At 48.3% G+C, this 71,879-nt stretch overlaps 1 protein-coding gene across 1 annotated transcript; it reads right to left on the bottom strand.

The window, feature by feature from the left end:
* Positions 1–5,792: 5,792 nt before the first annotated feature.
* Positions 5,793–49,807, bottom strand: ZNRF3 (zinc and ring finger 3). The gene is made up of 9 exons (XM_060249191.1): positions 49,751–49,807; positions 48,890–49,015; positions 37,055–37,315; positions 25,506–25,580; positions 14,714–14,845; positions 11,368–11,478; positions 8,836–9,003; positions 8,230–8,332; positions 5,793–7,468 (listed from the first exon to the last, which is right to left on the bottom strand). The coding sequence occupies exons 1-9, from the start codon at positions 49,805–49,807 to the stop codon at positions 5,793–5,795; spliced, it is 2,709 nt and encodes a 902-aa protein (XP_060105174.1).
* Positions 49,808–71,879: the final 22,072 nt, after the last annotated feature.

Raw genomic sequence — 71,879 nt, forward strand, 5'->3', positions numbered from 1 at the left:
GTAATCCTCCTTATTTGCCACTAACTTGCGTTTTGTATTCTGTGTAAACCCTCTTATTGTTACTGACTGTTATTGTTACTTATTGTAATCCCTTTTATTGTTACTGATTGGCGTTTTGTATTTTGTGTAATCTCCCTTACATTTACTGAATGGTGTTTTGTACTTTGTGTGATCGCCCTTATTCCTGCTGACTGGCATTTTGTATAATCCCCGTTATTGTTACTGACATTTCTTATTTGGTGTTATTCCCTTTATTGTTGCTGACTGGTCTTTTGTATTTTGTGTTATCTTCCATCCCCAAGTCTGGTGATGCAGAGACCACCAAGGCATACCGGATTTGGTGGCTAATGTTAGCCTGTCATTGGAGGATAAACTGACAAACTACATCACAGTGTTTTGCAGAAGGAAAATCCCTCATGGCTAGCTGTTTGGAGATTTTTAATTTACAAAAAACTGGGAGAGGGGGCTGAAGTCCCTATCCAGAAAGGAAAAGGTGTTGGGGAAAGAGGTGCGATGAACGGGTTCTTGCTAATTAGAATGACCAGGAGACGTGTACTGAAAGGAAGAGTGCATTAGGGTCACTTGTAGCAATGAATTCTGAAGCTCCATAATGGTCCAAGCAGCTCCAGGTAAGCACAGGAGTCCCTTAACACAGGTAATTAGGATTGTACAGTAACACATAAAAGAAACCATGTAGGGTCAGGCCAGTGGCCCATCCAGTCCAACATTAATTGTTGCACAGTGGCCAGAACTCAGGTGCTTTCAGGAGATCCACCAGCAGAGCCAGAACTCCAGAAGCTCCCCCACTCTTGCCCCAAAAGCACCAAGAAGAGAGAGCATCGCTGCTCCAGCCTTGACCCATCCAGCCTGACACTGTGTGTAACCCAGAGGATAACAGGAGGTCCACAAGTGGGGCCAGAAGCCTGCTGTCCATTACTGCCTATGCAGCAGCTGGCTCCCACCCAGCTAACGGCTGATGGCAATAGCCAGGGACGCAATGCAGCGGCCGGCCCCCGCCAGGTGGGTGGTGACAAAAGCCGGGGGATCCAGGGCAGCTTTTCTTACCTTTAGTTTCTTGTCCTGCGATGGCAGCTGCTGCCAAAGCAGCATTTTAAGAAATCTGCACTGCCAATCAAATCTCTAATGGCCAATTAAAAGCCTGACCGTGCCCACTTTCTGCAAACACTTGGGGGGCACCAGGAAGCGTGTTTTGTTTGTGTGTGTGTGTACCTGGAAGTCATGGCGACCTCTAACCCTACTGGGAGCCCAGGAGGATATTCAGAGAGGTGGCTGAATGAAGCCTGCTCTTACCTCCTGACTGCTGGTATTCCAAGGAGGTCTCCCGTCCAAGTACTTGGCAGACTTGGACCCTGCTGAGCTTCCAGTGAGGGCTACCAGGTAAGTTGTTGGTGGGCATCCACGGGCAACACATGAGGAATTCCTACCTTAACCATTGTGAAAACTAGATGCGTGCAAAACACATGATTGTGCCAAAAATGCACAAGTACAGTGCAAATGTTTTCAGTCTGAAAGAATGTGTTATTTTAGTAGTTTCCCAGCCACTTCGTAGACCTAAAATTCCCTGCCTTGGTTCTCTCACAGCAGCTGCCCTTTCAAGGACAACCTCTGCCAGAGCTAATGGCTGCCCCAAGGCCATTCCAGCAACTGCAAGTGGAGGAGTGGGGAATCAAGCCCTGTTCTCCCAGATAAGAGTCTACACACTTAACCACTACACCAAACTGGCTCTCTTGAAATTCCTGCATTAACCAGCTGTACACATCTGGGGGAAAAGCCTGTTATGTGGAGGTGTAAGGGCTTCTTCCTCCTCCACTGTTTCCCATCTTTGTTCTCTGACGACTGAGAAGAATAGTCTGAAACCTCATCCTCATCTGAAAACAGGTCAGTGAACCCCTGGCGAGACTGGTTTGACTTCCTTCCCTGCTTGGGGGTTGGCGACCAATCCTCCCTTCCCTTTCCTTTGGGGCCTTGTCTGGGATGCCTCTTGGGGGCGGCAGGGTGTTCTATGTCCTCTGAGGCCATTTTCCTAACCTTCCTTCTCACTAACTGCTGTATCCAGGAGCAGAGGTTGGATTTAGCATCATTCCCAGGTAAGTCCAGGGGCTGCCTACCTGAGTCTTCCTGTAGCAGGGACAAATCAGGCAGTTCCAAGTCCCCGGTGGCCTCCTCCATCTCCTTTCCCTTGGGGAAGTCTGCAGGAGAAGCTATTTTAGTATGCGAATGGAGCGCTGTGGGGGGGAAAGGAAGGGTAAGATGGCTGTCTTTCCCGCCCTTTCCCTCCTTGAATTTCTCTACTGAAGCACTGGTCTGGTAGGGGCCCTTAGGAAGCCATTGGACTCTCCCTTTTGGTCTCCCCACCCCGTTGAAAATGTCCCCGGAAGAAGGGTAGTCGCACTCTTTCTTCACCTCCCCTGCCTGCCTTGGTGGTTTTGAACCGTTCGGTTGGGGCGGGGGGCGACGTAAGAGACTGGCAGGGAAGGGCACGGGGTAGACCCTGCTCCAACCCACCAACTGCGTTGTTCTCTGTGCCGTTTAATCCCCTCCAAGGGGTCTTACCAGCAAGAAATCTGTCTTTGGTTCCACAGGGCTTCTTGGAGGTCTGCCTCCTCCACACCTCACTGCTGCTCCCCGAGGGAAACACGCGGGAGACCGATGTGGGAAGAGCATGTTTCCTCCCGGCACGTGTAGCCTCCGCCACTTGTCCTTGGCCCGGGGTGTGCGTGGAACCCGCTGCTTCTTTGCTGGGCACTGCTTGGGCCTGCCTGAGGAGGACTCTGCTTCCCACGCACCTGGTGAACCCTGCTGACATCTGAACCCTTTTTTCCCTTCCCCCAAACCCCCAAAGGAGGACAGCTGCCAGATTAGACAATAAAACTGTATTTGTTTTTGTTTTTTTAAACAGACATTTGTACACTTTGTTACAAAACTGTAGAGCTACAACTTATTTTAAAAAATCACTTTTTGGTCGGCAAACATTGTAAAATCTTTGTGTGCAATTACTGTGTATTTACAGGTCTTCCTGTTAGTGATTTTCAATTATTATTTCGACAATATCACACAGTCAACATAGGGCATGGCTTAAGATAAATATATTAGTAAATAAATATTCTGAGAACATCTTTCCATAAATGAAATGTGCTGCTATACATATACAGAATATACATCAAGTTGTTTTCTAGCCTTAGAAACGTTAAAAAGGGTAATGGAGAAAGAGCCCTTTAGCCATATTACAAGTCTTTACAGTAAACTTTATACAAAATGGTTTAAGTGCTACAGAATAGTTTCATTTTTTCAAAAAAAATTCTTTTAAAATAGTGCCTCATGAACCCAACAAAATGGCAATTGTTACTTGAATAGAAAGGCCTTCGGGCTTAAAAACAGCCAATCTACTGTACTGACCGTTACAGACACTTTTGCCCTGAAGGAGTGGCAGACATGGAAACATCAGACACACCAAGGTTGGGAAGGCAACAAAGATACAGCGCAAGAAATTACAACGGAGGAGGGAAAAGAAAAAGAAAAGAGACACACAGAGAGATTCCGCTATCGAGCTGCTGGAGCCTACCGTGCTCCCTGGTCATCTCCCAGGCAGGTGGTTTCTGTTCTTGGAGGGGAGGAACTGAGCTGAGCAGGTGCTCCCCCCCCCCACCCCCACCTGCTCCCCCCAGCCTGCTTTCATGGAGCCAGCAGTGGCAAGGTGGCCTTCTGTCTCCTCTGCTGAGAAAGCAACAGGTAACAAACGAGAGAGTCTTCCCATTCTGCTGCCTCACCCTTCCTATGCCCCTCTCAAAGAGGAAAGAGGCTGGCCAATCTGACCTTCTCTAGGTGTAATCAAGTAAATGCAGAATGAGGTGAACATAACAGGGTCTTTTCAATTTAATCACTGAAACGCTCAGTTTTTCCCATTGGCTGGGCACAAAATGAAGTTAATGCTGTAAACAGCCACACTGGGCCGTGCAAAACCCAGGAGCAGAACCAGAATCCTCTAATACCACCTTTTACTGAGGCCAATCCCAGCGATGCAGAACTCTGTGCAAGCTTTCAGGTCCGACAGAACCCTCTGGGCCAGGCTGCTGCTCAACCCTCACCACAAGGCCACAGTTGCACTACATTAATACTGGGGAGGGGGGATAAAACAGACCCTTCCCACTATGTAGATACTTCCGCAGTCCTGAACGACACTGATGACACATGAGGAGATGTCTAGAAACAGTGCCTGCGCACGTGCAGCTACATGCACCAAACAGCACCATTTGTCAAAGTCCCGACTACACAGAATGGGCACCATCTGGGATCACGTGGCAGTCCCCTGTACTAGCCATAAGCTATTGTTTCCATAGGAAACGATTAACAGCTGGCAGCAAGTGATAACAAGCATGCACGTGATAAAGCTCGACCAGGGAGGGAAGGAGAGGTGAAGGGTGCCTCCCTCCCTCCCTCCCAGGAGCACAGGGCAAAGGCGCCTCGGAGCCCCTAGCAACAAGTGTTCCAGTAGCAGGCCAAGGGCAGGTCCCTACCTACACACACACACACACACACACACACGGGAGACATCCGGCACACTTCCCATCCAATCCCAAACCTTGTTTGTTTCTCAACAGCATCACTTCCCACAGAAACAGGCCTTTGTGTCCAGTGACTGGAGCCCCGGGCTGGGGGGTGAGGAATCAGAGCCATCCCCCTCCATTGGCAGCAGGTCACCCCTTCCCCCCATAAAAAAAAATAAACAGGCTTCAGGGGAGCAGCTATTTCCCCAGTCCCTACCACTGGGGCTGGATTTGCCATGACGAGGGGAAGGGAAGACACTAAGGACTCAGCAAACTCGTACCCTTTGGACAAATTCTGCTTCAAAGTGCTCTTTTTTCCCCGTAAGGCAGCCCAGATTTCCCCCCTCCCTCCCTCCCTCCCCCCCTCCAAAAAAAGGACAGCAATCTCACTACACAGCGTGGCTTAGCCACCCTCCTGGGTGCTGGGGGGTCTTGTCCTACAGCCATGGGTGGAGCTGTGGTCTCTCAAGAACACCAGGCGGCACGGTCTGTCCCAGTGCCCCGGCTCCCGCTGGCGAGATGGCACACAGCCTTCTCCAGTGACGACTGCCCTGCATTAGCCAAGGCTAAGAACAGTCTGGAAGTCCAGCAGGGATGGAGATTCCTCCAAATTGGTTCCTCCCCAGGTTAGTCTCCAGCGGGACATTTCCCTATGGAAGAGCCATCTGGAAAGACAAAGCAGGGTCAGAAGATGGGTCAGCCACAGCCAACTGACTGCATCAGGCTTCTGCCACTACAAATTAACAGATCTGCTCACAGGCAGTTGCAATCCTTGCTAAAACCTGCCTCTGTCCTCTGCTCAACACACTGAGCTGCTCACAAATGCCCACCCCGAGGGATGGATGGTTTCCCACCACTGGCTTGATAATGCCAACAGGACATTCCTGCACAAGTCCTGGAGACCAGAATGGCCTTGGGTAGCCCCCTTCCCCTTGCAGGGCTCTGGCCTCCTGCGCCTTGCGGCTCTTCATCTCTGCCACCCCCAGACATACGCTGCATTTGCACAGAGACAATCTGAACACCATGCCCCACCCACCACTGCCACACCCACCCAAATGAGAGCAAGGCTAACACTCAGAGCAGTCAGTTCTAGAGGTCTGAAGAGCCCAGACTTCCGAGCTCCCCAGCACCCCACCTGCCCCTCCCCCGCCCCCAGCAGCGCCTGCTACAATCAGGACAGACACAGGACAAGCACTCCCCTCCCCAGCCACATGCCAGGTCTGCCCCTTACTTGCCTGATATCTGGGTGCTTCCTGCCAACACTGGGGCAGCCTCAGGACAACTCAGGACAGGGCTCAGAAAACGCCCCCGGGCCTCCTTCTGCAGAGAGTCTATTGATGGGTAGCACAACTCCTCTTCCAGCTTGCTGTGCCCCTCCCCTGGAGCTGGCCGGAGCCCACAAGAGTCCATCTCGCACGGCCCTTCCCAAAGACTGCTGCTGTCTCCTCGGCACTCCATGGGCACTGCCGGCAGCTCACAATCTCTGTCTTCGGGAATGATGGTGATCCGCTGGCCCAGGTCGCACCCCGCTGTGTAGCAGCTGGGCAAGGAGTCCTCCGCATACACGTACTGCACGTTCACGGAACAGTCCTCTGCATAGCAGGCAGCTTGGCTGGGGCTGCTGCTGCTGGTCACCTGCTTCTCTTCATAGAAGCAACACGGCAAGGCCTCGCATTCCCCCCCCCCTTCCGTCCGAATACTGTACAAGCCCCGGCTTCTCCCTCCAGGAGGCTCTGGCCCAGGGCCACATCCTGTCCAAAATGGCGGCCCCAGGAGAAGTGTGCTGCATTCAGCCCCCCTGCCTGTGGCCTCCTGGTGGCAGTCACAGGCTTGCTCCTGAGTCCCTCTGCAGGTCTGGCTTGAGTCTCCAGCTGCTGCCCCAGAGAGGGCTTCGAGGCCTCCCTCCGAGACGACAGCGGTGGCGAGCTCCCTGTGCTCCAGCGAGGAGCTGCTGCTGCTGCTGTAATTCATCTCTAGGCTGCAGTCTGAAAGCTGGTCCCCTGCAGAGGCAGCCGACACAGGGAAGCATTCCCCCCCAGCGGGGCGGGAGGAATGGAGTCCTTCCACGAGAACCACGGTCCCTCTGCTCACCCCACCCCCTTCGCTCCCCCGGCAGGGGCTTTTGCTGCGATAGATGTACGGGTCATAGTCACTGCTCAGAGAGCTCCGGAAGGTGGAGCAGCTCCCATAGACGCCTTGGTTGCTCACCTCCGTGCAGTCCACCACGGAGTCACTGGAGGAGCAACGGCACTGGGCAGAGCCACTGCTGCTGCTGCTGCTGTCACTGCCCGGACAATCCGCCAGGTAGCCACTGCATACTGAGCGATGGCCGTGGTAACAGCTGAAGCTCGAAGTGCTGCTGCTCTCCAGGTGGGATGGGGGGGCAATGTGGACCACTGGAGGGAAAAGCCTGCTGCCCACAGGCTGGAAGGCACGAGCAGGGCCCTTGGCAGCCATGCCCAGGGGAAGCTGCCCATTCTGCTCTGGGTAGCTCAGGCCTTGGAAATAGTAGTGCTGAAACATGGTTCCATACTGTGAAAAACAAGCAGGTTTGGAAAAGTTATGGCCACTGAACTTGGGCCTCCGGAAAGGGGGTGCAGCGGGATAGGCCCTATGCTCCACCCCACACGGATGGGCACTCAAAGTGTGATCCAAGTGGAGAGGCTGGTAGCTCCGGATGAAGGCAGGGGTCTCCCCATGCCGGTCCACCGTCAGGACTGTGATAGGGTTCCCATGGTGGTCCATACTAGTCCGGGTTGGGTATGCAGTGACCTGACTGGCTCTGTGAACTCTGCCAGGATAATGAACCGGAAGGATCATAGGCCGCTGCTGCTGCTGCTGCCGGCTACGCATCTGGCTAGCAAATTCTTCACACATCTGTCCTGGGGATCCTTTCTTTTGCTCTGTATAAAAAGACACTGTTGAGCTCGAGAGGTCCACAAGAAAGCACAGACTCTAAAATAATTTCATACACACCCAGGGAAATGCTGATGGCCACTTTGGGGTCAGTCAGCAATTTTCTTCCAGGCCAGATTGGCCAGGGATCCTGGAGGGTTTTGCCACCTTTTGGGCATGGAGCCTGCAGGGCTCACTGGGGATGTATGCCTGGGTGAGACACATTTGTGAATTCCCTGCATTGTGCAGGGGGTTGGACTTGATGACCCTGGAGATCCCTTCCAACTCTAGGATTCTAATGACTCCCCCCCCACACACAGACACACACCCCAACCCATTGGGAAGACACCACACTACTGGAAAAGAAGCAACAGAGATTCCATAAAGAATTCTCTCACTATTCGTTTTGATCTGTCTCTTGGTTTTGTGTTTTGAAAGCCACGCTGAACATTTATTTAATTTAACTATAGTGTATAAGCTCGACTACATAAGCTGATTTTAGAAGCATTTCCCAGACAAGTCCTCTCCCTCTTGGGAGCAGCCATCGCTCTTCCCACCTGCCCAGCTCTGCAAGTGCACACGACACACACTTGACAGCCGTGGAAGAACAGGCAGTTTCCCCCTCTGCCCACGACTGGGCTGCTCCTGCTCCAACTCCTGGCTCACGTTTCTCTAGACGAGGAACACAGGCAGCTGGGAGCACAGCCGCAGCCTCTGCCATTACGTTACCAAAGATTTCCCAGAGAGCCATTCCAAGCTGTGGACTCACCTATGATGTTATGGCGACAATGCGGGCATGTGTGATGCTGCAGAAGCCATGGGTCCACACACTTCCGGTGGAACCGGTGAGCACAAGGAATCACACGCAGCTCCTGTCAAGGCAAAAGGGGGCATCAGCGGAAGGAGCTGCGGAGGGACCCTATGCTAAGCCCTCTCCAGCGTCACTCCCTGCCCCCCCCCCGCCCGCCAGTCAGAGAGAGAACAGGGCTTGTGTCTGCCTGGGCGGTGCTGAGGCTACCTGGCTGGCGGCTGCTTCCTCCCTTGCCAGTTCAGCCCTCGGCTAGCAAGGATTCCAGTCTGACATGCCAGTGAGCTTTGCTCAGCGAGGAGCTCCCTGGAGGACTGCAAATGGGATGGGGAAGGCGGACACCTCTCTCCTCGCCAGGAAAACCAAAGCAGCAAGAGACAACCCACCCTCTCCACAGCAAGCCTTCTGCTGTCCTCCACCAGAGTGGAGAAGGGTGATAGTGCGGAATGCCAGCTCCTCCCACTGGCAAAAGGCACATTTCGCCCTCTGCTCCTCGTTTCCAAGATGGCCCTGGAGGAGGCACCCCTTCCTCCAACAACAAGGACAGCCACGAAAAAGCCTTCGCACCTCCCCATCAACGTATTTCTCCAGGCAAATAGCACAGTCAGAGGTGGAACTGCTGCTGAGCGTATCCAGAGCACCACAGCTCTCTTCAGAGCGCCCTTTCAGCTTGGATCTGAACTTCCGTGTCTCCATCTTTTCCAGCGCCTGCACAGCCAGCCTGTTCATGGAACTCTGTGACAGACAAAACAAGGGATTTACTCCAAGGTAGCAGAATGTCATCTTCCAGAATGTCCATGTCACCTTCCAAGTTCTGCATCAACAGTCAAGTGGCAGAGGCCCAAGGACCACAGATGTGTCCAGTGACAGCTGAGTCCACCACCAGGGGTGAGGAGAGGAACTGGAGAGTACACCAGATGCAACACACAACCCCAAAGAGTGACTGACTGGGTGGTTCCTCATCCTCTTGAAGAGGAGTGACAAGTGAAGTGCCTGAAGGATCTGTCCTGGGACCTGTTTTGTTCAACATCTTCATAAATGATTTTGATGAAGGAATAGAGGGAATGCTTATTAAATTTGCAGATGAGGCTAAATTGGGAGTAGAAAAAGGCAAGACACCACATGATCCTGACAGACTGGAAAACTGGGTAAAACAAACAAAATGATTTTTAATAGGGATAAATGTAAAGTTCTGCATTTAGGTGGGAAAAATCTCACACATAATTATAGCATGGGGAAGACTTGTCTTGCAAGTAGGATGTGTGAAACGGATCTAGGGGTCTTAGTAGACGATACAGTGAACATGAGCCAGTAGTGTGATGCAGTGACTAAAAAGGCAAATGCAATGTTGGGCTGTATCAACAGAAATACAGGGTGATAACAGATGTGTGGTTTAAGCTGCCCTGGGGCGGGAGGCAGGCGGACCAAAAAGGCGCGTCCACACATGCACATCTGCCTCCCATCCCCATCTTGTCCGCAGTCTGCCTGGGGCCGGGTCAAAGCCCCCTCAGAAAGCGGTGCCTAAATTCCAAGGTGGCTTGGAGGTGCTTTCTGGCCATCTGCACAGCTGAGAAGTGCTTGGGGAGCGGCCAGGAGGCACACAAGCACTCTGGAAGCTGCTCCAGAGTGCATACAGCCCATCCCTGTTCCAGGAGTGGGACGTGTGCCATCTGGAGGCTTCCGGTCTACCCCGTTCCCTGCCGGCTCTCTTTGGGGCAGCTTCATGCCGCCCCGAGCTGGCTGGCTGTAATCACCCATTGTGTCCAGATCATGTGAAGCCTTACTCTGCCCTGGCAAGACCTCACCTAGAGAGTACTGTGCTCAGTTTTGGGCACCACAATTTAAGAAAGATGTAGACAAGCAGGAATGTGTCCAGAGGAGGGCAACAAAGATGGTGAGGGGTCTGGAGACCAAGTCCTATGAGGAGTGGCTGAAAGAGCTGGGTATGTTTAGCCTGGAGAGGAGGCGGCTGAGAGGTGATAGGATCACCATCTTCGAAGGGCTGTCATAGAGGATGGTGCAAAATTGTTTTCTGTTGTCCCAGAAGGTAGGACCAGAACCAATGGGTTGAAATTAAGTCAGAAGAGTTTCCAGCTAAATATTCCAAGAACCTCCTGAGCGTTAGAGCGATTCCTCAGTGGAACAGGCTTCCTCGGGAGGTGGTGGGCTCTCCATCCTTGGAGGCTTTTAAGCAGAGGCTAGACGGCCACCTGACAGCAAGGCTGATTGTGTGAATTGGGCAGATCATGAGGAGGAGGGCAAGAAGAGTAGCATCAGTGCTTAGTTCTCCTGGCCCTTTCTTGCACAGCCAGGGAAATGCTGATTGCAACACTGGGGTCCAGCAGCAATCTTTCTCCAGGCCAGTGAGCCTCTCCTCAGCCACCTGCTCATCCTGCACAGTAGAAGCAACATGGGGGCAGACTCATTCAACAGTTTTTAGCCCATGGGAAGGGCGAGCTAAAAATCAAATCATTCAATCAATCAACCAAGCTCCATCAATCCACCACCCCTCCCCACAGTTTACAACCTGAACCCTGTGAAACGTGGGCAGGCACATCTTGGGTGCTCTCCCCACCAGGCAGGTTAAGATTCAGTCAGCACACTGAAAACTAGTTATGCTGACAGCACCACTGGTGGAGAGAATGAAGGAGCCAAGGAGGCCTCTTCTCTTCAGTAAGTTGGCTAGGCCTAGACATCCCAGATTCTGCAGATTGTATACAGACTCAGGATGCCCCTCTGAAGGCAAGAACAGGTGTAGGTCAGGCTCTCTTAGAAGACATCTCAGCCCAAGAACATCAACTGTAGGCTTGCTGAGCTTTGCCTTCAGTTGCCAAGGACACGGGCCACTCTTGGAGGGAGGCGCTTGTGAATTTCCTGAATTGTGCAGGGGGTTGGTACCTTCCAACTCCATGATTCGATGACTCTTCCCAAAAGGACTCTGAGAACAGAGCAGCCCAGACAGAAGTCTGCTCCTCCTGTTTGCAAGAGCCTCATGCAGGCTGAAAACTTGCAGAGCATTCCTTCCCAAAGCTGCCCACTCTTAAGAGGAAGTCCCACCCGATGATGATAACACCTCGCAAGCCCTAACGTGGCACTTACCTGGCTGCGGCGCTGCTTCAGTTTGATCTTGACAAGAAGAACAAGGCAAACAAGAGACACCACGACAAAAAAGGCTAAGAAAATCCCCATGTCGAAGTATTCCGTAGGTTGCTTTGAATCAAAAGGGATGGGGTGGGGGAGAGAGAGACAGGTGTTAGCTCCTTTCTGCTCAAAGCAAGATACGCTCTCAACAGGCAGACAGTGTTAAGGAGACAGGATGTAGCAATTAACCAGAACAAAAACTGAAAGTGCAGCAAGATGGCTGTGATATAGGAATCAAACCAACCAAAGGGACCCAACCACTTAGACAGATGTGTACTCAAAGGTTGAGTTTAGCAATTTCAAAGTATCACAGGTATTTATTACACTCCATGACAATCGAAACTATAGAAAACACATTTTAAAAAGATGCAATTGTTCAACAATAGTATTAGCTTATCAAAACTTAGGTACAGATCAGAAGGATTTTGTGCATGAAACAGACAGGCCAAATGCATTCCGGCTTGAAGGGCCTTCTTCAGTGGCCTATTGTCATAGCCAAAGAGCAACTTGAAAACGTATAAAAATATAAACACCTGTAAAAGGGGGGAGGCAGGTTCATAATATTCCAAATTGAAGCTGACTTCTCATAAAAAGCTATTGTATGGTTTTGAGTCAACTCTCAAAAAGCGCAGTCGCTCTCAACCATTGTTCTGCCTCTATCCCAGTATTCAGCACACACAGAGGCTTTTACAGATGTTTATATTTTCAAGTGTGCTCTTTGACTACGACTTCAGGCCACTGAAGAAGGCACACCAAGCCAAAGTGCATTTGGCCTGTTAGTTTTATGTACAAAATCCTCTTGGTCTGTAGCTAAGTTCTGATGAGCTAATATTATTGTTGAACAACTGCATCTTGTTTTTTATGTATTTTCTATACTTTCAGTTGTCACAGAGTGCAATAAATATCTGTAATACTTTTAAATTGCTAAATCTTTGAGTACACACCTGTGATATAGGAATGCCATATAGATCACTGGACACCTGCAGGTGTAGCAGACCTATAAAACTCTCTGGGTTTTCATATGCACAGTGCCTCCATTTCCTCTGGCCAGTACTGAAATAGTTCAAGGAGGCTGGCTACTGGTACTGGGTCCCATCAAAAACGGTGAATGTGATCTTGGGCTGTATCAACAGAAGTATAGCGTCCAGATCACACGATGGTATCACTTTACTCTGCTCTGGTTAGACCTCACCTAAAATATTGTGTTCAGTTCTGGGCAACACAATTCAAGAAGGATATATCCAAGCTAGAACGTGTCCCGAGGAGGGCAATGAAGATGGTGAGGGGTCTGGAGACCAAGTCCTACGAGGAAAGACTGCAGGAGCTGCGGATGTTTAGCCTGGAGAGGACACAACTGAGACGTGATATGATCACCATCTTCCAGTACTTGAAGGGCTGAAGAGGATGGTGCGGTTGTTTTCTGTTGCCCTGGAAGGTTGGACCAGAACCAATGGGTTGAAGTTAAATCAAAAGATTAGGATGAACTTCCTGACAGAGCAGTTCCTAAATGGAACAGGCTTCCTCAGGAGGTGGTGGGCTTTTCTTCCTTGGAGGTTTTTAAACAGAGGCCTGACAGCAATGCTGATCCTGTGAACTGGGCAGATCATGGGAAGGAGGGCAGGAAGGGCTGAATCAGTGCTTAGTTCTAGTGGTCCCTTCTTATACATCCAGGGAGATGCTGTTTGTCACTTTAGGGTCAGTCAGCAATGTTTCTCCAGACCAGTTTGGCCAGGGGTCCTGGAGGTTTTCTGCCATCTTCTGGTGTGTTTGGGGGGGGAGGAATTTGTGAATGTCTCGGATCATGCAGGGGGTTGGACTAGATGACCCTGGAGATTCCTCCCAACTCTATGATTCTATGAGCACTGAATGGAAAGTGAAATTCAGCATCAGCAACACGGCAACAATAACAGCTAGTGCAGGGCCCCCCCCCCTCCCCAGCGGTGCTTGTTCCCCACTGTGGAAAAGGGCAGGGTACAAATGAAGTACATAAAGAATAAATACAGCTGCAGATGGGAGGCAAATAAAAGGTATGTTGGTGAATGGCTGAGGGGGAAATGCAGCAGGGAAAGGGGAGAGCAGGCGGAGGTTGCCAGGAGGAGTGGAAGTGGAAATACGCAGGGAGAAGCAAGGGGACTGACCCACAAGTCGATGAGATTTCCAGCCATGCAAGCAGGCCTGCCCAGTGGCTGCACCCCATGACTGAGCCACAGTTTCCCTAACAGTGGCTGCCTGGGGAGGAGGAGGGGGGGGGTGTTGGTGGGAAGCACAGAAGGAAGCAAGAAAAGGGGAGGGGGTATGGGGGCTTTTGGAGAAGAGGAAATAGTGAGGGAAGGGAAAATAAAATGCCTTCTGCAAGTTCTTGTGGGTTCCTGCTTGTATAGAATTTAAGTTTCACTGAAGGCAACTTTCCGCTAATCTCTCCCCAAGTAACATCTGTAGGGATACTTAGAGTTGGATCATCCAGCCATCTTTTCCACCAAGTCTCACATGATCCCCCTGCTTACTACAGCCCCCACCTCAGATGTCTTTTGCCTTTGCAGGTCTCACGATGCACAGCCGAGTGCCTGGAGAGGAGGGAATGAGAGGGTGCCCCCCTCCCTTTTGCATCAGCTGCACAGCTGGTTGGAACTAATCCATATGCTGCAAGAGGGTTTTACCACTTCAATTAAGCACATTTGTATTAGTGGATTAATGACTGTCTTAGGTACCTGGTGGCTCGTCAGCCCTACGGACTCTTCACTTGGAACTCAACACTGACTCAGACCTGGGTCAGAATGTGCAGTTCGACTGATGGATCAGCACTGATGGATCAGTCGATCAGCACTGAAAAGGTTGCCTCCTCCTTCCACTACAGCCTTGCTTTCGGGGCTTCTGTAACTAGTCATAGTCCTTGTTTATAACTAACAATCTTGAGGCCTCAAAGATAGAAGAAAAAAAAGGCTTATTCTCCTCCACTGTCAAAAGGAGCGATGCTGAGCCCTTCCACAGCAGCTGGCTTGATTTTATTAAGTTCTTATGACTTGGCAAAATCCCACCTTCTCCTCCTCCAGACCATGTAATACTGGCAAGAGGCCACCCCTTGGCCATTGCTGTCAAACTCAACAAGACTTCAGGTGGGGGAACCCCCTGTTTTACAACAGCAGCAGAGTTGTCTACAGCGCAGTTCAACAGGCATGCATGACGGGAGCTTGACTCCAAGCCCTGCTAACTGACCAAGTGCTCAGCTTCCAGCCCCTTTTGGCGAAAAGGTCCTGGGGCCCAAGCTCTGCCTGCTAAAAGAGCCAGCATTGCCTTGGTGTCTTACCGGGGGAGGCCGGTGCTGTATTCTGGCCCGGGCAACCTTCTGCTTGTTGACAATGTTCATCAGTTTGATGGCATCAGCCCCTTTCACATACACGACTGGTCTCTTCAGAGGGTCTTCCAAGCCTTGGTTCAACTAAAAGGAAAGGAGCAGAGTTCAATCCCCCTCAAATTGTTTCACTTCAGCTGGGCAGCCATGTTGGTCTGAAACAGCAAAACAAAGTCTGAGTCCAGCTGGGCACCTTTAAAGCCAACGAAGTGTTACGCCAAGCATGAGGTTTTGTCAGCATGCGCTGCCTCTGCAGAAGGGGGCCTGCACACGGCAGCTTGTACACCTTGAATAAAACCTCCTTGGCCTTAAAGGTGCCTGCCCGGACTCAAACGTTGTTCTGCTTCTTCCAGGGAGAACACGAGGCGATGAACTGGTTCACAATATAAATGAAGCATATCAATATTTTTATACAAAGTTATCTTTACTAAATCCCACACCACAAAAGGAAGGTAATAACCTCAAACCAATCACATCAATTACTGCAGAGAGAATAAAACCCCCTGACTCAGCACTACAGTCCCTTCTAGAACACTTCTGTTTCTGTTGTGGAAGTCCACAGAGGCAGGGAGCCCAACTGTTTGTAGAGCTGAAGTTGGTCCAAGCAACTGGCTCAAGACAAGGATGGGCTTGCTAGCTTCAATAAAGCCACGTTTCCCTGGGAGCATAATCACTGAACCGAACGCCTCATATCATGTCTGTTATTTTGCCAACTTGAATAAAAAATTCAAAACACAGACAATACGTCTCCTCTCATTTTCACCATCACTCTTGCAGCTACTCTGGAATTTTTTTACCTTCCCCCTCCTCCCCTGCAGAGTCCACTAGAGGCCGAGCTCCCCTTTTCCCTCAGCGGTTCTTCTGAGCCACAGTGTCATGAATGAAACTGTGTCTTATGGACTCACAGCGGGGTAGGAGGGAGGGCATGTGTGCCTCCACAGTAGACATCTCGATGAACAACAATTACAGGTAAGTGCAATACTGTTTTCATCTTCAGTCTTCTGTGCAGTCCCACACTGGGAGACTACAGAGTCCCTTACCTTGGAGGTGGGATGAGTTTTAATGGACCAAGGTGTGCAGCACGGCTCTGCCAGCTGCTGAATCCCTCCTCGCATTCACATCCACAGAGCAGTGCTTGACGAAAGTGTCCCTTGACGACCATGCTGCTGCTCAGCAGATGTCTCTCCAAAATGCCACCGACGCTGCCCACGCCTTGGTAGAATGCGCCTGCAGCTCCAGAGGACACTGCAGAGCCCAATCAATTGGCCAAGACTGCCCACCTAGAAGTGGTTTCTGCTGAGCCTGGCCTCCCACTTCGGCTACCACAGGGACTGATGAAAACCCCCCGTCCTTTCTAAGCAAAACAATAACAGTGCAATCCTAAGGGGGGGAGTCCTTTGGGAGCAAACTAAGAAGTCAGAGTTACGGTGCTGCAAGTCCTCTTACGTTTGAGCAGAGGCGACTTACACGGTGGGGCCCTGCTCGAGCAGGCCCCGCTCCAGGGCAGCGGCACCTCAGCCCTGCGCCCGAGCACAGGTGTAAGCCCGGCAGAGAGGCCTACGCCAGCTTGAGGGGGGGGGGAGTCAGGATCATGCCCCAACTTAGTTGGCTCCCTAAGATCTTCGGGCCCTGACATGCCCCTCCCCCAAGAGGCGTAAAGTTGGGCCAAGGAAAATGCTGGTATATCCCATAGACACCTGTTGCAACAGAAAACAAAGTTCACCGTCGTCGCTGCATGAGCTTGCAAACCCCTTAGGGAGCCGTGTAATTGCCTCACCAATCCCCTCGTGCCCTGGGCAGGGCAAGCCTTCCCCCCAACACCCAATAGCTGCTCCCGTCTCCTAGAAAAGCTTCCACTCTGGCCTCGCACCACTCCTTAGGTAGCGTAAGGTGCACAGCACAGGGCTTTGTCACGGAGCTCCATGCCATGTGCTTGGAGTGAAGGCCAGGGCACTTTGGTGGTGGGAGCTGCATGGAGAAGGCACTTAGACGATACTGAGCGAGCTCTTTGGCTTGCAAGGAGGAGAGCAAAGTCTCTAATCTGTGGCTAACCTCTCCTGCTTCCAAGTCCCAACAGGTCCCCGACCTCCAGAGGCTCACTGCTCAAGGGGGGTCACACGTGGCAAAGTAAATATGACTGCCTCCCCCTCTCCTCGCTCAAAACTGGGCAGAGTGACTGTCTCCAGCATTTGCCCTGGGCAGCGAGTTCACGCAGGGAGTCGTTGCTGCAGCCCCTACACGCCACTGGAGGGCCCCCCCCCGGTCTGTCTTCTGCCTCGGTTCCTCCCCTGGCAGGGCACCGGGTGGAGGGGGGGTCTGGCAGCTGCTGTGGTGCCTGGGGGGAGTGGTCAGAGACTGTCCCTTTAAGAGAGCCCCTCACCAAAACAAAGCCTCATGCTGCAGCTGCTGATAAATTGCAAGCACTCCAGGAACCTCCTTGGGTGCTCTTGGTCTCTGTCTCTGTTTCGCAGGTGGGGGCTCAACAGAGAGGCTTCAATACACCCCCCCCCCACTCGGTCAGCTGTTTCTGCCCTCCTCTCTGAGTGGAGCCTCGTGCCCTGCAAGACTTTCCAAGTTGCACCAGGAATGCTGTTCCAGCACAGCAGTCTTACATGGGCCCTACTTTGCCGCTCCTGCTTGGTGTCTGCCCCATGTTCCCTGTGCCCCTCACTCCCCAGCCCCTCTGCCGCTCTGCTTGTGGGCTCCCCGAGGGAATGTCTTGGAGGGCAAGCTCACTTGCTTCCGGGGCGGGGGGGGGGGGACCGATGAGCTGGCTTGGCACGAGGCTGGACAGGGGAAGCCGGGGGTCTTCCCCCCACTCATACCATGGTGCGTCATCACAGCCAGCCGGCCCTCAGCCTGCCTGACCCCACAGGGCTGTTGTGCTCATAGCACGGAGAAGAAGGGAGGGGAGGTCGCAGGTGGAATGGGCGCCTGGCTGGTGCTCTGCACTGTGTTCTGCTGCCACAAGTAGTGGGGGGTGTCAGGGAGAGTCTCTGCCAGGGAGGGCTTCCCTGTGGGACTTGCTGGCATACTGGAACTCTGTTTGCTCATTCCAATACCCACATTTTGCCTGGCTTCTCTGAGTGCAGACTCCTGCACTATGCTTTTCCTGTTTGTTTATGGCTCGCGGGACGGGCACATGACTCCGCTCGTCTGCTTGCCATTAGCACGAGTCTCCGACAGTGGGTGGGCACAGCTGCAGGACTGGCAAATCCTGCAGCTCTGCACTTCCCCTTTCCGCCCCCCACCCAAGCGGCAAGACAGGCTTCTTTTTCGTATGCGCACACACCCAGCCTCACTCCTTTCCCCTCCCCACATTGCCGGGACTTCTCTCCTTTGACTTGGGGCGGGGAGGGACAGGCGATCAGCCTCTCCGGGGCTGCATCCCTGACTGCCATGTGCCAGGACTGGTCAATCCAGAGGGCCTGTGAGGCCCCTCCCCTCCTGCCACCTCAGCCATGCGTCCGCACTCCGACAGAGTTGCCATGAGGATGGTATCGAATGCAGAGAGCTACGCCCCCCCCACACCTGGGCGTAACTTAGCCCTTAGGGAGTCAACCAGCGGCGCCCCGGTTACACCAACGCTGCAACGGCCAACCTCCACCTAAGTCAGGATTGGGCTGCCCACATCTCTTCACATCTAAATAATGGAGGGGGGATTTTCTCTGAAGTAGGGGATGGAAAAAAGTACTGGAAGGACAATATCCTGAGCAAGGTGGAAACTAGAAACTACTTTAGGTAAGAGATGTAAACTAGGTCTCAGGGTTACCTGGCTAGCCTAGAACTTAACAAAAGGATGGTCAGCCTTAAAAGCTGCCGCTCCCCCAACTCTCCAGGCTGATCTGATCTTACAAGAAAGAGTCGCAAGCTGCAGGGTCCCGGGGGTTCGAAGGGGGCTAACTTGGGCTGGGAGAGAACCAGTGCCAGGGCCCACTGCGGCACTATCAGTGGTCAGGGGGGAAACAAATTAACCCCTTCAAAAAATTCTTGGGTGCCGCATGAGAAAACAACGTCCTGTCCTTCATTTTGGTGTGATAGGCAGATATAGCGGTTATATGTACTTCAAGGGAAGCAACCGCCACACCAAATTCTTTGAGAGACACCAGATATTCAGATACTAAGGCAACAGGGCAATTTTCTGTGTGAACGCCCCAGTGCTCTAGCCCAATGAGAAAAGTGGGCCCATTTACCCCTATAAGATTTCCTAGTAGAGGGCCTACAGGCATTAAGGAGGTCACTGGCTGCTTGGTCCGAGAACCCAAACTGGAATTGTTCTGCTCATCTGGTGCTGCTCACCAGACCCTATGAAGTAGGTCTGTAGCTGAAGCGAGATGTATGTAGATTCCCTTGGATAAAGCTAGGAGGACCTGGAACCAGAACTGTTTGGGTCAAAGATAAGGATATTCCACATGTGCTTCTCTCAGATCTTAGACGAAGAAGATTTTGGATTTATATTCCACCCCACACTCTGAATTTCAGAGTCCCAGAGCGGCTCACAATCTCCTTTACCTTCCTTCCCTACAACAGACACCCTGTGAGGTGAGTGGGGCTGAGAGGGCTCTCACAGCAGCTGCCCTTTCAAGGACAACCTCTGCCAGAGCTCTGGCTGACCCAAGGCCATTCCAGCAGCTACAAGTGGAGGAGTGGGGAATCAAACCTGGTTCTCCCGGATAAGAGTCCGCACACTTAACCACTACACCAAACTGGCTCTCTTGGTCAACACATTGTGAACGAGTGGGAATGGTGAGAAGGCATAAAATAGGGAATGCATCCCCTAGAGAGAAATGATCTGTTCCCACCCTGTAATAGAATGTTGGGGATTTTTCATTGGTGCAGATGGCAAAATGGTCCCAGAACACCCGACTGCTAGAAAATTGGGAGAATATACCCAGATACCATTCATGTTCTGATTGTCCCATTCTGCTGAGGATCATAGAATCAAAGAGTTAGAAGGGACCTCCAGGGTCATCTAGTCCAACTCCCTGCACAATGCAGGAAACTCACAAACCCCTCCCCCTAAATTCATAGGATCTTCAATGTTGTCAGATGGCCATCTAGCCTCTGTTGAAAAACCTCCAAGGAAGGAGAGCCCACCACCTCCTGAGGAGGAAGCCTGTTCCACTGAGGAATCACTCCAACGGTCAGGAAGTTCTTCCTAATGTTGAGCTGGAAACTCTTTTGATTTAATTTCAACCCGTTGGTTCTGGTCCTACCTTCTGGGGCCACAGAAAAGAATTCCACACCATCCTCTAGATGACAGCCCTTCGAGTACTTGAAGATGGTGATCCTATCACCTCTCAGCCGCCTCCTCTCCAGGCTACACATCCCCAGCTCCTTCAGCCTTTCCTCATAGGACTTGGTCTCCAGACCTCCCACCATCTTCGTCGCCCTCCTCTGGACCCCTTCCAGCTTGTCTATATCCTTCATAAAACGTGGTGCCCAAAACTGAACACAAGACTCCAGGTGAGGTTTCACCAGAGCAGAGTAAAGGATATCCACCTTTGTGTTGGCAGCACCTGATACATGGACTGTTTGCAGGGAGGGTCCCTGTCCTATGAGAGCCAGTTTGGTGTCGTGGTTAAGTGTGCGGACTCTTATCTGGGAGAACTGGGTTTGATTCCCCACTCCTCCACTTGCACCTGCTGGAATGGCCTTGGGTCAGCCAGAGCTCTGGCAGAGGTTGTCCTTGAACAGGCAGCTGTTGTGAGAGCCCTCTCCAGCCCCACCCACCTCACAGGGTGTCTGTTGTGGGGGGAGAAGGTATAGGAGACTGTAGGCCGCTCTGAGTCTCTGATTCAGAGAGAAGAGCGGGGTATAAATCTGCAGTCTTCTTCTCCTCCACTTGCACCTGCTGGCATGGCCTTGGGTAAGCCACAGCTCTGGCAGAGGTTGTCCTTGAAAGGGCAGCTGCTGTGAGAGCCCTCTCAGCCCCACCCACCTCACAGGGTGTCTGTTGGGGGGGGGAAGGTAAAGGAGATTGTGAGCCGCTCTGAGACTCTTTGGAGTGGAGGGCGGGATATAAATCCAATATCTTCTTCTTCTATGACCAAGTCCCACATGGAAGTGGCTTCCCTGTGTAGGGAAGGCAGGTGACTGGTCTATCACAGGTCCTAGTCAGAAGGAAACTTTGGAGCCTGCTGTGGCTCTTTGGGGTGTGGCTGGTGTTGTGAGCCCAAATTCCTAGCTTCATGATTGGACCTGCCCCTGCCCTGAGCCATGTGCCCTGAAAAGGGGAACTGTGCAGAAGATTGTGATGATGAAATGATGATGACGACGACATTGGATTTATATAGAAACACAGAATCATAGAGTTGGAAGGGACATCCAGTCCAACCCCCTGCACAATACAGGAAACTCACAAACACCTCCCCCTCAATTCACAGGATCTTCACCGCTGTCACATGGCCATCTAGTCTTTGTTTAAAAACCTCCAAGGAAGGAGAGCCCAACACCTCCCGAGAAGGAAGCCTGTTCCACTGAGGAATCACTCTAACGGTCAGGAAGTTCTTCCTAATGTTGAGCCGGAAACTCTTCTGATTTAATTTTAACCCATTGGTTCTGGTCCTACCTTCTGGGGCCACACTTCAAATCTCAGAGTGGCTCACAATCTCCTTTAACCTTCCTCCCCCACAACAGACACCCTGTGAGGTGGGTGAGGCTGAGAGAACTCTCCCAGAAGCTGCCCTTTCAAGGACAGCTCTGAGATAGCTATGGCTGACCCAAGGCCATTCCAGCAGCTGCTGTGCTGAGAGCATGGTGACCAAGATTGGTGGCATCTATACGTTTGTCAAGGTCTGTATGGTGTGGTGGGATCTGCTGGGATGCCAAATTAATAAACTGCTTACTTGTTCCTTTTAATTCGGGATAAAAGATCATCCGTTGATGAAGCAAATAGTGTTGTTCCCTCAAATGGGAGGTCTTCCACCTTCGGCCAGGTGTCAGGAGGAAAATTCAAGCATGTCTTCTCAATATGAGTGATGAAGCTGTGGCCCTGGAGGAGGACTCAGTGGAATATCTGTCTGCATTCATCTGTTGTTTGGAAAGGTGCAAAGCTTCCAACTTGGAGGAGCTTAGCCAGAGGCTTCTTGTCTTCAGGCAGAAGCCCTATATAAGCAGCCATCTTCACCCAGAGGAGGAACTGGTATCCTCCCATAATTGCACCAGGTTGAGAGTGGCAGAAGAGAAGACTTTTCTATTATTTTCAGTCTTTCGTTCCTCTCTATCAGATGGTGAGGAATGCACCGAGCACAGGATTGCTCTAGGGCCATCCTTCTTGAGTTAAGGAAAATGTGTGAGCTGGAGGCTGAAAAACCTTTGAGTTCGCTCATGCCAACTCAGCTTAGAGGGAACCCTTCTTGAAGTGAAGCCTCCAGAACGACACACAATAATTCAGATGCGGTGTGAGCAATGCAGTGTACAGTGAGAATAGGGCAACTTGCCATTTGGATGCGATGCCTCTGTTGATACACCCCAAGATCATGTTAGCCTTTTTCATCATTGCATCACACTGGCTGCTCATATCTAACTCACAGTCCATCTGTACCCCAATATGTTGTTCACACACACTACCACCTGGAAGTGTACGCCCCACCCAGTATGCTTGCTCCTCAGTTTTGTTACCCAGATGCAGAAATCAGAACTTATCCTTGTTAAATTGTTCACTTCTGCCCACTTTTCCAATGTGTTCAGATCTCATAGAATTCTGTCTCTATCTTCTGGTGTCTGCTGCCCCTTCCAATTTGGTGTCATCCAAGAATTTAATAAGTAGCTCCTCCACGCCCTCATCCAGATTATTGATAAAAATACTGGGCCCAGAACCGAACCTTATGGCAACCCACTGGACACTGCCTTCCATTCAGATGAAATGCCATTGCAACTGCTTTTTGAGTGCAGTCCTCCAACTAGTTCCCTATCAACCTAACTATCCTAGAATCCAGTCCACAGTCCTCTGGTTTACCCATCAGAACATCATGGGGAACCCCTGCCAAAAGTTTTAATGAAAATCCAGATAAACATCAACAGGAGTTGGACTAGATGACCCTGGAGGTCCCTTCCAACTCTAGAGGATTCTAACACCATTCCCTAAATCCAGTAAGCTTGCCACTCAATCAAAGAAGGAAATGAGTCTGGTCTACCAGGACCTGTTGGGGACAAAATGGGGACAGACTGAGTTAAATTCTCCACTTCTTTGGATGTGGCAGCCGTGCTAGCTGGTTTCTGCCGAAGGTCCTTAGATATGTCAGCAATACCTTCCAGAGTAGGGAAAGCGAATATACCTGGCATTTGAAGACTATTTTGCCTGAAATCTTGTCTTGAGGCTTTGGGTTGCTGGAGGTCACCTCTGTCTCCAAATATTCAGCCATCTGCCTCATTTTGCTCTGCACAGAGCTTTAAATCTTCATTAGGTGACACTGGACCACCGTCCCCTACAGTGTCATCAAGGGCCATTTACTCTAAACTGCAGATATGGGCTTCTCTTTAGCATTTGTTTTACAAATGGGTTATGATCAAGCAAAATCAATGATCAAGCAAAGATTGCTTGACATAGAGCGCAAAAGTGATATCAATAATACCCCAAATTTCCTAATTCCAGAGAAGCTAAAATATGTTACTGCCCCAGCATCTTACCTCTCCATTCTGGAGGTACTCAGTCAACAGAGGGTGAGATGGAGAGCCCTCCCGTCTACAGTTTTAGAAGAGAGATTTTAAATAACTTCCATCAAGGAGAGAACCTGTCCATGCGGCATTGAAGAGGTAGAATCTGTAGAACACGTACTGTTTTGTTGTTGTTTCTCTCAGGAAGTCCGGCCTAATGTAATTTCCCCTCTGCTAGGTTGTTCTGATATCGATATTTTAAGGAAGCTTTTGATGGGTGTGATCCCACAGGTCACTAACAGCTGTGCTAAATTTTTCTCAGCAGCCTGTAGAATTCGGCGTGAAATTTTATACATAGATTCTAAATTTTAGAGATATCTAACCAGTTCAGATCCTAAGTTCTTATGTATGGATTTTAAATGTTAAATTTTAGAGATATTTCTGTTATTTTTAGACCAATTCTGTTCTTAAACGTTTTATTGACTAGTTCTTGCTTTTGACTTGTTCTGGTCATTGGCGGAATACCTGGGTTGAGTGTCATCCAGGGACGAGCCCAGGCCAGCAGCAGAGTGCAGCCCTCAAAGCTTGCTCTTCCTTGGAATCTGACTGCCCCATGAAGGGGTGAGGAGAAATTGCAGGAGACCCACAGCAGCAGCATCCCACTTCCATGAAGTGGGGAGCAGCCTCAGTTCCAGAAGTGCTTTTCAAGACTGCCAGTCACCCCATTCCTGAGGTCTAGGAGATGGAAAACAAGAAGGGTAGCCTTGCCACGGAGGCAAAGGCATAGAACTCTGCCACAGAGCTGGGGAGGATGGATCCAATGGACAACTAGCTGCTGAAACTGCCATAGCACCCTTGCCTGGTTCCAATTCTGCTTCAGAGAATGAATGAGCCAGGGAGGCATGTAGGAAAGGCATATACAGTGGGGAGACGTCTTTCCATTCCATCGGAACTGACTCTGGCTTGACTGGGACTGGAGTTGAGAGCGTCTTGGAACTGGAAAGTTGTTTCTCCTTGTATTTGGACTGGGAATGTGCCTTTTTCAAGTGGGGTCCTGACATGCAGCATTCACATGAGCGAACGGGTGACTGGACCCGATGCTTTGGTTCTGCCCCTGGACCTGAAGGAACTAAGACACTCAATGGCAGACACGCCAGTTGGCCAGTTCTGTTTTCTGATTCCAAAGGCAACGACTGGCTGTGCTCTGCTGGGGCAGAGGTTTTCACTTCTGGACTCCAGGAGCAAGAGAGCACCTTCTTCCATTCACTAGTCTTCTGAGTCAGCTTTCGGGGTAAACTGGAGGCAGATCTTGCATGTGGCTGTATTATGGGCCTCACCCAAGCAGAGAAGCCTGAGGAGGTGTTCATCTGAGCATCTCATTTTTGTACCCCACTGAATACATTTTTAAAATAACGCCTTCTGCGACATTTCTCAAGCAAGGAGACCGCCTAGAAGAAGAGAAACTTAGCAGCTGAAGAGAACGCGTCCTCACAACACAGCAGAGAAGAAAGGACCAAGGCAAAGGGAAAGCACCTCCCTGCAGAGCATGTGACAGCAAGAAAGTGGCTCCAGCGGGCTCTGCAGGGGAGGGACTCCCCTTGGAAGGTTTTAAAAAACCCAGAATAGCTGTGAGGACACCTCTGACAACTGGCTTGCACAAGCCCTGTCCCAGTGTGGCCCTGCACAGAAGACACCTGGATGAACAGCCATCGAGGGACCCCACTGCCCCCCATTGATCTATCTAGTGCCCCCTGCAGCAGAAGAGGTCTAATCTGGTGGCTACCACTCTATCTGGGGACAGGGAGTTCCACAAGTTAATCATATGTTGTGTGAAGAGCTAAGTTCCGCCCCCCTCCATGCCCTGAATCTACTGCTCATCAACTTCACTGGGTGTCCCATGTTTTTGTATAATGGGAGAGGAAGAAAAAGTTCTCTCCACACCACACATAATCATATGAACCTCCATCCAAGTGGTTTTCTTTACTAAACAGAAGAAAGAGGGCAGGTTGGCAAAGAACAAACCCCACAGCTTTCATTATTCACATCCCCCCATCATGATGCGGTGTTTCCTCGATCCCGTTTCGCTGCCCCCAGGAAAAGAACAGTCACACAAACACCATGGCCCACGTCCACCCTCTAAGGCGCATACCTGATCAATGGCATCTGGATTCTCAGACACATCGAAAATGACCGCTGTGGCCCCTCTTTGCACTGCCCGCTTGGCCTGTAAGAAGAGAGGAAAGGAAGACATCACCTCATTGCAGAGCCACCCTCCTAGCCACGTAGCCCCACCCAGGCTGGGCTGGTATGCCTGACTCCCTGGCGTGGGCTCCAGCAGGCTCCTTCCGGAACTAGAGGAGGGAGAACAGCGGGGTGGGTGGCTCAGGGAGAAGGGGAAGGTGCATGGCGTGTGCCATTCCACTGCGGACGTAAGCTTGCATTTGCTCTTCTTCTGCTCAGCAGCAGCTGCATCCAAACATGGAGGAAGGAGAGCCCTCGCACCCCCTCCTCCGGGGGCTGCTGCTGCTGGGGTGGCCACCAGAGGTCAGCCTTGGTCCAGGAGAGAGTGGAAGAGACCCTTTTTTCACACAAGACCCTCCTTGGACTTTGGCGCCAAATTCTGTTATCCCTCCTCATTTGTCAAAGACTTGTAACTGCCAGTCACAGGGGCTGACCCAGGGCCTGCAGACCTACCGGGACCCCCTAACTCTGCTCCCACACACCTACCCTTAGCCCAGGGCAGCCAAGTCACTTTCACTCAAAAAAGTATTATAGATTCAGGTGGGTGGGTAGTCTTAAAAACTCTGTCCCGAAAAAAATATTGTGGCCTTCTCCAAAAAGCATCACAGTCGCAGCCAATCCTCCGCCCCCCCCCCCAACAAACATGCACTAGGTGGACACACCCAACTACTGCCCAGGGGGGAAAGTTAAGAAACCTCAAAGCTCATTCCAACCCTGCCCCCCCCCACTGCATAGGTAGTTGAAAAGTACCTTCAATTAAAGAAATATGACCCTTTTGAGCCTTTTGCTTCGTCATCAGCAGTTGTCACAAGGCCATGAATGGGAGTACAGACAAGCGCCCCCCCGCCCCCCCCCCCCCAGGCTCCCTTTCCTTCCAGGGCCTTGCAAGATGCAGAGCCCCAACCTGAGGAAGCAGCCGCCTCACTGGCTGGGGACTCCCAGAAGCCAAAGTCAGGCACATGCTGCAGCGGCTCCGCTCCCTCGCATTCCGCAGGGCTCTGCTCTCCGTAGCTTAGCTGCAACTTGGCCTGACCTTCCAGGTTTCCTTGGCAGGAGATCAAAGTGAAGAAGCCACAAACACGCCACAGAATGCAGAGTCCCCGGCTGCCCCCCCCTTCTGTTCCATTTCCTCCTCCCTCCTCCACCCTCCTCTCAGACAAGCTTTGAAGCCGCAGCTCTCTGTTGAGCAGGCTGGGACCTGAGCCCAGGAGGCAGGCGGGCGGGTGGGTCGGCAGCAGGCACCCCCACCCCCTCCCTCCTGCACCTTCTCTCTTGTGCAACTGGCAGGCAGGCAGGGATCTCCAACAACTCCGCAACAGCAGCGGAGGGGGCTGCACAGGTGGCGGCCTGCCCACCCCACCACAAGAGCAGCAGAGGGAAGCTCCCTCATTTCCTCCAGCCCTCTTCACAGGAGGATGCGACTTGCCCAGCATTCAAAAGCTGGTTTCCTCCCTCCCCCGCCCCCCAACTACTGGCTCAGAGCCTTGCTGAAGATGCTCCAGAGCTCAAACCGTGGCAGAAAGAGAACACACGTGTGGAGTGAGCAGTGGAGCCCTGGACTCTTGCAGGCAGAGCACAGAGAGAGAGGGAGAGAGCAGCAGGGCTCTGGGCAGGCCAGAGAGGCAGACGGAGGCATTTCCCCCAAGCCACTTAGCTACACCACCCCTCTGGCTTTGAGGCTCCTCTCTTGCCTAGGCTCTTCTCCTAGATGTCAGGGCAGGGAGAGGGAAAAGCTGCTGGCACTCTCTTCTTCAGCCTTTTCCGGCATGGCCCTGTCTCTAGGAAGGGTGGGACAGGTTGGCTGAGCTGGGGCAGAACGAAGCAGCAGCAGTAGCTGCCCGTGATGAGGCCTGCTGCCTCCAGCTCCACACCAGGCAGAGCTGCCTCTTTCCCATGCCCCCCCTCCCCGCCACAGTGGCCCACTCCCCGGCTTCCACGTCTCTTCTCTGGGGGGCCCTGGAACAACAACAGTGTTCGACTCTGATGAGGGGACGCAGCTTTAAAATGTTGGTTTAAATGCTGGGGGCAATGTGGAACCATGTCTCCTGGCTGACCAAGACCTCTGCTGGACAGAAAGGCCGCCGCATTCCTGCCCGCAGGACACAGTCCCAGGAGGGGGGGAGGGGGGAGAGAGCCACCTGAGCAGCTTCACTTCCCTTGAAAGCAATGCACGCCTCCCTCAGCAGCAAGTGCCACCCTCACACGCACGAATGGCACAAGGGGAACTGTCCAGATGGCAGCCTCACCTCTGTTCAGTTATGTGCTTCTTTTACGTGACAGAAAGGGGTGGGCAAAAGTGGGCAAACTGATCCTGCACTTGTCAGCTGTCTATCAATTGTCTCCCAGCAAACACCACAATGCTTGAAGAGGGCCCAGAGCAGCAAATGCAGCAGAAGACGCCTCTCTCCTTCATGGCACTCTGGTGCAGCAGCCCACAGGGAGAGGCCTATCACCAGCACAGCTTTCCATACACCGCTCAGGCCCGACTTCTGTGATGCCCTCCTGCACAACTTCAGCAACACAAGACGGGACGAGGACCACACTTTGTGCAGATTTAGCCTTGCCCATGCGGCTTTTGCTTTGCTTTGCTCATGCATGCCCCATGTGCACTCTCTCGCACACACACACCCCTGACAGCAAGAGCAGAAGCAGCCAGCACCACCCTCAAAGCAAGGTGCCGCACACAGGACAAGTGCCCCCCTCCCCTGGCATCGGAGGAGCTAGACTTCGCTTCTTTGCTTACAGAGCCTGTATGCCCCCTCTCCAAACCTGCTCATGGTGGCTCACCACAATAAAGCACAACAAGCCCACAGGGAAACAATACACACAAATCATACCAATCAAAAACAGTAATCTAAGTCAGTACAAAAAGACACAAATAAAAGAAACCAGGGCATAAAAGCACACAAAACCGCAGTCCAAAATGATATTGATTAAATAGGCCAGGAGCAGACTGCAAAATACCTAAAAATGATAAAACTTTTTAGGTGAAAGCCTGGGTAAAGATGAATGCTTTGGCCTGGTGTCCAAAAGAAAAGAAACAGAAGAAGGTGCCAGGCGAGCCTCAAGGGGGAGGCCCTTCCAAGGGGGAGGTGCCACCACTAAGAAGCCCCTTGCCTCTGCACATGACAGCAGGGTTTAAGACAATCTCAACTGGTGGGCTGGACAATATAGGAGGAAGTGGACCTTCAACTTCCCGGCCCCAGGGCTTTATTTATGGGCTTACAGGTAAGAACCAGCACTTCAAATTGTGCCCTGGAAGACACCGAAAGCCAGTGCAGATCTTTCAGCACAGGGGTGACACAATCCCGGCCTCTAGGCGCTGACAACAACCTGACTACCATATTCTGCCCCAACTGAAATTTTAGAGTGGTTTTCAAAGGCATCCCCACACACAGCACATGGATGGGATCAGACCAAGGGTCACTGTGGCCAAATCATGCTTGGCTCCATCAATGAGACTGGTTCTTAAGGTCCCCAACGGGAAGTTCTGTACCAGGGGATGACATAAAAACACCAGTGATCCGCAGATGTAACTCAAGCATGCACACATGCAACCCAGTATGCAATAGTGGTTGGGTCAGTCACAGTACTTTCAGAACTCTCTCAATAGAGGAAAATAATAGATTGGGAAGGACAAGAGATCTCTTCAAGAAAGTTGGAGAAATCAAGGGAACGTTTCGTGCAAAGATGGCCATGATAAAGGACAAAAATGGTAGGGACCTAACAGAAGCAGAAGAGATCAGGAAGAGGTGGCAAGAATACACAGAAGAATTATACAAGAAGGATCTCAATGTCCTGGACAACCATGACAGTGAAATCGATGACCTTGAGCCAGACATCCTGGAGTGTGAAGTCAAATGGGCTTTAGAAAGCATTACTAACAACAAAGCGAGCGGAGATGATGGTATCCCAGTTGAGCTATTCAAAGTCCTAAAAGATGATGCTGTTAAAGTGATGCACACATTATGTCAACAAATTTGGAAAACACATCAGTGGCCACAGGATTGGAAAAGATCAGTTTATATCCCAATCCCAAAGAAGGGTAATGCCAAGGAATGTTCAAACTATCGCACCATTGCACTCATTTCACATGCCAGCAAGGTCATGTTAAAGATCCTACAAGCTAGGCTTCAGCAGTATGTTGATCGGGAACTACCAGAAGTTCAAGCTGGGTTTCAGAGAGGTAGAGGCACTACAGAGGTAGAGGAACTAGAGATCAAATTGCCAACATTTGATGGATTATGGAGAAAGCACGAAAGTATCAGAAAAACATCTATTTCTGTTTCATTGACTACGCTAAAACCTTTGATTGTGTGGATCACAACAAACTGTGGCAAGTCCTTAAAGAGATGGGAGTACCAAACCACTACACATGTCTCCTGAGAAACCTGTATAAGGGTCAAGAAGCAACTGTCAGAACAGGATACGGAACAACTGGTTGGTTTAGAATAGGAAAAGGAGTTCAACAAGGATGTATATTGTCACCCTGTTTATTTAATTTATATGCAGAGTACATCATGCGGGATGCTGGCCTGGATGAAGCAGAAGCCGGAATTAAGATTGCTGGGAAAAACATCAACAACAGGAAAGAGGCAGCTGCCATGGCCTCTGAGGAAACACTCCTGGCAGGGCCAGGCCTTGCTGCCTAGTTGCGGAGACTCCCTGGCTATTTCAGTGGTCTTCAAGGCTGCGTGTGCTGGAAGGCCATCTTTGTGAGCCACTGATGGGGCAGCTGCAGCAGCGCCTTCTGTGAAGCTGCAATAGAGCGGCAGCCCTTTCTGAAACTGGTTGACAAAGATGACATTAAAAAGCATTGGAGATATGTCTGTTGGTGAGGTAGAATATGCCACTGTATCGCAGAAGTTGGAAGGGGCCACACAGGTCATCTAGTCCAACCCTTGCTCAATGCAGGATTAGCCTAGAGCATCCGTGACCAGTGTTCATCCAGCTGCTGCTGAGAAGACTGCCAGTGAGGGGGAGCTCACAACCTCCCTCAGTAGCCGATTCCACTGTCAAACAACTCTTACTGTAAAAAGGTTTTTCCTAATATCCAGTCTATACCTTCCCACCCTTAATTTAAACCGATTATTATGAGCCCTCTCCTCCGCTGCCAACAGGAACAGCTCCCTGCCCTCCTCTAAGTGGCAGCCCTTCAAATACTTAAAGAGAGCGATTATGTCCCCCCTCAACCTCCTCTTCTCCAGACTGTATATTTCCTCACAGGGCTTGGTCTCCAGGCCCCGGATCGTCCTTGTCGCTCTCCTCTGCACCTGCTCCATTCTGTCCACACCCTTCTTGAAGTGAGGCCTCCAGATCTGCACACAAGACTCCAGGTGTGGCCTGACCAGCGCAGTGTACAGCAGAACTATGACACCTTGTGATCTGGGAGTTATGCCCCTGTTGATACACCCCAAGATGGAATTTGCCTTTTTTGTCACTGCATCACACTGACTGCTCACATTTAACTTATGATCCATCCAAGATCTTTTTCACACACACTGCTACTCTGAAGTGTATCCCCCAACAAATATGTGTTTTTCATTTTTCTCAAGATGCAGAAAAACAGGTTGCTTATCTGAAACTGATGATCATAGAGCTGGAAGGGACCTCCAGGTCATCTAGTTCAACCCCCTGCACAATGCAATGATCTTTAAGTAGTCATCTGTGCTCCACACTGATGGGATATAGTGTGCCTGCACCAATCCCAACTGGTATTTCCAAGCCTGAAAGGAAGGGTTTTAGCGCCCTTCCCAATTGCCGTGCACAGGGGCTCCACCCCACATGCCTATTTGTTTATCTTCTTTGTGGTCTCTGTGCTTCACACTGGCAGGAGAATAGCCAGCATGAATCAAGGCCTACCTGGAGGAGGGTGATGGAGATGCTTAGAGACATGCTGCAAGCAAAACTGCATGACCCACAGGAGCGCCTTGAGTGTGTCGAATGTCCAGATCGTAGTGTCTCACAAACATGTGAGGTGTTGCCAATGTGGCAGCTCTGCCGATCTCCAGCAAAGGGACCCCTTTCTGGAAAGTGAAAGTGGTGGAAGTGGCCAGTGCCTGTGCAGAGTGGGCATGGATAGGTCCTGGGAGAGGTTTCTTTGCTAGCAGGTAGCAGAGTTTAATGATCTCTACAATCTATTTTGACAGACACTGTGAGAAGATTCTGCATCCCGGTGTTTTAGTTGTGTACAAGATGAATAGGAAAGGCGATCAATGAGAATGCTGCGTGCAGTGGAGGTAGAAGGACAGTGCACGATGTATGTCTGGAGTGTGCAGGCAGCATTCTTCAGCATTGGACGGCTATGGGAAAAAGGTAGGTAACACTATGTCTTTTGACAAGTGGAAGTCTGAAATGACTTTGGGGAGAAAGTTCATGTCTGGAGCCATAGATACGCCACCTGGAGTGAAGGAGATGTACAGGGAGTCACATCTGAGGGCCCACAACTCTCCTACTCTACGAGACAAAGTGATTGCTACCAGAAAAGCTGTTTTCCATGCCAGCAGATGTGTAGCACACGTGGCCACAGGTTCAAAGGGTTGTAGTGTCTGGTGGTAGAGAACCAAAAGTAGCTTCCAAGGAGTGGCTGGTTGTCTGGATGGTGGGAAAAGACAAATATGGCCTTTCAGGGATCTTTTGATAGAAGGGTGCATGAAGACAGAAACCCTTCTACTGGACCATGGGAGGCAGATATGGCCGCCAAGTACACTCGGAGGAAAGCGTGACTAAGTCCTCGGTCGATCAGGGATAGCAAAAAACCAAAAACAAGTGCTAGATCTGATCTGAAGGCTGAACTATTTACAGATGTACAATATGAAGAAAAAGCTCTCCAATTGGCTGTACAGGACTTCCTAGTGGAAGGCCTGCAACTATTAAGCATAACATAGTCAATCCATTTCACTAGAGCAGCTATGGTAGTTTCCTCGTTGGTAGTCTCAAGTGGGGAAACATTGTGGAGGAGTATTGTGCACCCCCCCCCCCCCGAACTAGAAGGTCAGGCTCAGGGGGAAACCAGAACCAGAGTCCTTTGGACAGCCAAAGCAGAGAGGGAAACCAATGTTGCCTTGGCAACCAAAGAGTGATTAGAATCCCTGTTGGTTTCTTCTCCATAAGTTTGCACCACTCTGGTGATGAGTGGAAGTGGAGGGAAGAGGAAGAGGTGTTTGTGATGCCAGGGGTATAGGAGCCCATCCCCTAGTGCTAGAGGGCCCCTGCCCCCTCTGGAGCAGGATGTTGGACATTTCTTGTTGCTGCGAGTGGTGAAGACATCTATGTCCGGGTGACCCCAACACTGAAACAGGGGCCGGAGATATTGCCAGTTCAACTCCTATTCATGGAAGGAAGCACTCCCTCTGCTGAGGGAGTCAGCTGTCACATTTTGTATTCCGGAAAGATGGGTAGCGACTGGATGCATTCTCCACCTGAGGCAGTCCTGCCAGATGTCCATCACAAGCTGACACAGGTGACGAGAGACCATTCCCCTGTTTGTTCAGACAATAAAGAGCTGTTGTGTTGTCCATGAGGATAGAGACAACCTGATTTCTCAGGAGATGTTGGAAGGAGTGTAATGCCTTTCGGATGGCTAGGAGTTCCAGGAAGTTTATGTGGTGTACTCGAAGATGCTGTTCCCATGGGGCTCCCACACAAAGAATTGCAAGGTGTGCACCCCATTCCCACAGGGAGGCATCCTTAGTGATCGTTCTAGATGGGGTGGGAATCTGAAAGGGAGCACCCATCACTAGATTCTGGTTGGATTCCAACCACTCCAGGGAGTCTAGGACCAATTGAGAGAGGGTGAATGGATGAAGGTCCGGACAAACCAAGTCTGCAGTGGGCGCGTGTGGAGGCAGGCATGCACCAGTACAGCTGTAGTGGATACCATTAAGCCAAGTAGGCATTGGATCTGGAGGGCAGAGGCCTCTGAGTTCGGATAACTGCAATGAGGGATTTGAGGTTCTCTGCCCTCTCTAGTGGGAGAAAAGCCCTGAAAAGTTTTTAGTCTAGAATCACTCCTATAAACTGCACCCGTGAGGTGGGGGTGAGGTACAACTTCTTGAGACTGACCTGGAGCCCCAAATTATGGAGGAGGGCCATGTTGGTGTTCAGACGTTGCTATAGGGAGTGCTGCAAGTCCGCTACTACAAGCCAATTGTTGATGTAGGGCAAAATTATTCCCTGCAGTCGTAGATGAGCTGCGATGACCACCATTGTCTTCGTGAAGACATGGGGGGGCTGTGGAAATTCCAAAGGGGAGAGCCTTGAATTGGAAATGTTGGCAAAGCGTAGGTAAGGTTGGGAGGACAAGTGAATAGTCAAATGAAAATACGCATCCTGGAGGTCCAGGGTGGCCATCCATGCACCCTTCCAGAAAAGGGGAATATTCTGAAGAGAGGTCATTGTCAGAACTTGTAACTTTCCTATATGCTGTTAGCCTATGTGACTCCATATTGTAACCAAACACTAACCCATGCAACCTTGCTTCAACCACTAACCAACATTCTTATGCATTTCAAACAAACTGTGATCACTGAAGGGTGACAGATAGCCTCTGGTCAACATCTGCAGGTGCCCCTTTGAAGCCAGGCCGGTCGGGCTTTCTCAGCAGGACTCCGTCCTCCCTTACTGATAACAGGCCCTGAGAAACAGACAGTTGTCTCTAGCCGTGTGAAAGATCGTTTTATTGTTGTCACCATAACCGCATAAAATGTAACCAATGCTAACTTTCGGTATCAGTGTTATCCTGTACCTTCAGCTCTGTAGTTCTCAATAAACGCCTATACTTTTGTAACAAAGTCTTGGGCCTCGGTTGGAGTTCTTCCAGTTCTGACAGTCATCTGAATTTTTTTGTACACAATGAATTTGTCTAGAGCAGGTATGTCCAACAGGTGGATCGCGATCTACCAGTAGATTGCGGAGGGGTCAGAGGTAGATCACCAGCCCCACTTGGTCTCATGGTTTGCTGGACAGGTGTTTGGGGTTTTTTGATGATTGTTTGGTGTGGTGGTATTTGATTATTCGTGCCAGTATGATGAATTCTTATTTTTACTTTTAGAACTGCATGTATGGTTTTGGCATCATCCAGAGGTCTTCAGTTCCTGTTGATCTTTAATACTTTGGGACAGTGACAGTTTTGGACCAGATTCAGCCAGTTAACTTAGCACCCCAGCCACCCCAGTATAACAAAGATGAGTGTTCCAAAGAAGAGCAAAACCTACCACTTTCATGATGAATGGGAAATGGACTACTTCTTCATCATGGTGAAAGACAAATGTTGTCTATTTTGTAACACCGCTGTATCCTTGCCCAAAAAGGGTAATCTGAAGCATCATTATAAGGCTCTGCATAGCAATAAGTTTGATGCTGATTTTCCACCCCAAAGTGAAATTCGTAAACTGAAGCTCAAAGAACTTAAATCTAAATTGGCTGCACAGCAACAGTTGATGGCGAAGCCAAGGTCACATTCGGTCAATGCAACCACAGCATCCTTCAAGGTCAGCAACCTGATTGCAAAGAAATGCAAACCTTCCAATGAAGGAGAATTTGTAAAAGATTGTTTTCTTGAAGCAGCAGACAATCCTTTTGAAGGATTTAAGAATAAGAGATCATAGCTGCTGTTCAAGACGTACAGTTGTCAAGAAACACCGTCGTGCGACGAATAGAAAAGATGTGTGGAGACACAACTGAACAATTGTTGGAGGATGTTGCAGTTTGTGTTGCTTTCTCACTCCAACTGGATGAATCTACAGACATAAGAGACATAGCCCAGTTACTAGACTTTATCTGGATGGTTTTTGAAGACTTCAGTGTTAAAGAAGAACTACTTGGAATGATTTCTTTAAAAGGGAGAACTATCGGTCAGAAAATATTCAGCTCTTTCCATTCTTTGTGACAAAATGTAATCTTCCACTGCATAAACTTGTTTCCATCACTACTGATTTATTTATTATTTATTTATTACTTTCCATTTATATCCCGCCCTCTCTGCAAGCGGACTCAGGGCGGCTGACAACATCATTGATGGAGCAAGAGCAATGACAGGTGAGGTTAACGGTTTCATAGGCCTCTGAAGACAGCATGACGACTTTCCAGATTTCCTTTCTTTCCACTGCATCATTCACCAGCAAGTTTTGGCAAGCAAGAGACTCAATACAAAGACTGTCATGGACATCACTTTCAAAATTGCAAATGCAGTTCATGGAAGATCACTTCAAAGGTGGCTTTCCAATCTTACTCTTGATGAAGGGGCAGCAGAAATAATTTTGCACACAGATGTAAGGTGGCTAAGTAGGCACAAATTTCTGCAACGATTTCGTGATTTGCTGAATGAAATAAGAAGGTTTTTGAAGGAGAGGGGAGATGACAAAGCAGGGTTGGAAGATGAGGAGTGGTTATGTGATCTGGCATTTCTCGCTGACTTTACAGGTGAACTAAATGATATGAACATTGAACTACAAGGTAAAAACAAATGCATTGGCGAGATGATGAGTACAGTTTCATCCTACAAGAGCAAATTTGAACTAATGATGACTGACCTTGCAAACAACACTTTTGATCATTTTCCTAATACGCAGGACCATCTGGGACACTATCCAAATTTTGTTTTTCAGAACTAGAAGTATGTGACAGAAATCTACTCTGTTATCCAGGAATTTGAAAAAAGATTCTGTGACTTCCAAAGAATTGAAAAAGTTGTGGAGTACTTGTCATACCCATTCAAAGCAGATATGGACATTAAGGAAACTGCAGCTGCTATCAGTAAAATTACTCAATGAACAAGGCATCTCTTGAAAATGAAATAGTAACCCTTAAAAATGAAATTTTTATCAAGACCCGTGCTGAGCAAGAATCATTTTGGAAGCTAGTGTCTAGAGACAAATTTCCCAACTTGAGAAGATGCAGTGAAGCTGTACACTCCTGTTTCGGTTCAACTGATTTGTGTGAATCTGCGTTTTCCCATCTGAAAATGGCAAAGAGTACACAGCATTCCAACATGACAGATGAACATCTCCAGGATTCCCTGAGACTGGCCCTCACACAATATTCACCCAACTTCAAAAAACTGGTGGATGAAATGCAGGCTCAGACGGCTCACTAATTAGCAAGAGTGAAGTTTTAAAGATTGCGCAAGATCAGCCTGGATCAATACTTGACCTACATTTAACACAAATTACTCAATAAAAGTTAAAGAAAGTTATTAAGACAGTTAAAGAAAGTTATAACAATAAAAATTTAAGAAAAACTGTTCACAGTTCTTTCTGGATCTTCATCTCTCTGTTTTGTTTTTGCTTACCAATAAATGACAGAAGATGCATTGTAAATGGGGGAGCAGTGGAACCCAACTTTGGTGGGTTAAAATCTAATTCGAAACTAATTTGAAACTTAATTTTCATGGTGGTAGATCACCAGAACTTTTGTCCAGAAAAAAATAGATCACGACCTGTTTGAAGTTGGACATGCCTGATCTAGAGCTCTGAGGTCCATGATTTGGTGCAGGCCTCCGTCCTTTTTTGGCACTGCAAAATAGCGGGAGTAGAAGCCAGTGACTGGGGAGTCAGTGGTAACAGGCTCTATGGTGTGTTTTGTGATAAGGTTTTCTACTTCCTGCAGGAGGACCGGCGATGGAGGTGTGACGATGAGACCTGATGGTGGAGGAGCCTGAACAAACTCGATTCTGTAGCCCTCTCGGATGATGGACAGGACCCATCGATCTGTTGTTATCTGTTCCCAGGCAGGTAGGTGGGGTTGAAGACAAGTGGGTAGGGCTGGTGGGTGGATGTGGAAGGATGTGTGGATGTGGCAGTCAAAGGTTCTTGGTCCCTTTGGGTCTGTTCTGGTGCATGTGTGAGGAGAATTTCTGTTTGGACCTGTACAATGCTCTAGATTGAATTTGTTGTGCTCGAGGAAACCACAGCCTCTCTGGGGAGGACTTGCTATATGATTTCCTAGACCAGGACTTTGACCAGGTTTTCTGTTTGGAGGTACGTGATGAGGATGAGGTACCCAAGTTCTTAGAGGTCTTTATACTCTTGTCCAAGTCCTGAAGGGAACTATCAGTCATTGAGCTGAACAGACCATCACCCTCAAAGGGGAAGTCCTTCACCCAGGACCTGGTGTCTGGAGGTAAGGCCGTGGCGTGAAGTCATGCATGGAGACGGAGAATAACAGCAGTGGTGCGTGTCTTGGAGAACATATCAATCTTCTTGCTTCTGGAAGATGACCACCGAATTAGGTTCTGGGTGACTAAAGAGGAACCTGGTGTCTGCCTCCTGGATTTTATACAGTTGGTCAATTTGGCATGATGCCACTGGAGTCGATGCTGATTTGGGCCAGGTGGTTTTGGCTGCCTGGAGGAGGAGAGACATCATTGGGAGGGCCACCGGGGCAGAAGCATCCCATTGTACGATGTAGAACATGGTGTCAGTGGGAGTTGAGTAACCAGAAGAGACAAGGCGTTCACCACCCATTTGATGAAGTTGCCATATGTCTGAAGGTCCTCCGAAGATGATATGAGAGTAGCTTTGGTCAGTGGTTGTGGGGTAGATGGCTCGGTGTCGAGGTCGGGTTGCTCTGAGTGTGCGGTGTCCAACTCCGAATCAGATTGTGATGATGGTGCCTCCCCTTCGGAGAGGTCTGGGGGTGGCCCGGGTGAAGTTTAAAACTCGGGCTGAGGTTTCTTCGGTACAGTTTCCAGGGGACCGATCCTTCTGTGGAGCCTTCGGTGCCTGAGATTCTGGTGTTGAGTGGGGATCTCAGTGGCAAGAATGGCAGGATACCATGGTCCCAGTCTGGGGGATATTGAGGCATCCATGGAAGGGAAGAAGGCATAGGGTAGGCTCCACACATATAAGGCCAATGGGATTGTTCCCAATGTGGCGGTGGTGGAGGCCTCCAATCCTCCGATGGTTTCAGTGTCGAGCAATCCAGCTGCAGGATGGACCGGCCTGAGGAGTCTGTCAGCTTCTAATGCCGCAGGGGTCGATCCGCAGGACTACTCTCCACACCCAATGAAGGAGTCTGCTGTGTTAGGTCGATTTGGGGGTCAGACTTTAGAGTTGAAGCTTCGACCTCTAAAGCTGGCTAATGTGAGAATTGAGGAGTTGAATGGGTAGAATATCACCCGGTTCTAGAATGTGATGCGGTGTGGTATGGTCAGTTTGCTGAGGCCATGACAAGGACTTTTCTCAGGGTCATTCTTATGCCACTTCTCTTTGTCTTTCTTGTGCTCTTTACCCTCCCTGCGTTGTTTGGCAGGAGTGGAGGTGTCCAAATTAGATGCTGGGGCCAGGCATTTTGGCACCAGCTGGTAGGCATTGGACTGAGCAGCAGTCATTGCTGCTCAGTCAACGTAGAAGGGGTCGACATGGAGGCCTGTCCTGAGTCGGTCTGTGATGTCGCCATGCTGGGAGCAGTAAGTGCAGTGCCTAGAAGGCCAATACGTATTCTAGCAGCCCTGTTATTCCAAGTCTGCTTGGAGAACTTAATGCAATGACAGCAAGTCTCTAGGCGGTGGGATTCCCTAAAGCACAAAAGGCAGAGGTCGTGGCCTTCTGGAAGGGGAAGTTTGCTGCCACACCGCTTGAAGAACACCCAAAGTTTTCCCATGAGGTGGGTAGGTAGTCAAGTTAAGGATGGGAAGGACTCACCTGCCACTAATGATTGTTCTTTGCTCCACAGAGAAGAAAAAACTTCAAAAAAGATTAAGTGGTCAAAGAAAAAAAGGCAAGAAGAAGATAAGTACCGATGAGGCAAGGAAAGGAGAACCAATCTGTGCAGCGGTCAGAAAGGAACTGGCAGGAGCCTCGTGCCCGTCCCAATAGGCATGCATAGTGGAGCCCCTGAGCATGGCAATTGGGAAGGGCGCAAAAATACTTCCTTTTAGGCTTTGAAGTACCAATTGCGATCGGCGCAGGCACACTATATCCCATCAGTGTGAAGCACAGAGACCACAAAGAAGATCTCAACACTCATCCTTGTTAAACTGCATCTTGTTCACTTCGGCTCACTTTCCCAGCATGTTCAGATCTCGTTGAACTCTAATTCTACCTTCCAGTGTATTTACTGCTCCTCCTAATTTGGTGTCGTCTGCAAATTTAATGAGTAGCCCCTCTACACCCTCATCCAGATCTGATAAAAATATTGAAAAGTACCAGACCCAAAACCAAGCCCTGTGGCACCCCACTGGACATCTCCCTCCATTCAGATGTAATGCCATTGACAACTATTCTTTGAGTGTGGTTCCGCAACCAGTTCCCTATCCAAACTATCCTAGAGTTCAGTCCCACCGTCCTGTAGTTTACCCGTCAGAACATCATGGGGAACCCTGCCAAAAGCTTTCCTGAAATCTAGGTAAACAACATCAACAGCATTCTCTTGATCCAGTAAGCTCGTTGCTCAATCAAAGAAGGAAATAAGATTGATCTAGCAAGACCTGTTGGGGACAAAAAATACTGTTTTGGCAGTTTATTCAACATTCCCGGGCCTACAGTAGGCAGGTGAGTCAGCCAATGGGAGGCCAGAGACACTGACTGAGCCAAGATGGACCAATGATTTATGAAGTGCATGGAATGCACTCCTAAGCCAATGGGAGACCTCCATTTGGCAACCACTATTATGGAATTATATATATAAGATGGAGTTGGAAGGGTCCTCCAGGTTCAACCCCCCCCCCCCCCGCACAATGCAAGAAATTCACAAATACCTCTCCCCCCCACACACACACACACACACCAGTGACAACTGCTACACACCCAGAAAAAAATCATCATCATGATGGCTTTTTTGTAGCAGGAACTCCTTTACCTATTAGGCCACACACCCCTGATGTAGCCAATCCTCCAAGAGCTTACAGGGTTCTTAGTACAGGGCCTACTGTAAGCTCCTGGAGGATTGGCTACATCAGGGGTGTGTGAACCATATATGCAAAGGAGTTCCTGCTACAAAAAAGCCATCATCATCATAGCAGCAACAACAATTTAGGGGGAGGTGCTTGTGAATTTCCTACAATGGGCAGGGGGCTGGACTAGATGACCCTGGGATCCCTTCCAACTCTATGATTCTATGAACACTAATACCCTCCAGCAAGCCTAGGATTCAGCAGAAGCTCACAAGAGCACAGCTCCTGAACCTTTCTGAGAGTTCCCTCTCCTCCTCCCCACTTTGTCCATTGAATAGTAGGTGCAGCTGAATAACAATCCCTGGATAAGCTCTACCATCTATTTTTCTACAAAGCAACCCCTGCCCTCCAGGATACCTGACTGACCCCAAAGTGGCAATCACTATTTCCCTGGGCATGCAAGAAAGGGGCACAAAACCTAAGCACTGATGCAACCCTTCCTGCCCTTCCCATGATCTGCGTAATTCACAGGATCCTCATTGCTTGCGGAGTCCACAGAGTCAGCTTGCGGAGTGGGTGGCATATAAATATAAAGTAAGTAAATAAATAAAATAAATTGCTGTCAGATGGTCATCTAGCCTCTGTTTAAAAACCTCCAAGGAAGGAGAGTCCACCACCATCCAAGGAGGAAGCCTGTTCCACTGAGGAACCGCTCTAACGGTCAGGAAGTTCCTCCTAAAGTTGAGCCGGAAAGACTTTTGATTCAATTTCAACCCTTTGGCTCTGGCCCAACCTTCTGGGGCAACAGAAAACAACTCTGCACCTATATGACAGCCCTTCAAGTACTTGAAGATGGTGATCATATCACCTCTCAGTCATCTCCTCTCCAGGCTAAACATCCCAGCTCCTTCAACCTTTCCTCATAGGACTTGGTCTCCAGACCTTCACCATCTTTGTTGCTCTCCTCTGGACACGTTCCAGCTTGTCTATATCCTTCTTAAATTGTGGTCCCCAAAACTGAACACAACACTTTAGGTGAGTGCTAACTAGAGCAGAGCAAAGCAGTACTATCACTTTGCGCGATCTGAACAAAGACAGAGGTTCTGTACCTGAGCCATGGGGATCTCAGAATGGGAATCCCATTCTAAACCCTTGGCAGCATACCGCTGAAGCTGGCACCAAGGGTGAACAGCTTGGGGGTGCTCCTGGATGTCTCCCTTTTGATGGAGGCCCAGGTTGTTGCCACCATTGCTCAACTGGCCTTTTATCATCTGCAACTGGTCAAGCAACTGGTTCCCTATCTCACTTCCAAGGTCTTAGCTACAGAGATCCACACAATGGTCACTTGCAGACTGGATTATTGTAACTTGCCCTACATGGGGCTACCGCTGAACTTGACCTGGACATTGTAGCTAGCACAGAAATGTGGTGGCAGCATGTGTGCTGACAGCAACACCTGTGTGGGCTCACGTTCACCAACTGCACGGGCTGCCAATAGAGCACCTGATCCAGTTCAAGGTTCTAGTGTTGAGCCCTATATGGCTAGGGACCTGCATATCTGTGGGACCATCTCTTCCAATATGTGCCTCTCGGACTGTTACACTCAACTGATCTTCTGGCTATCCCCAGCCCCCAACTAGCGCCAGGGCCTTTTCTGTCCAGCCCCAGTCTGGTGGACAGCCCTCCGCTTGAGATCAGGGTCCTGAGGGATGTTCCAGTTCTGCAGGGGTTGTATAGCAGAGCTTTTCTGCTGGGCTTTTGGACGGGGCACTGGACATCCAAATCAGTTTCAGCCTCCCCTGCTGACAATGCTGGCCGTGGACTAGCCCCAGCTGAGTATCATTGTTGAAGGGAACCCACAAGACTGCTGTTTGTTGTTTTAATTAACTAATTTATACTGATATTGGGTGACCTGTAACCCGCCCTGAGTCTGATTGCAGGGAGGGTGGGATAAAAATAGAAGAAAACAAACAAATAAATAGGGGCAACACAAGTGGGGTATAAAAAACAATTCTTCTTCAACTCTTCTACAAGTCCCACCAAGGTGGCCAGCAGACCAACTCCAGCAGAATCTCTGGTTTCGTCTCCTCTCCTACTTGAATGTTTACCCGTGCCTGTCCTTTAGCACAGGGGTCCCCAACCCCTGGACCAGTACCGAATTTGGTGCCCCCACCCTGCCAGCCCTGGGGCCACAGTGGGCGGGCTGGCCCTGGTGCCAAAAAGGTTGGGGTTCACTACTTTAGCAAGCTAACCCTCCCACAATTCCTTCAAATGGAAAGGAGGAATAGAGCAGGAATATTTTGCTCACTGTGATTCTCCAGGGAACATTCACCCGCACCCCTCAAGAGCCTTCCGACTTAGTAGCTTTGCAAGAGCGCCACACATGTACACCAGGCATTTAATTCAGAGGCTAAATGCAAGCCTTCTAACCAGAGTGCCATTTTCACCCAACACCTACGTACTAGACCAGTTTCCCGCATCTCAAGTCCACCGCACCTGGAGCACCCGCTCTCTTCAGTTAGAGCCCCTCTGCCACAAGCGGTGCACAAAGAGGGCAGGCAGGCTGGGAAACGGTCCAGCAAAGTCAGCCTCTGCTCTCTCTTTCCTTCCTTTTTGCCACCTAACCTGCCTACTGCCAGGCTCTGAGGGACCCAGCGTATGTCTGGCCAGGCTTGGGGGGATTCTTGCAAAACTGCAGATGCCCTGAGAATGCAGTGGCCCATCAAGCCATCCAACAACCCACCCAAGGAGGAGTTCTAGTGGCCTGTTACTAACTTGTTGATTTATTCCAAAAGAGTTCTTATTACAAAGCAAAACTGGAAACTTCTCTTTCCGCACAAGCAGAGACAGAGCTGTCTTGCAGAGGCCTCAGGGTAAGGATTAAAGAAAAACAAAAACAGAAACCCTTCCATCTATAATTAGGGGTCTCTGTTTGCCAAAGAGCCATTCCACAGCAGGACGACTTAGACTCAAGCTGTTGCTTGGAGAACGACTCCCAGCAGGTCGGCTCCTCTGGGCCAAAAACTTCTGGTTACCAAGAGGCAAACTGCCTGAGGATTGTTTCCACTGGCCTAGCTTTGCAGCCAGCCTGAGGAACAGCGAGATAACAAGCAGTATTGGACTGAGGAGGCATTGACTCCAAGTCCTTTTTGGTCTTTAGCAGGTGCCCATTTCCAGCATGGCTTTTGGTTCTGGCTAATCAATGCCTGTTTGCCAGGGGTCTGGACCCTTCCTTCCATAGCCCCAGCTCTTCACCAGCAATACCGGAGCTGGTGGTCGCAGCACTGCTGGCAACAGAAGTTCTAACTTGCAAGAGGTGGTTAGCACCACTGTCAAACAGGCGAGCAGATGTGCAGACGGGGACCCAGCAGGGACTGCAGCTTTCTAGGAATTGCATCCAGTGTTGCCCCAAAATACAAGGCTACGAGGTTCAAGGCTCTCTGGCTCCAACCTCCCAGGAGGAAGAAAGAAACGCTTCTGGCAGGCTAGTCAATAGCTCAGCAGCTCCTTACACCTTACTTATGAGCCTGCGTCTCATTGCCTGACACCTTCCTATAACGCTCCCTCCCTGCACAAGTTCACATCATGGACCCTTCAACAGGTACATCTCTGAAGCAGTCAGAAAATGACAATGAAGGCTGGCAATGGGCAAAGAACTTCTCTGCACAACGCAGTTATTTGAAACTCACTGCTATGCAATATTATGACAGTTCCCAGCAACATCAAGCAAGGAAAAGGGAGGGTGATTGGACTAGAACCAATTTCCAAACACAGATTTAGGAAATAACATGTTTCACTTATTCCTAAGACACCAATACCAGGCCCGGTGTCAAACGAACTAGCCCAGTGTCAAATTCTTCCCTGTAAATACGTTCCAGAAATTAAAGACATTTAACAATATGATGGCAAACACTTCCAGTTTCCAAGCAGCCATCTTCAACCAGCTGCTGATTTTTTTTCTTCTGAGACCATTTGCTTATCTCTACTCTACAACAGACAGCCTTCTCCCAGGATATGGCTTCTTTGTTTGGGAGGAGTGAGAGGGCAAACGGAGGAACACACGAATACACGCAGAAGGTGCCCTACCATGGATTTCAATGGCTTCCCTGTGTAATCTAACATGGTAACTGAATGTGTTCTCCAGCATTACGGTGTCTTGGAATAAGATACTGTGTCCTGTTTGAGTTAGGCTATGTTCAGCCACTACTGATTTTTCAGGTTGGCCAAGTCTGCACTGTCTTTCATGTTCTTTTATTCTTGTCCGGATGCTACGTTGTGTGGTCCAGATGTAAACCTGTCCACAACTGCAGGGTATGCGGTATACTCCTGCAGGAGCGAGGGGGCCTCTTCTGTCTTTTGCTGATCATAGCATCTGTTGTGTTTTTCTGCTGAGTCTGAATACTGTTTGTATGTTGTGTTTCTTCTTTTTTCATTCACTTTATATCCTTGCCTTTCTCTCCAATGGGGGCCCCCAAACCAACTTGTCAGCATTCTCTTCTTCATTTTATGGTGATGTGAAGCAGGCCAGGCTGAGAACACAAGGCTGGCCCAAAGTCACCCACCAAGAGCGGGGGGATTCGAGCTTGGGTCTCCCGGCTTCCGGTCAGGCACCTTAACCTCTACCCGGGGGTGTCAAGCTCATTTGTTAAGAGGGCCGGATCTGACATAAATGAGACCTTCTCGGGCCGGGCCATGTTGGGTCGGGCCACATGTGTACCTGTTTAAGATTAAGTAGCAGAGATATAAACTTTATAAAGGACACAGACAAACAGACAAAAAATTAATGATTTCTTAAAAAAAAAACCACCTTAAAATAAAACATGCTTAAAACATTAGCACTCATTGGTCTTAAAGGTGCTCTCTTTGTATTTCTTCCATGAGATCCGGGGAACTGGGCAAAAGAAGTTCTGGCTCTTTCTTTCCTTTCCCAAGGGACAAGAAGGGGGAGGAGTCTCAGCCAATAGAAAGAAGAGAGGCTTGGCTCAGTAGCTCTGCTGTGCGATTGAGAGAGTCTGGCAAAGCCTTCCTCCCCAAGGGAAAAACTTCAGCCAATGGAGAAAATAGAGGTTTTGCTCCGTAGCCCCTTTGCAATTGAGCAAGCCTCACAAAGCAAGCTGTTTGGCAGAAGGAAGCAAAAGAGAGGGAGAAGGAAGCAGATGACAGCCAGTTGATCGGGGCCTGATAGGAATCCTCCAGTGGCCTAATTCGGCTCCTGGGTCACATGTTTGACACCCCTGTTCTACATTATGCTAGCTCTCTACACTATTGTTTGTTGAGATATGATGGACCTTGCTTCTTTTTAAACATTATTATTTATTTAAGTCAATTTCTCAATTAATTGAGCAAGGCCATATCAGGTAAAAAGATATTTATCTCATCCTACATCAACTTCCATAAAGTTTCTTTTTGTGACTCCCCTACATATGAAACTATGCACCTATATTATTATGACATCTCCAACTCTGTAAAGGTGTTTTGAAGATATACTTGCTTTACTACTATAAAGTACCAAATATATAATAGCTGTACAGATTTTTATCTTATGTCTTGCTGAAATCGAGGGGGGGGTTTCCCTTCCAAATAGCCCCCAAGCTTCAGCTCCTCCTCCTGATCCTGCCCCTCCCCCAAGCATGCTGTAATGTACTCCTATCAGCACTGGTGACTTTAGCTGAATATTCATAATAGTCGAAACCACGCCTTTTGCAAGAATTCAACTAGACAGGATCAAAAATTCACAACTGTTAAAGAACATTTAAACTGCTATAATAAATAATATAGTGTGTAATAAAATGCATAATTTGATGTATTTGAATCCAGTTTACCTATTTTGTAATATCTCTTGAGTTTGAATGCCAGAGAAAAAATGCTCTGCTAAGGTACTGATTGGATATTAGGAAAACATTTTTTTACAGCAGGGGTGGGCAACCTCTGTCCCGAGGGCCGTATGCGGCTCTGTCCCTGAGCCTGCCTCGGGGGGGGGGGGGGGGGGGCAGGATACAAATCAAGCAAAGTAAAGAAAAGTTTTGTGGAAAGTGGCACATACGATAGGCAACATTAATTTAAGATTAACTCCAGAAGGTTGGTGAGGCAGGACGTCCTTTGCAAAGTCATGCTGATATTTCCTCAGCAAGCTCTATAGGGCAAAATATAAATCCAGTATCTACCTTCAAAATGCTTAATCATTCTCTCATGAATCCATTCCACAGTAACACGGAGACTGGACTATTGCAATGCACTTGACACAGATTTTCCCTTCAAGTCAACTGAGACTTGAATTGGTACAGAATGCCACAGCGTGGCTATTATCTGGAGCTAGGCAGAGCACACACATTATACCCATTCTATGGTACTTCTACTGGCCAGTTTCAATTCAAGGTGATGCCTTTCACACACAAGCACTGCATGGCCTTGTACCTTTGCACTTGCCGGACAACTTCTCCTCCTATGTTCTGCCACGGCACCTTTGTTCATCTGTTCATCAGGGCCTTCTACAAATGCCACCCTGCAAACAGGCAAGATCAGCACCCACCCAGACGCATGCCATTTTCTGCTGCAGACCCCACCTTGTGGAATGGCCTACCTGTGGAGGTCGGTTGGGAGAGCTCCCTTGCTCCTGTCATTCCACAAACTATGTAAAATAGTCATTCAGGGATGCTTGTTTAAAAAAATTAAAAGAGCAATTCTATAACAGAATATTTTAGGAGGGCACTTTAGAAAGGTGTAACAACACTGTGCCAACAACTATGGAAAACAAAACAATGGCCCACAAACTGGAAATGCTCAATTTATATTGAAACAATTCCTGATGAAGGTTAAAGCAAAACGTGCCAAAACAGGATTACAGCTGAACATCAAGAAGACAAAGTCATGATTACTGGGAATTACACAACACGTTTTCTTAAACTGTTTCATACATTTTACATATGTTCATGTGCATCTTAAAGCTTGTTTGTACACTGATTGCCTGCTGCCTTGTGGACCCTAAGCTAGGTGGGAAAGTGGCAAAAACAAATGTTGTCACTAAATACAATTATGTGCTACCGAAGGGGTATCACCTGCCATGTGGCACAGAAGCCTGGGACACGTCTTTTCAGACTACCAGTCTGCCCGTCCAAATACCTGTGCTCCAGCTGGCTGCCTGAGCTGCTGATGTAGTCAAGCCAGCAGGAAGACCTTGGCTCTCTTGTGTGGCCTCGGTGGTGCCCCAAAGATAATCTGGGGCAGTCAAGCATCCAGAAAGACAGCCAAATGGAGACAGCTGTGATTGGACCCCAACGGCTCAGCAGCAGAGCTTTTGCCAGGAGCAGTGGCTACCATCTCCCACTGTACAATCTCAGGCAGCAGAAAGTGCTACAAGAGACCTGCTGTCTCTGCCACAGACTCTGGACACCCACCGTCAGTCTAAGCAGGCAATACAGAAGCAGGTGGACTGACAGGCTGACTCAGAAAAACGCCACTTTGCAGGTTCGCAGGACATGGTTCCTCCTTTCTCAGGGTTGCTGCCAGACCCAGCATTACTTTACAACTGAGAAAAGGATTGGATGAAACATTCCAAGGCCCTCCTCCACCACCTTGGCCACAGTTCTGCCTTCACAAGAGCTCCCATCACACAACTGCTCAGGTTAAGGAGTTTCTTCACCCCATGACCATTCAGGTTTATTTGTGCCAAGCTCCTCTCTTTGTAATCCAAACAAGGTGACATTATCCCCGTGCTAATTAACTTGCCACAATCCAAGGCCAACAGAGGGAAACCACAGGCGGGTGCTTCCGCACGGCTGCTGGCTCTGCTGGCCCTCGGAAAACCTCCCAAAAGCAGGAGGTTTGGATTGCCCTCCTCCTCCTCCTGGCTGCGGGGTTGGTCTCTGGGACTGAGACCCAGCAGCAGCAGCAACACAGCTCCACTCTGGTGAAGCCTCAGCAAGCCAGCCACTTCACTTTGAGCCTGCAGCCTGAAAGGACTGTGCCCAAAGGAGACACACACACACACGCACACACACACGCATGGAAGAAAATACGACGGGATGCAGCTGTCAAGGGCAACAGGCCTTGTTGTTAGTAAGGAAACAAGGAACTGTTAAATGATTTTGGCACACAGGTTTCAAAGAGTCCATGAGTAGGAAAGCCCAGGGGAATCTGCATCACAGCACATCCACTGCCCCCCCACCCCCCACAAGCTGCTAATCCACTAGCAACCAGGAAGGAATCAAGTCCTTGCATGGCTTGCAGACTCCCAGTGTTCCCAATACCTAGTTCATAAGCTCCCTGAGACTACAGAAGGATGCCCAGGAGTGAGCAAAAACCAGGGATAGCCCCTGTCTCTGTCACAGAAGACAGCTCTGGAGTCAACCTGGTCCCATCATCAAGGGCTTCTTCTTTCAAAACACAGATGCCACAGAATGCCCACAGGCAGCAGCACCCCTGGCAATGTCTTCCCCAGAATTATGGCGCGGGTTCCTTACCTTGCCCAGAACGGTGAGGCACGGCTTGGGCTCCAGCTCCGGCTGCTCCAGCTTCACCACTCCGACCCAGCCGTATTCATACAAGTCCTCTTCATCGTTGCTATTGCAGAGCCCCAGCGGATGCATCTGGATTCAACAAAGGAGAAGATGAAGCCACTACGAAGCAGGAAAGGGAAGCAACCCCCAGCAACTGCCCTCCTTCCCACCACAGCAGCTGCCCAGGTTTTCTGTCCCAAAAGGCAGCTGTTTTAGGATTTATTTATTTAGAAAATGGCCGCAAAACGCGGAAAGAAATGTGCATGTGGGAACAGCAACTGCTACGGGGGTCAGGGAACTTTTCCAGTAGTGAAGTCTTTCGGAAACTCATGCTGCTCAGCAGGAACCCTCTTTGCACACTAGAAAATTCCTTAAAAGCAGATCCAATGAGAATTCCCCCCCTCCCCTGCAGTCAAACACTGGACTTCTGCTTCATTGTTATAACCAAATATTACAGGTAGGAATGTGGCTCTTCTGAGCTTCTATACAGAAGACAATTCCAGAGAATCAATCATAAAACCACAGAATTGGAAGGGATCATAGAGGCCATCTAGTCCACCCCCCTGTTCAGTGCAGGATCAGCCTAGAGCATCCCTGACAAGTGTTTGTCCAGCTGCTGCTGAAAGACGGCCAGTGAAGGGGAGGCTCACCACCTCCCATTCCACTGGTGAACAACTCTGACTGTATACAAATATCCTGATTTCCAGCCGATACCTTTCTGCCCTTCACTTAAACCCATTTAAACTTAAAGAGACACCCCTGCCCTCTTTCCGCTCCATGCAGTGCCTGCATCCACCCCCCCCCCCCGGGTGGTCCTTCGCTCACCAGCAAGCCTCCCTCATCCACCTGCTTTTCAGGGGTTCCAGGAGCTAACAGTGCCATCTGAAGGCCAGATCTTCTTCCTCCCAAAAGCGCACAGCTGATGGAAATGCACAGAGAGCTGATGATGATACACATGTGTTTCTATGCAACTGGCACCAGCTTCTTTTGCTTTGCTTTTTTTAACCATTTATTCTGTTTTTCTCTTACATTACAAAACAGAAATAACATAGCTATTGAACCCAAAGACTGACATGCGCACTCTATACATGACTATCAGTTTTTGGTTGGAGGGGAATATTGAGTCAACTGAGTCAGATCATGTATTTTTTTAAAGGGCAGTCAATCTGAGCACCTTATGTTTCTTTGTGCTCCTTTTCCTTTCTACTGCACTAGGAAGGGTATATTTTTCCGGGGTTTGGATATACAATTCTCGTTGCTGTTATCAAAAGCAAGATTATATTATGCTGTCTTTTTAAAGAACAGATACAGAGCTAAGCAGAGCAACATTTGACAAATAAGGAAATTCCACATCCAAAATAGTTTTCATACACTCTGCCACTGACAACCAGTATTCTTTTGCAGCCACCCCATATGCTTCCAACAAGAAGAAGATGATACTGGATTTATATCCCGCCCTCCACTCCGAAGAGTCTCAGAGCGGCTCACAATCTCCTTTCCCTTCACCCCCGACAAAAGACACCCTGTGAGGTGGGTGGAGCTCAGAGGGCTCTCACAGCAGCTGCCCTTTCAAGGACAACCTCTGCCAGAGCTATGGCTGACCCAAGGCCATTCCAGCAGCTGCAAGTGGAGGAGTGGGGAATCAAACCCAGTTCTCCCAGATAAGAGTTTGCACACTTAACCACTACACCAAACTGGTTTTTGAGCAGTGTCTGCAGCATTATTAATGTCAAGTCGCAATTCTTTCTCAGCCCTTCCCCCACAAGTTTCAAATTATACATTTTGGAGGTTTGTTTTCAAGAAAAACCCAAGCATGCACCTATACTACTTAATAGGTGTGTAAAGGTTTTTTAAAGCAATAATCTACCACTTCCTCTCTGAGGACATGCACTCTTCATTGTAAGAACGCACATTTTCTTTATAAAAGGAGATTGCAGGTTGTCACGCCCCACCCCCGCTGCAATGCCACCCCTTCTACAGCAAAGCCCCCCCACCCCCCTCCCCCATTAATTTTTTACGTTTAACATACTACCAATGTAGGAAGCAGGCTCAAGCTTCCATAGTACTGAAGGCAGAACTGTAACTCCGGAAATGATCATCTGTAGAATCATATCAATGTAATAATAGTGAAGTCAGCCATGTATACTTAAATCTGGTGATTAGGGTTGTGAACACAAGAAACAGACTCCATATCTGTTTACAAACCTGAAAAACACCCCAAGTTTGCAGAAAAATCTGAAATCTATTAAAAATCCATTTGGGGTTTTAAAAACCCCCAAAATTGTAAAAAGACTGTCTGTAGCTTTAACATATCCCCCCAGTGGCTGCTGGACTCCTCCCTACATGAAAGGCAGGGACAGGGGCAGTGATTTTTCCTGGGCTGTTTTGGCCTTTGAAAGAGGATCCATCAGGGCCAGGCCTGGCTAGAGTTGCCAGCTCCAGTTGGGACATTCCTGGAGATTTTGTGGTGGAATCTGGGAAAGGCAATGTCTAGGGAGGGGCGGAGCCTCAACCAGATATAATGGTGATAGAATCCACCCTCCAACACAGCCATTTTCTCCAAGAGGAGAGATCTCTGTTGTTTGGAGATCCATTGTAATTCTGGGAGATCTCCAGGTTGCACTTGGAGGCTGGCAACCCTAAAACTAAAACAGAATCCATACCATTCTGTTGCAGCTCCCCTCTTACATTTAGGTAGACTGCTTTGCTCCCCACCCCCACCACCCCACTGTGGAGAAAGGTGGGGTATAAATGGAGTAAGCAGTAAATATAGCAGAAGAGTAACCAAAAGGCAGATGTGTGAATGGCTGAGAAGGAGGCACAGAAAGAAAAAACAAAGTTATTTGGCCAACTTAGGTCCCCAGCTGCTAGATCCCAGTGAGGCTCTTCCTCCTCCATTCCCCGTTGTCCTCAGGGCACTTGGCCAGAGCAGCACACCCCTTTTCAAAGGTCCATCAAGCTGAAGAATCTGCAACCAGGACCCACTTAAAAGGCCCTGGCACTTCTTCCGAGTCTACCTCTCTCTCCCCACATGGGACTAATCTCTCTTAAGGGAATCTTGAGGAGTGGCAGGGCTTAACTCCTTTTCACGTTCCTGGTATGGACTGAATTCAGCTTCGTGTGGTTTTACAGGTATCAGATTTAAAAAGAAAGAACTTTAGTAAGTCAACTAAAAGCATGCACTACACAGGTAAACCCAACACAGTGAGCAAGGGTAAACAAAATGGCAATCAACTCTCATTCAGCACTTTCCCTGGCACTACATGTCTCTCTTAGAATGGAAATAAGTGATAGGCTAGCCACATTTTTTAAGTTGCATTCAGGCTGGCTCACACACACTCTCTCTCTCACACACACTTCAGATGTCCTGCTTGGCATCTACTACAGCCCATGAGGAAGAGAGAGAGGTCAAGTCTTTAGCCCTTTGAATAAGGTGTTCTTTTATCCGTATAGAGCTTCTCATGGGACTTAAGCTGCAGGCACTTTCTGGGGGAGGGCGGAGAATGAAGTTTTCATCTTTTATTATTTATTTAGAACACAAGAGAAGCCATGTTGGATCAGGCCAATGCCCCATCCAGTCCAGCACTGCCTCCGAATGTCCCCAAGATTTCCATGTCTGAATCAGCTCTGTTCACAAACACACCACAGAGCTCAGTTTGGGGAAGAAGACATCCTTCCACCTTTATCCACATTCTCTGCACTCGACAGTCACGTTGAGGACAAACCCACGTGAGGTAAGAGCAGCTCTCCTCTGGAAGAATCTCTCCTCCAAAGGCACACTAAGAGTCTACCAAATCTCAAAGCATCACTGCGGTCCTGTCATTCAACTTCTATACTTTACCCTTCATTAAATCAGAGAGCTTCCCTTTCTTCCCCTTCCTTTTTCGTTCCACCCTGCAGCAGACATCTACAGCCCAAGTTGTACCCTGAAATTATTTTAGATTCCTTTGGATGCACACAAGTCCAGGTGGCCATTTTGGGAGGGGGGGCAAAATAAATAGTTGGAGTCTCTTAAGGAAACCTGGAAACAGCTGTTAATAAGCAGCTCCATTCAGACACACAGACTTTCCTTTGCTACCAATCCATGGCCATAAACTCCTCTAAGGCTTGACCACAAGAACTATTTGCAGGCTCTCATCACTCCAACCCCCCCCCCCCCACACACACACACTTTGTTTCTCCTGCTCTTTGGAAGCTTCTTCAACCTTCTCCCCACCACAGCATAGCTGTCTCCTGCTCTGGCACTCCCATCTGAGCAGCTTCCACACTCCCCACCCACCTTTCATCTTCCATCTTTCTCCTCTAGCTCACCTATGACTGCATACCTGCTCTTTTCAAGAGCCCAGCTTCTCCACCCTTTCCCACAGGTGCATCTTCTCCACGTCCTCAGGTAGGGAGATTTTTCCACTGGTTAGAAGCTCTCTAACCCACTCTAATTCATGTGAGCTGGACACTATACCTCTGTTGATCCAGCCCAGAATTTAATTTGCCTTTTTAACCACCACATCATACTGCTAACTCATGTTCAGTGTATAGTCCACTAAGACCTCTAGATTCCTTTCACACATACTACCACCAAGACAAGTCTCCCCCATTTTATAATGACGTGTTGGCCACTACTGCCCAGGATGCCCACTACTTTCGCCTCGCCAACCCATTCTTCCCTGTTGGTGAGAATCAAGTCCAAGATAGCAGAGCCCCTGGTTTCCCTCTCCACTTTAAGAACATAAGGGAAGCCGCGTTGGATCAGGCGAAAGGCCCATCCAGTCCAACACTCTGTGTCACACGGTGGCCAAAAAAAAAACAGGTGCCATCAGGAGATCCATTAGTGGGGCCAGGACACTAGAAGCCCTCCCACCGTGCCCCTCCCCAAGCACCAAAAATACAGAGCATCACTGCCCCAGACAAAGAGTTCCAACAATGCACTGTGGCTAACAGCCACTAATAGCTCCATATGCTTATCCAATCCCCTCTATGCTTGTAGCTGCCGCCACCTCCTGTGGCAGTGAATTCCATGTGTTCACCCTTTGGGTGAAGAAGTACTTCCTTTAGGAAGAAGTACTTCCTAACCCAATTGCTCAGCAATTTCATTGAATGTCCACGAGTTCCCGTATTGTGAGAAAGGGAGAAAAGTACTTATTTCTCTACCTTCTCTATCCCATGCATAATCTTGTAAACATCTCTCATGTCATCCCTCAATCAACGTTTCTCCAAGCTAAAGAGCCCCAAGCGTTTCAACCTATTTTCATGGGGAAAGTGTTCCAACCCTTTAATCATTCTAGTTGCCCTTTTCTGCACTTTTTCCAATGCTCTAATATCCTTTTTGAGGTGCAGTGACCAGAACTGTACACAGCATTCCAAATTAGGTCGCACCACTGATTTATACAGGGGCATTGATACTGGCTGATTTGTTTTCATTTCCCTTCCTAATAATTCCCAGCATGGCGTTGGCCTTTTTTATTGCAATTGCAGACTGTCTCGACATTTTCAGTGACTTATCTACCATGACCCCAAGATCTCTCTGTTGGTCAGTCTCTGCCAGTTCACACCCCATCAACTTGTATTTATAGTTAGGATTTTTGGCCCCAATGTGCATTACTTTGCACTTGGTCACGTTGAACCTCATTTGCCACACTGATGCCCACTTGCCCAGTCTCAACAGATCCCTTTGGAGTGCCTCACCACCCCGAGCAATTTAGTGTCATCCGCAAACTTAGCCACTTCACTGCTTACTCTCAACTCCAAATCATTTATGAACAAGTTAAAAAGCATCAGACCCAGTACTGAGCCCTGCAGCACCCCACTGCTTACCATTCTCCACTGAGAAAATTACCCATTTATGCTCACTCTGCTTCCTATTAATTAGCCAGTTTTTGATCCACAAGGACTTGTCCTTTTACCCCATAACTCTCAAGCTTTCTAAGGAGCCTTTGATGAGGAACTTTATCAAAAGCTTTTTGGAAGTCAAGGTAAACAACATCTATTGGGTCCCCTTTGTCGACATGTTTGTTCACCCCCTCAAAGAACTGTAACAGGTTAGTGAAGCAAGAACTTCCCTTACAGAACCCATGCTGAGTCTTCTTCAATAACTTGTGTTATTGTGCCTACTAATTGTCTCTTTGATAATGGTTTCTACCAACTTTCCCGGTATTGAAGTCAGACTGACTAGCCTGTAATTTCCCGGATCTCCTCTGGAACCTTTTTTAAAGATGGGGGTGACATTTCCGTTCCAATCCTCAGGAAGGGAAGCAGATTTCAATGAAAGATGATATATTTTTGTCAGGAGATCCACGTTCACCTTTGAGTTCTTTCAGAACTCTTGGATGTATGCCATCCAAACCTGGTGACTTATTAGTTTTTAATCTGTCTATCAGTTGTAGGACCTCCTCCCTCGTCACCTCAATCTGACTCAAGTATTTCAACACCCCTCCCAAAATTAGCAGTTCTGGAGTGGGCAAACACTTCTCATCTTCCACAGTGAAGACTGAAGCAAAAAATGCATTCATCTTCTCAGCCATTTCCCTATCCTCCTTCAGTAATCCTTTCACCCCTTGGTCATCCAAGGATCCCACTGCCTTCCTGGCTGGTTTCCTGCTTCTAATGTATTTGAAGAAATTGTTATTGTTGGTCTTTTATGTTTTTTGCAATATGCTCCTCATAGTCCCTTTTTGCCTGCCTGATCACAGGCTTGCATTTGATTTGCCACAGTCTGTGTTCCCTTTTATTGACCTCACTTGGACTAGCTTTCCACTGTTTAAAGGAATCTTTCTTACCTTTTACAGCTTCCATTACTTTGTTTGTTAACCACGCAGACTTTTTAAAATACATATTTGTGACTTTCCTGACTTATCTGAGGTTCTAGGATTGTAGTTTTAAATAGCCTCCAAGCTTCCCCAAGGGTTTTGACTGTATTTACCTTTCCTTTCAGTTTCCTCTTCACATGCCTCCTCATCTCAGAGAATTTACCCCTTTTAAAATTTAAAGTGGTTGTGTTGGTCTTTTGGGACAACTCCCTATTTATACAAATGGTGAAATCAATAACATTATGGTCACTGCTCCCAAGCGGTGCAATCGCTTTTACATCTCTCACCAGGTCTTGGGAAATACTTAGGATCAAATTCAGGATCGCCCCACCCCTGGTAGGTTCTGTGACCATCTGCTCCATAGCACAGTCATTGAGAGTGTCTAGAAAAACAATCTCTTTCCCCCGACCAGAACACATATTGACCCAATCAATCTGCAGGAAGTTAAAGTCACCTATTACGACACAGTTCTTACATTTAACCACTATCTTCCATCATATTATAATCTTCCTCTATCTTTTGATTTGGTGGGCGATAACAAACTCCCATAGTTAAATTTCCTTTTGGGCCCACTGTTGTGACCCAAAGCATTTCTAGAATGGAATCTAATTCTCTGACCTCAGTGTTACTGGACTGTATACCCTCTCTGACATATAGAGCCACCCCACCTCCAACCCTTCCCTCCCTCTCCTTCCAATATAATTTATATTCAGGAATCACTGTGTTCCACTGATTCTCCTCATTCCACCAAGTTTCTGAAATACTCACAATGTCTATGTTTTCTCTCAACACTAAGCATTCCAACTCCCCGATTTTACCGCGGACACTTCTAGCATTTGTATATAAACATCCATCATTTCCCAGGCAAGTTAGGCCTGCAACCTCCCTCTCTGCTTTGGCAGAGAGTTCATACTGTTTGTCACCATCTCAGTGGACAACTCCAATCCATTGCATGGTAGAAAAGTAACAGCTAACCCTTCATCTCTTTGAGATGAGTCATTCTGAACCAGAGACACTTCATCTCCTGTCGGCTTTCCCTCAAGATTCAGTTTAAAACTGCTCTGCCACCTTTTTGATTTTATGTGCTAGCAGCCTGGTTCCATCTGGGGACAAGTGGAGACCGTCTCTTTTGAACTGCTCCCACTTGTTCCAAAAAGCATCCCAGTGCTGAACAAACTTAAACCCTTCCTCCCTACATCATTGTCTCATCCACAAATTGAGACTTCTAATTTGTGCCTGTCTCTCCAGCCCTGCGCGTGGAACAAGCAGCACTTCTAAGAAGGCTACCTTGGAGGTCCTGGCCTTGAGTCTCCTGCCTAGCAGCCTAAATTTTTCCTCCAGGACCTCACGACTGCATTTCCCCACATCATTGGTGCCAACATGCACCACGACCACTGGCTCCTCCCCAGCACTGTCTATCAGCAACAACATGCATAATGTCTGCTACTTTCGCACCAGGCAGGCAAGTCACCATAACGTCAGTATGCGGTTTTGCCACCCAGCTATCTACTTGTCTAAGGATCGAATCACCAACTGCCAAGACACTCCCCCCCCCTCCCCGCCCAGGGATGGTTCCTTGGTGCAAAAGGATACCGCTCACCAACTGAAGAAGAGGCGCATTCTCCTTATCCTCAGCACGGTGCCCTGTTCCCTCTCGACGCTCATGCTCCCTGGAAGAAACACTTTTCCTACATAGATGCAGAGCTTTATATTTATCCCTATTAAAGTTCATTTTATTTTTATTTTTGTATTTATTTTATTTTATTAAATTTCTATCCCACCCTCCCCTTAACGGGCTCAGGGTGGCTAACAACCAGTAAAAACAGCATCAAAATATAAAACTTAAAACAATACTATGCAATAAAATGAAACAGTCAGTAAAATTACAAAGCAGTAAGCAGCACAATCCAAGATCTTCAACAGGTCCCCGGACAGATCCCTGAAGCATTCCACTTGTCACCCCTCTCCAAGAGGATGAGGAACCACTCAGTCACTCACTCTTTGGGTGCGATCTGTCAACCAGTTACAGATCCACTGAAAAGTAACAGGATCCAGACCTCATTTTACCAACTTGTAAACAAGAAGTCATCTAAGTCAGGGGCCCCCAAACCTTTTCCGCCCACAGGCACCTCTGAAATTCTGACACAGGACAGCAGGTACAATCACAAAATAGCTGCCACGGTAGGTGGAGCCAACCACAAAAGGTCAGGGATTGAAGCTATACATAAACAATAATAATGACCCTTAAACATCTGCCAGAAATGTTGGAAGTCTTTTAATCTACACAGCCAATCAGAAGTCATGCTGGGCAAAAGCCCTGCCTTGTCCCACCCACTCTCTAAACATACTTGGCAGGCACTAGAAAGGCGTTGGTGACACCAGGGCACAGACCACTTCCCAGCCCGAGAACCTCACCTGCAGGAATCCCTTTTGTTCCAGAACAACCTGGGTTGATCATATGGCCAGATATCCCTGCCCACTGCACCTGCCCACAGGTATTCTGCTTTTTCAAAACAATGCTTGCAAACTGCTTCTAATCCATTCAAATGGCCACAATGGCTGCTTTAAGGAGGTCTGAACAGTCACACAGATAAAAGTCAGACACTGGAGCCATCCTTGAGGAAGCTTCCCATATAAAATCGCTTGAAGAAATAAATGGAAGAACGTTGGCACTTTTTGTCCAAGGTCACAATATCTGTACACACTCCCAAGGGTTTAAAATAACTTCAAAGAAGGCCGCACAACTGTCAGTGGGCTACGGTTACACATAAGCCAAATGCTGAATAAAAGAAGAGGGTATAAAAGTCACACACACACACTGTAACTACATCTCCTAAAAGAAACAGGCCTGGAGATTAAAAGGGTGTCCTTTTCTCATCTGCCCAAGCCCACTCCTAAGGACATACAATGACCAGTTCTATAAGTTTTAACTCCAGACAGATTCTTCCAGCTTCCCAGACACAGCTCACAAAGCAAATTATCCGGAGAGTCTTTAAACTAGGACTGATTTCGCACTATACTTTTAATCCTGGTTTAGCCCTGTCCCCAAGCTGACATTATACACTAAAATCATAGAATCATGGAGTCATGGAGTTGGTTTTTCTGATTCTGTGATTCTAGTGTAGAATGTCAGTTTGGGGACAGAGTCAAACCAGGATTAAAGCTCTAGTGTGAACTTGGTCTAGGACTTAAAAAGTTTCTAGACCACAGGTACTTTCCAAGTGCAACAGATATTGCTTGATTTTAAAAGGAAATGTTCTGTTGTGTGCGATGGTTTCAGATGTGTGTGCCTGTAGCAAGGCACTCCTCTTTCCATGCAACACCACTCTCACAATTCAGTCAGCCAGGGCGGCTTCACTGGGGAGGGAGGATGCAGCGTGGCCCTTGCAGGACAGGTGGGAAGGGACAGGTGCAAAACTCAGGATAAAAGAAGGGGTGCTTTTTCCTGTTCCCACCCTGGATGTTCTCCCATTTTCCCACTAAAAAAACTGGAAATGTGGAGGAGCTTTTCAAAATACTCCTTCAAAACATGGTCGCTATTAGAACTAGTGGAATGCTTTTATAACAATGTGTTACTCAAAATATGTAGTATGAAGATTTCTATGACAGACAATCTAAAACATTAGTGAATTATAGCTCCTGAATATGCAGGAAAGGCATGCACATCTTTTAAATGTGACTAATTTTGTCCACAACCAGTATGCTATGTGTATGATAATACACTGAAGAAGGATTCAATTTTTCAATGTCGTAAAGTTTAATTTAATATTCAAATATGCAGCTAGTCCTATAGTGATAGCAGGGGTGTTACTAGCCAAAGAACAGCACAAAGTGTGAGTGTGCATGCACACGAAATACCTGAATCGAATCAAAGAATAGACTCCTTTGTCTACTACAAAAATTGTTTCCCATGTTCAAGTTTGTTTTTTAAATTGCAGAAACTAAAATACATGTAGAAAGGTAGCACAGAATGCAATAGTTTGCTGCTTTCTGGGTGAATTCAGTTTTGCTGGTAGATATGTTAAGTTTACTAGGTGCCTTAAATATTATGCAAGCCACACAGCATGCAAAAGAAGTGAAATTTAGGTTTTATAAGTAAGTATTGCATATGCTTCCACTTCCCCATTTTTTCAATGTTGCCGGGGGGCAGGGGGGGGCGGGACTCTTTCCCCATAGCTTTAAACTTTCCAGTATTTCTACATCTCCATACAAAACTATTTGCCTTGATCTAGCTAGCTCAAGCTAGCCTGATCTCACCAGATCTCAGAAGTTAAGAAGAAGATGATGCCACTCGTGGGAAGGGCGGGATATAAATTCTAAATAAATAAATAATTATATCCCGCCCTCCACTCTGAAGAGTCTCAGAGCGGCTCACAATCTCCTCTACCTTCCTCCCTGACAACAGACGCCCTGTGAGGTGGGTGGGGCTGGAGAGGGCTTTCACAGCAGCTGCCCTTTTAAGGACAACCTCTGCCAGAGCTATGGCTGACCCAAGGCCATGCTAGCAGGTGCAAGTGGAGGAGTGGGGAATCAAACCCAGTCCTCCAGATAACAGTCCGCACACTTAACCACTAGTATCATATAATGCCCCTGTATAAATCAATGATGCAGCCTCAGTTTGGAATACTGTGTACAATTCTGGTCACTGCACTTCAAAAAAGATATTATAGCACTGGAAAAAGTACAGAAAAAGAATGATTAAAGGGTTGGAATTAGAATGATTAAAGGGTTGGAACACTATCCCTATGAAGAAAGGTTAAAGTGCTTGAGGCTCTTTAGCTTGGAGAAATTTCCACTGAGGGGTGATATGATAGAGGTTTACAAGATTCTGCATGGGATAAAGAAGGTGGAGAAAGAAGTGCTTTTCTCCCTTTCTCACAATACAAGAACTCATGAACACTCAATGAAATTGTTGAGCAGTCGGGTTAGAAGGGATAAAAGGAAGTACTTCTTCACCTAAAGAGTGATTAACACATGGAATTCACAGCCAGAGGAGGTAGTGGTGGCTACAAGCATGGACGCTTCAAGAGGGGATTGGATAAACATATGGAGCAGCGGTCTATTAGTGGCTGTTAGCCACAAGGTATAGATGGAACTCTCTCTGTCTGGGGCAGTGATGCTCTGTATTCTTGGTGCTTTAGGGGGCAACAGTGGGAGGCTCCTAGTGTCCTAGCCCCACTGGTGCACCTCCTGGTGGCACCTGGATTTTTGGTCATTGTGTGACAGAGTGTTGGACTGGATGGGCCACTGGTCTGATCCAACATGGCTTCTCTTATGTTCTTATGTGACACAGAGTGTTGGACTGGATGGGCCACTGGTCTGATCCAACATGGCATCTCTTATGTTCTTACATTAACGGCGATTACCAAGCAATTAATGTGCATCTTTGTTTCAGAAGCATCTGAAGCAAAAATGCAAGCTAAAATTAAATCAGTGATGAAACCAATAGCAACAGGGGCCAGGAGGATACATACAAAGAAATACTTCTTCACACAGCACATAATTACTTGAGGGAATCTGTTGCCACAATATGTGCCAGTGGCAACTTTCTTAGCTGGCTTTGTAAACGGCCCCCAATCAAAGCAGGTGTGCCAGCCAGCTATTAAGCCAACACAGCCAAACAAAGAGGCAGTCGGAATGCCAATATGCTTTGAGCCGGACAACTTGTGTGGTGAACGACGAGGTTCTCAGCTGTGATAATAGCAGACCACAAGGTGTCTATGATAAATTTAAAAGAAATAAATACTGATATAAAGTAGTTCCCACTTTTCAGTTTAAATATTTTATCAGTACTGAAGTGGAACAAAAGTTTCTTAAAAGTATTTGAAGATCTGGTATATAAAACACAGAAAATGAAGACTATATTGGCTCTTTCATATAGATGGTTATTAAAGCACGTAACTCAGGAAGAATCAAGATTTTTTTAGAAAATGGCAGAAAATGTTTCATTGTGAAATCTCAAAAGAACAATGGGAAATAATTTTTACAATGGGTCCTGATAAGAGATAAATATTAGTATAAAAAAGAACTTATATGAAATGTTATTTATGGTATTTTACTCCTTACAAAGTGAAGGACACATCCAGGAAAACAGTATAAATAATGGAAGTGTTGTGGGCCTGTCTCTATGCATTTTAACCACATATGGTTGGCTTCCTGTGGAAACAGAACATGTGGCCACATACAAATGGCCATTGGCACTAAAGGGCTTTCCACTTGGTATAGGAGGTGATGCAGTGCCTCCAATAGATATGGAATAGGATGTATGATTTTTAAATACATATGGATTCAGAAGTCTTGTATTTGGTGACACTATCCAGGCTAACAGAATTTGGACTCATGAAGGATGGAAGGCAAAAAGAGCCCTTCAGTTTCAAACACTGGCAACCTTTTTAGATTTTTTTGTTATTGGTTTCTATCATTGCTTTCTGAAGAAATTTGTGTGATTCATTCATGTATTATAAACTACAAACGAACGAAATCTGAGGAAAACTCAAGTGCTTGGGACAAACACTGCCAAGGAAAGGACTTGCCTCTGGGCTGAGAGGGATTCTTGGGTTGATCTGGAAGATGCTCATTTTTTCGCAGTGCCTTAGAAGTTCGAACCACACCTCTAATCCAACAGGCACCCTGGACTAGTGAGCTCTGCTCTGAGGCTGGAAATTCTCCAGGACTTTACTCCACAAGGTTTGGTAATTGGTGAGATTCAAATCACACTAAGTCTACTCAGAACCACATTGCTTCAAGCAGCAGCAAATGGAAAACGCTCACTGGAGCAAGGCCTCAGTTCAAGCCCCATAATTCCTGGAAAGGAATGTCTACTGTAGAGACCAAGGCCTCATAAACACAGGACAATTCAAATGGGCTATTCTCAGTAGTGATGACAGGTGGGAATCACACATGCTGGTTAAGTCTGCCTCCCAAACACACAAGTGCCGTGACTCTGAAACAAAACAAAGTCTCCTGTTAATGGCCAGGGGGAAGTTGGAGTTGGCCCTGCTGGATGGAGCCTCTCTCGGTCTTGGTCGCGCCCTTCTCGTCAGGCCAGCCCAAGATCTTCAGTGCCCCCCCAGGCAAGTAGCGAGGTGCCACTGCTGCACAGCAGGCACACAGAGCTGCTGGAAGCAAAGCCAGCTCTTGCTCCCCTGCGGGCCAAGTGAACACGGGTCCTGGAGAGAGCGGGTGCAGTACGGGGCCGCCTGAGCATCTCCTGTTTCTTCCCCCCGCCCCCGGGCCTGGCTTGACAAATGACCCACCTTCCGCTGCTTGTCCTTCCTTGTCCCCCAAGCCTTCTGCTCAGAACCATCTCCCAGCCACTGCTCCATCTCCATGAGGGCCAGCCACTGCCGCAGCTGCATTCCCCCGCCCCCACATCTCCTCTTCTCACCTGGCTTCTTGCTCTGGCTCTGACCTCCCACCATCCCGACCTGGCGACAGACCTTCCACTGGAGGATGACTGCCATTCCAGGCATCAGCAAGGAGCACTGGGCTTAGGATGCACACCTGCCCAGCATCATAGAGCAACGGGGCCGCTAGGCCTGCCCCAGCATTTCTCCAGAAGAGGGGAGCCTGCCTGATCCAGAGTTGCTCCTGAAGCTGAGTACAGGGATGGTGGCATCTCCAGACACATCAGCTTCCGTAGCTGCAGGCAACAAGTCAAGCCCTACTGGTAGCCTGGAGAGCAGCACTGCTCAGCTAGTGCATGGATGACACAGGCAGAATGACTTCGCTTGCAGGTCTGCCCTCAGACTGCTTTCCAGGGAGCTGGCCAGGACAGGCTGCGGCAAACCCCAAGGCCCAAGTGGAATAGTCCTCAAGGCCCAGGGCTCCTGGTGAGGCTTGCCTGTGCACAGCCCTCCCTGCCCGTGCTCCCCAGGCCAGCGAGCACCAGGGGCCCCAAACCCCTGAAGCAGGCCCTGGGACTAGCAGCCATCACCCCACAGGACTTCCCCCTAGCAGTGGGCATTTAAAATGGTTAGAGGGGAGAGAACCTGTTCTAGGCTGGAGTGATAACTGAGGTAAACCGAGAGGCACTGGAGGGTTTACCTTTAAAAAGCCAACAAGAACAAAGTTTATTCAGAAAGACGCTCACACAGACGTAAAGATCAGCACTTAACCAGGAGCTTTTGGACATCTGGTTAGGCTTGTGCTAAAGGAAACCAATCTCTCTGGCAGGCTTACAACCAAGGTTGCCAACTCTGGTTTGGGACATTTCTGGAGATTTAGGGGTGGGGTTTGTGAAGGGGAGGGACCTCAGCAGGGCATATAATGCCACACAGTCCACCTTCCAAAGCTATTTTCTCGGGGGGGGGGGGGGATGGAAGTGATTCTGTCACCTGGAGAGCCACTTGTCATTCCAAGAGATCTCCAGGCCCCACCTGGAGGTTAGCACCCCAATTTACAACAAATAAACTACAGCACTCCATTTTTCCTTTTGTAAAAGAATAAAACACCAAAAAATACAGCACTCTGCTGTAACACAGTTAGCATACCACTCTGCTAGCCACCCTACAAGCCCACTTCAGTTACCCAGAGGGAGGACATAACCCAAAAGCAGGTATCTCTACAGGTCTTTCACTTACACCCCTGCCAGACCAACCCTCCCTGGCACTGTCCCCCCATCCCTGCCGCTCTCACTGGCTCCTGCCTTGCTGAGGTACACCTCTCTGCTCCACCTGTCACAGAGAGCAACCAGCAAGAATGCCACGGATATTGTGCAGAATAAGGATTCTTTCAAGAAGCTTTTCCTTTCACTCCTTGAGTGTGCCAAATGAGTGTTTATATTGGAAAATGAGATGATCAGGGCTTGTTCTCCAGCAAGCTCACCCTGGAGAGAAAGGTGTCAGATGATCCCGTGGGGGGAGAAGCCCCTCACTAGTAATTAGCATAAGGGAGGGGGGAATCCTTGCAATGAGGGGCTTTCCAGAGGAATGTCAGGAGCAATTTCCTTCCCATCAGAGGACGAGCTGCCTGGGGTGGCCGCCCCTTCCTTCCTCACTGGAAGTCTATGAGCCTGTCAAGAATGCTGCAGTTTTGCTCTGACCTGGATTATAGTCCAGCCAAGTCCAATGATCTCGTCAGGTCCCAGAAGCTAAGCAGGGCCAATCCTGGCAAGCCCTTGGTGGGAGACCTCCTTGGAACACCAGGGCCGGGAGGCAGGCTGGATCAAGCCACGTCTATGAACGTCCTCCATGCCCCAGTAGGGGTTGCCAGAAGTCGCCAGAACTTCCAGCCATGCACACATGCACAATTCAAAAAATACCGCCCCCCCCCCCCCAAAAAAAGAATACTGTAACTTTGAATTTTCTACCCTGAACAAAACTTGGACTAGCTCTACGGCACTGGCATGAAATACAATAGAGTTAGAACTCTAGAAGACAACTGCCCCCACAGGCCCCACAAACCCATGCAATTGAGGCAAGGCTCTGGTTTCCAACGGATGGAAACCCTACAAGCTTCAGGGCTGAGCAGGGACTGGCGCCCACCCCCCCAGAGGCCCCTTGCCCCTGGAAGCACTCGCTCCCACCTCAAAGCTAGCAGTCCACAGATCCTCACCTGGGCCTTGTCCCAGGGTGCTGCTATCTGCAGGCTTCCCTCCCATTGGAAAGCTCTCCAAAGTGGACACTGGAGCAGCCTGACAAGAGCCCAGCAACACCCTCACCTTGGAGACCAAAACAAGGTGTGAGTGTGTGTGGGGGGGGGGGGGATACAAATGGAATAAAATAAATAAATAAATATGCTTTCAACACTCCCTTCACCAGACACACTGGAAGGGACGGCTCCCCTTGGAAAGGAAGGAAGGAAGCCTCTGCAGATGGCCGCTGGGCCCCTTGCAGCAGAGTGGAGCCATGGCTGATCCAGGGGGGCACTCTGTGGGAACCTCAGACAGGCCTTCAGGCTCTCCCCCAGGGGGAGGGGGGCATCCTGGTGAGAGTGTTCGACTGGGATTGACTGTTCAACACTCTGCCATGGAAGCTCACTGGGTGATTTTGGACGAGTCAGTCAGTCTCTCCCTCTCTCTCTCTCACACACACACACACACCTCTGCCTAACCCACCCCACAAGATTATTGCAAGGAGAAAATAGAGAAGATCACCCCCAAAGAGGGCTTATGAATGGAATAGCAAATACAGTAGAAGACAGAGTCAGGATACAGAACCTTGACAGGCTGGAAGACTGGGCTAGAACAAATACAATTATTTTTAATGGGGATAAACGTAATGTTCTGCATTTAGGTGCGGAAAATCCAATGCATCATTCTAGGATGGGGGAGACTGGTTGTTGTGAGGATAAAAGGGAGGGAAGAGAGAATGGTGTGAACTACCCTGAGTTACGGGGAGGAAGGGCGGGGTAAAAAGGTACTGTATCAAAAACACATGCACCCCCGCCCCCGCACACTAGGGTTTTAGCTGCCCCACATGCGCATTTCAATTCTAGGCAACCATGTGCCTACTATTTTGTAGTGAAGAAACTGAAAACACTGGGAAGTAAAACAATTAATAATGCCTCACAAGAACATAACATGTATTCATCACCAACTACAGTGAAAGCCCCCCAAATCCATGTGGGAACTGTGAAGGAATGGACTCACAAGCCTTTCCCTATTCCTCCCAGGAGGTTAGAAGAACCATAAAGCTGTCCCAAGTCTCTCTGCATAGGAACATTAGCCCTTCCCCTTGCTCCCCAGGGATGCCAAAAATAAGCCGGGTACCCATAGACGGCCACCAGTGACTCTTAGGAGCATCTCTTTACAGCATCCTGCATCTAACACTCAGTCCCTGCATGACCATTTAGAGAAGGGGTGTCAAACTGACAGTCCATGTGCTGCAACTGGCCCACCCAGGGCTTTAATCAGTCCCAGGGCACTTTTCTCTCCCCTCCATCCCCTCTTGTCCTCACCCTTCCAAGCTTTGAGGCTGCCACAGTTCCCAGCTTCTTCTACCTTGTCTTTGCCAGCTTCAACAGGAAGCTCTTCTGGGCTTGCAAAGTAAATGCAGAATGGATTTTCCATTAAGGTCTCTATGTCCAGATAGACTACTCTGGGAGTAGTTGGGCCCAGAAACCTTACTGGAAAATCCATTCTGCATTTTCTCTGCAACTTTGTCTGTGCTGCGATGTATTTCAATGGAGTGGAGCTCAAGTAGTGTACTTTCCAGTGTTTGTACAACCAGCTGAAGTTCTTCCTTGATGGAGTGTCCTTCCAAATAAAAGGTTGATGCTTTCAGCCAGCTTGTCTATGCTGCCTAGTGAACTCACAACCAAAGGGAGATATTACACTGAAGAGCAATTGCCAATCTAAGTAGAGTCAGGGAAGGGGGGAAGCTTTCAATGCCCAGCCATTTCATGTTTTCCTAGGCTCAGAGTATTTTATATTTTTAGCGTCTGCTGTGATCCTTGTGCTTTTTCTTGATGTTTTATTTTAAAGATTGCATTGTCAAATCTCACTATTCCCCCACCTTTCCATTCTAAACAAAATACTGCAAGAGTTTTAAACATGTTTGTATTTTAAGTAAAAAATAATAATATCTTTAATTGTGTTCGTCTGAATCCTTTATAAAGTTTATATTTATTTATTTTTTATTTTATTGGATTTATATCCCGCCCTCCCTGTCAAAGCAAACTCAGGGCGGCTCACAACAGAAAAACATGTACAGATATTAAACATTAACTAATTAAAACCTTAAAACAACATAAAATTTAAAACATTTTAAAAACGATTTGGTGCTAATAATGCATTCCAATAATTTCCGTTCAATAATATCTCTGCTACGTGGCATTACATTTTATGAAAGGCATGGCCTGGCCCCACAAAGTCCAATTTATGTCAGATCTGGCCCTTGCAAACGAATGAATTCAATACCCCAGGTTGAGAGGCTCCACCAAGTTGCTGTCCTTCTACAAGCAAGGACTGAGCAATCCATCGCAACTTCCTCTTTACAGCTATCTTGCCCCAGGGATGGCAAGCTGCCCTGCTGCTCCTCAGGACTTCCACATTTGGGGCAGCCATGGTGAGTTTCCAGAGGTCAGGCTTAGATTGGAGCATTCAAAATATAAGAAAGTGGAATGAATTAGTAAAAGAATACAGCAAGCAATGCAGGCTTAGCAAGCAAAGAGCTGTCTGCACTTTAGCTGCACTGACACCTTTGTAAACTAGTTCATTTTCTTTTGTGTTTGTTTTATTTTCTGTCTTTTAATATAGAGTTTTGAAGGGATTCTACATTAAATTAAGATTCATATTGTGCTTTGAAAAGTTCCATGCAGTTCACACACATTTCTCTTGCTCTAATTCTTTCGACAGCACTGTAAGGTACACCACCACTATAATCACCATTGCAGATTTGGGGTGGGTGCATCTGATGATCCTGGGAGAATGACCTCCATAACGCTGCCCAGTGAGCCCATGGCAACTGCAAGGTTCAAACCACAGACTGGACACCTCCTGGTGGAACTGCAGTTACCACAGCCACATCATTAGAGTCCAGAGAGGATAAAAATCAATTTTAAAAAAACCTTTAAATTGGGTTTCATTTAAATTGGACATTTCAATACAATGCTTTTTGAAGAAAAATCTATCCATTTAAGACACGATATAGTCCAAAGTTGATGTTGAAACTCAACATCAAAAAAACTAATACCATGGCATCCGGCCCCATCACTCCTTGGCAAATAGAAGGGGAAGACATGGAAGTAGTGACAGACTTCACATTTCTGGGATCCAAGATCACTGCAGATGGTGACTGCAGTCATGAAATTAAAAGAGGCTTGCTCCTTGGGAGGACAGCTATGGCGAACCTGGGCAGTATAATTAAAAGTAGAGACATAACCCTGCCAACAAAAGTCCACATAGTTAAAGCGATGGTATTCCCAATAGTAATGTATGGCTGTGAGAGCTGGATCATAAGGAAGGCCGAGCGCAGAAGAATAGATGCTTTTGAGCTGTGGTGCTGGAGAAGACTCTTGAGAGTCCCTCAGACTGCAAGAAGTTCCAATCAGTCAGTCCTAAGGGAAATCAACCCAGACTGTTCCCTGGAAGGTCAGATGCTGAAGCTCAAATACTTTGGCCACCAAATGAGAAGGGAGCACTCACTGGAGAAGATCCTGGTGCTGGGAAAGACAGAAGGCAAAAGAAGAAGGGGACGGCAAAAGAGGAGACGGCTGGACAGCATTACTGATGTAACTAACGTGACTTTGAGCAGACTTCAGAGGATGGTGGAAGACAGGAGGGCCTGGAGTGACTTTGTCCGCAGGGTCGCAAAGAGTCGGACTCGACTGTGCGACTGAACAACAACATAGTCCAAAGATTATTCATCATGAAATATGTATTAGTTTTTAATTATGTATATATTCATGTAATGTTTAAATTTTCTGATCAATGAATTCCACTAATCTACTCATAATGTCAGGCTCTCAAACAGATTTCTGTAAGATTATTTAGAGCAATTTTTCTGCAACGGAAGATCCAGGTGGGCAGCTGTGTTGCTTTGAAGCAGAACAGATTCTGAGTCCAGGGGCAGCTTTAAGATCAACAAAAGTTCATTCAAGGTATGAGCTTTCATGGAGCCATGGATACAGCAAACACCTTGTGGGGCTTTTCCAGTAACTTAAACTGGAAAGTTCTCCAGTGCAAATTTTTTAAAAAATAATTTAACTATTTCAATAATGTTAGTAAAATAAGGCAACTGCAACCATGCACACATCTGGACTATGTCCACACTTCATATCCCACTATCAGCCCATCTTAACATGATGGATTTGAAAAATAACAGCCCTGAAAACTATAGATACACAGACTGTATTTACATATGTGGGGCAAAACTTCTTGCACATACACATATGAGCATTGGGAAAGTTTGTTTTAGAAAACATTCAGGGCCACATCTCTGTGTAGATGTCAGCTGCAATAGGATAGTCTTACTGTCCCCTAAAAGGATTTCTCATCAGCTTCATTAAAATTACTTTCCTCTCCCAGCTATACAGATCAGATACCAGTCCTACTTTTGTCTGACCAAAGGAGCTCTGACTCTCCAGACATCACACCTCCAAAAGCTCATTGGTCTCTCAGGTGCTCCGGGATTCAAATCTAACACAACAGCAGCAACAGCAGGGGAAGTGCTTGTAAGGTCAGCAAAAAGGATGCAGAGGCTTATCTTGCCTGGCCCCTTGGTCACTTACACTTGTACAGTGACGTGGGTAGAAAATGTTCCAATTCAATGTTTTCCACAGAACTTGCAGCACTGGCCCCATTTCTAAGACAGGTGTTCATCTTGTACTGGATGGGGTCATGCTCTCCCTGAAGGAGCAAACCGACAGCTTGGGAGTGCTCTTGGATACCTCATTTATTTACAAAACGTATACCCCGCCTTTCTGCCCTCATCAGAGCCACCAAAGTGGCTAACAGATGAAAAGCATGCATAATAAAAACACACCTTAAAAGCCAAAAGAACTAAAGCAAATAATACCATTAAAACAATTAAAGCAAAACTACAGACACACACAAACATAACAACAACAACTGAAATATAAGGCAGAAAGAATGCCTGGATAAATGGAAGTACCGTACATTTCCCCAACTATGATTGGTTCACCAGCTGCAGCCTCTTCTGGGAAAGGTGGACAATCACAATCACACATCCCTTGTTTCATCCAGGTTGGACTACGCTAACGCACTGCATGTGGGACTGTTTTTGAAGACTGTTCACAATAACGTTGCTGAGATGCTTGCAAGTGCTGGCCACATGGAGCACATTACTGCCATCTTGTGCCAATTGCTCTGGCTGCCGGTGTGCTCTTGGACCAACAAAAGGACTGGCCTGCTTCCTTGTCCCCGTGTGGTTCCAGCACCACTGCAAGCTGCTTAACAGAGGTTTAGTTCAACCAAAAGTTGCCTCCATTATCAGCATGCAGAGCCAGCGTCAACTCTGCCTGGAACCTGCCAACAGGCAGCGCAGCTTTCAAAGGCACATGAGCCTTGCGAAGTCAAGGAAGTGAGCAAGACAGCTGCCATCCTACTCACATTTGCTCCATTTCTGATGGGTAAATAAAAATCAATGTTTTTTTTAAAAAATGGATTTTTTAAATTTTAAATTGGATTGAAAATCGAGTCTCATTTTAAAAAATCGAGTCTTACTAACTAGTGACTTAAATTGTGATTTAATCAACTTGATTTAAATCAAATCCACCCTGATTCCTGATGATGCTCAATACTTGCTTGCAGCATTTCACAGCTGTGTCTGTTACAATGTCCAACCCCTGTTCAACAAGAACCTTCTCAGCTTTCAGCATGAGTCTCCTACTGAAAGGTGACTGAGAGAATCCTGCATAGTTATGCTTTACCAAGTTGGAAGGGCAGGCTTCGCTTGGTTCTCTCATCACTGGTTGTATACGATAAACCCTGCAGTCTACAGAATGAAGAAGGGATGTATTGGGAAGGTTTTGCTGGGAAGGTGAACCACCTTACCAGTGCAGTAGAAAGATGGCTGCATGAGGAAGTGTAAAGCAAAAGGACTAAGGTCTAGGGAGGGGTTCACCAAGGGAGGCCTGTGGGCACCACAGCACCTATCAATACCTCTCCTGGGTGCCTACCCGGTAGGGCCAGGTGGGGCAGCTTTTGTCCAGCAAGGTTTCTTTCAAATACATTTTACTGCAATTCGTTCCACTATATATATGCATGTATGTATGTATGTACATACTGTTCATTAGGATCATATTTCAAGTATAAAGCAAAATAAACTACAGATAATGATGAATATAAAAGATTATAGAAATATAAAAAAAAAGGTTTACCAATAGCTTATTTTAGAATTTAATAACAATTATCCAAGATAAGCAATATAAATAGCAGTAAAACCCATTACCAGAAGGAAAGATCATTAATTATATTAGGGATTGTATCCTGTGAAATGAGATATTCTAGAATAGGAAACCAGGCAGCTGAGGACTTAGAAGAGTGAGGATGTTCAATGTTGGATTAACATTGTCAGAAAGCTTGGCCATTATGTAGGTACCTAGCAAGATTTCTGATTGGCTTTGCAGGTTTATAAAAATATTGCTTTTTCAGCAGCTGCCACCACAACACAGGGATCCTCACTGTGCAGCCAGAGATAAGCCACAGCAGCCATGTTGTGGTTGGCTCCGCCTCCCATGGCAGCTGT

Source organism: Heteronotia binoei, chromosome 11, assembly GCF_032191835.1.
Source record: "Heteronotia binoei isolate CCM8104 ecotype False Entrance Well chromosome 11, APGP_CSIRO_Hbin_v1, whole genome shotgun sequence".
NCBI classification, from domain to species: Eukaryota; Metazoa; Chordata; class Lepidosauria; order Squamata; family Gekkonidae; genus Heteronotia; species Heteronotia binoei.

Excerpts from the sequence above, each read along its gene's own strand:
- ZNRF3 (XM_060249191.1), bottom strand. The coding sequence starts at position 49,807 with ATGGCACTGTTAGCTCCTGGAACCCCTGAAAAGCAGGTGGATGAGGGA. Across the intron at positions 11,479-14,713 it reads TACAGCACCGGCCTCCCCCG|CAACCTACGGAATACTTCGA; the intron begins GTAAGACACCAA and ends TTTGATTCAAAG. Across the intron at positions 9,004-11,367 it reads TGAAGCAGCGCCGCAGCCAG|AGTTCCATGAACAGGCTGGC; the intron begins GTAAGTGCCACG and ends TGTCTGTCACAG.